At 37.0% G+C, this 72,089-nt stretch overlaps 1 long non-coding RNA gene across 1 annotated transcript; it reads left to right on the top strand.

Moving 5' to 3' along the window:
- The first annotated feature begins 5,440 nt into the window (after positions 1–5,440).
- Positions 5,441–28,708, top strand: LOC115597910. Its single transcript, XR_003987247.1, has 3 exons — positions 5,441–5,582; positions 25,284–25,330; positions 28,052–28,708. It is a non-coding gene; the product is annotated as an uncharacterized LOC115597910 (long non-coding RNA).
- The last annotated feature ends 43,381 nt before the right edge of the window (positions 28,709–72,089 follow it).

Genomic DNA, 72,089 nt, shown 5'->3' on the forward strand with positions numbered 1-72,089 from the left:
GTGAGAATATCTAGAAGCCATTAGTTTGCAAGGCTGTCAAGCTCTGAACCTTTCACTAAGATGACATTTGACTTAGAAACAGAGTCTTTTTTTTTCCCTAACAAAGGGACTTTGACTCCAACTCATGATGCACAGAGGACTTTGTATCTCCAGTAATAGGAAGGGAGAGAAAGAAAAATCAGATTAACAAAAATATAATTTATAATTTATGAAATCTTTGTCATACCTGAGAATACAGATCTGCTTAATAAAACACAGAAATACAATGAGAGAAAGAATATGCTAGGATTGCATAAACCAAGAGACATTTGCAGAAAGCAGACTTCATGTACAGCTGACCTGCAGGTATGGAGTATCCCATTCTTAACTGCTGGCCCTATCACTTTGCCAACACATTTTTTCCTTCACTCTGTGTTTCTTTCACTTTATTTCTTCTGTCCAAGAATGCATATTCATCCACCTCCTGAATGTGGTCATCATCATTTTTTAGGACTCAGAGAACACTCTCAGCACTCAAAACACCATACATTTTGTGTAATTACAAGGTTCTATGAACCACTAGGAGACCACTAACTACCATAGCATCACTAAAACCACTTAATTTTTGGTTTTGTGTTACATGGGGGGTTTTGTTTGTTTGCTTGTTTGTTTGTTTTCAGACTGACTCTATTTTTCATTTCTCTTAAATTTTATTGTTGAAAATAATTTCTTTCAGCCTTGGTAAACAGAAGCTGTAAAAAGTTAACAAAGAAAGTTGTAGAAAATTAACAAAGATTTAATTCTGCATCTTGGTACTTCTAAATATTCAGTGATTTTATGGAACAAAGGACCTAAAACCTTTTAAATACATTCCTGACCATCCGTGTCATTATTAGAAACAGGCCTTAGGCTCTTGTGTCACTTCAGTGGGTTTTGGAAATATATATTTATTTGTCTGTCAGAACAATGTGATCTATAAACTCTATTCAGGAGAAATTTCTTCTCATTTACTCACTGCACAAAGTGTTTTCCATTCTTATATCACACTCATCTGCTCTTTTATCAAACCTCCTTCTTCCCAGGCTTTTTTAGATTTTACTTTTCCTTCCAAAGCAGAAAAAAAAAACCCCACCTATCAATACTTGCAGTTCTATCTGAATGCTTCAACTCCTGAAGCTGGATTTGTTCACTCTCAAGAAAATCAAACTCATTAATCTCTAAAAACCATCATTTTGAAGTAACAAGGGTGTTAATTACATTCAGTGGATTTTGGAGGCTATTAAGAAATTAATAAATTAAACTTGGCTGTGTTTCCTGGAAGTGCTACAGTGCTGATTAAAATAAGGATAAGGAACATACTAACAACTTACATATAATTAATCTTTTTTATTCCTCATTTCTCCCATTTTCATTGACTAAGATATGCTTTCTGGAAGCAGGACATACGCTCAGAAACAGTAACAGCACAATATCTAGAACTCTGCTATGCACTTTGCCTATAGAATTATTGTATGTATATCTATTAGATGTATTGCAGTGAGAGACCTGGGGCACACAGGATTAATGATGTTTTGTTATCAAGATGAATTTGTGGGCTGATGTAAAATATTCAGCTTAGCAATAAGAGGAGCCAAGCAGTTTTGGATACAGTCAAACCTCCACATACACAAACCACCTTCCCAGGAACTGCACTACACTTCAGCATCTAATCAGATTTTTCCTGAAGTGCAGCCAACCAAAAAACAGCATTTTTATCTCAGCTATACTCCTAATTCAGAAAGAAGACCCTGTTCCTATGAAGGCTTCATATAAACAATTAAAACTGTGATTTCTCTTTTAAATAAACCAGGACATTGGGATTCATCCAACTATGATTTAGGGAAAGGACTGCTTCCAGCAATGAAGTTATGGCTTGGCTTCCAGTCTCAACACATTCTTACTCAACTTGGAAAAAAACAGCATCAGAACACTTAGTGGGAAGCTTTGCTACCAGCTAATAGCAGGCTGGTTATGGCCTAGTGATTCACACTGATATATTGAGAGGTCTTAGATCCCCTGTCAAGCTTCATTTACAGTAAAAATGAGCCAATGACTCTTGTCTATTTTCCTTCCCAGGCTATCAGACCAGCCATCTCCTGACCATGTTTCCTATCCCTAGGGAAGGGCCCAATTATGCTGATAATCACTTTCTTGATTCAGTCTGACATGCAATTTCTCTGCTCCTCCAAATCCAACAAGCCCTTTTTTAAATACAGTTCTTCCAAAACATGCTTAAAAATAAGATCTCCAGCACAAAGACAGGCATTATCTAATTCATTCTGGACTTCACGAACACTCCATAAAACCAATTAAAAACAAAACAAAAAACCAGCAACTTGATCCTTTGTACCATGACTTTATTATGTTATATGCTGTCCCCTCCTATTTCCATCTCCTGGTCTGTGTTTGGGAATTTCCTGTTTGAAACAGAAGCTCCTCATGGCAAGGGTGACTTATTTCCCTCAATTCAGTAAGCACCTAGACAGGTGGAGTGATAAAAAGAATAGCTAAGTAATAGCAACTAATGTGCACTGCTAGTGTGAGAGATTTATTATTCTGCTTGCTTTAATAAATACAAACAGTTGACTTTTTTTCCACACAAATGAAGCACAAAAAGCTGTCTCTGAAATCATTCCTTTTTCAATCAAAAGAATATTGTGTATGCATAGAAATCCATGCATAGCTCCACATGCACACACACTATATATTTTATTATTCATTTATTCATTCTGTCTTTTTTGTGGGATGGAAGGGAAAGTGAATAAAGTTTAGAAGGCTGAGTTGTCTTTGATGTTTAACTAAAGAATTTACTACAGAAAGTTTTATTACTGCATGCAGGTGAGGTATTAAATGCTGTTGATTTGCTTTGTCTACTTTAATAACTGATGTATGTGTATATACATGTATATGCATGTAAATATATGTATGTACATACTAAGATACAGTGAAGTTAAATTTAATTGTTTTTTGTCAAATACAGTCTTCAAGTGACACATGCACAGATAATATATCAACTGTTACGTCCCACATCCATTCTACAATAAAAATTTAAAACCTGTACTGGATGGAGGCAGAGAGTTTTTGTGCACATAACAGTGGGTTTATTGACCCATAGCTTGTTCTTGGGAGATGATGCTAGCCTGCACAGTCAGCTCTGAACTGCATAAACCCTCATCTTCCAAGGACAATTCAAGTTAATTCTAAATCCCCAAAGGAAGCCTTGGCTGAAACCACACAGGGAGGAAACCATGCATAACCATGCACAAGTTACACATTCACCTTTGCCTTCATTTAAAACTTGCAGCATATTCCACCACAACTGCAAAGATTCCTTCTTATCCAGGGTGAATCTGCTTTTAATTTGTTTGCTGTTTTATGAGGTATTTCTGAATTGAAACTGTAAACCTGGAAGAATTTTGCTGATAAATGGTTGGCTTAAATCTGAGAAGACTTACACGGTCCCAAATCTACTCATCTCCATTTTCTTTACATTTGCAGCTATTGGAGTACATGCAGATGAACAGTGCATGTTTCTATTTTTTTTGTCTTCCTGCTTTTCTGCACCAAACAAGCAGTTATTTCAAGGAGGGTTTCTGCCTGTATAATCTAAGTTGCTTATGAAACACATATCAGAACATATTTTCTACCTCTCTATTTTGTAAAAATCCTGTTTTAAGGAGATGCCAGTTTAGTTCAAGACTTAAAGGTAATATAGGGGATACACTGAGCTTTGAAACCCATATCCTGATGGAAGGACTTGTAAATGTCTTGTAACCAAGAGTTTTACTCACAGTTCAGACCATTTAACAGACTGGGATGAGAAAGGACCAGTGATAGTTTTCTGGGGAAGCCCAAGACTGAAATTTTGATTTATGAAATGCATCTTTTCTTTAGTTGCTCCTGCTGGACTGCAAGCTGTTATAAATGTGCTTTTCTGAATTAGGCTGCAATGATTAAAATGATGTCTCCCAGCATTTAAAACTGAAAATGAAATGACGTACCTAAAATTTTCAGTATGAAAATTCAATGATAATCACACTTTGCAGCATAAAACTACAGGCCCTGATTAAGTTTGACATCAGCAAGAACTCTAACAAGACATTACCAAGAAAAATAAAGCACTCAAATCAGATGATTCAGCTCTTAGCACATTAAAGAATTAATAAGCTTCTAATATATTTACCTCAAGACATGGCAAAAATAAGAAAGTATCTTTCCTGTCAGATGTTTTAACAGAAAATCTAAAGAGACAAAAAAGAGATAATGTAGCTTAATCAAAGTAAGAGTAGCCAGAGGCTGACCTACATTTGAAAAATAAAATAACAACAGTGCTTACTGTATCTCTAAGAATGCAATTTCAAGTATTTTCCATGGCTTCCTGTGGAATGATGATGACCTAGACTGAATCGATGTAGCAGCTGTTGCAATAACCTATAGGAGTTATCAGTAATAAGTCTTGAGGGAGGTTGAAAATGTGGACTGTGATCAGCTGAAGTCTTCTTACCTCCTTCTGGACAGCAGTTCCTTCTTACTCTGATTCACATACCAGGAGTACCAGAGAATGATGGAGTTGCTTTACTATTTTCCTACTCTGTGAGCAGCATTATTTTGTAATGAGCTTCAATCAGACTTCATGATTTTTGCAAGTGTATTAGTCAGAGGACTTGCTTCATCTTGCCCCTTTGTAATGGGATTTGCAAAGCAATTATACATCCCGGTCTCAGCTGATGTGCCTCGACTAAAACCTTACACATTAGTTTATCACAGTAACGCATACACTCTATAATACACCTCTGCTACCTGTCACAACAGTCAAAGAAATTAGAGAAAAAAAGAAAACTGGGAAGTTTCTAAGTGTTGTTGTTATAGGTATTTTCCCAGTCAGGCTAAGTTAATAGGATAGATAAAAGGCTGATAATAGCCTGTGTTTTCACCCACAGACATCCAAGGACATTTGAAAGGTTGGGATGATGTGGATTCTTCCTCTTTACAGAATAACTGAGAATAAATAATTTTCTACACAAAAAAATAAATTCTGCATTTTTATGGAGAAGCATCTGGTACAAAGTGCACAGGAATGGACCACACCAGCATTACAGTGGAGATGTGGGGACAGACCATCTGTAGGGTCAGGATTTCAGCCAGAGTAACTTCACACACTTAAAAAGAAAGATCTGTGCTGAGCAGTTCTCAGTTGAGACTGTTCTTGGAAGTTTACAATGAAAGTAAAAGGGGTGTTGACTAAACTGAGGATGGGTTGTATGAATGTACATGAGAATAGACACATGGAATGACGGAATACAGATTTCTCATTAATCCATTTGCCTTTCAGTCAGGAAAAAAAAAAAAAGTGATTAGTCAAAAATTTAAATGAATCTTGTGCTTTTATCCATGATATCTTTTATCCAAATATTTCAGAGAAATATCTGCAGAGCACATTACTGAGGTCTACAGTGATCAGAGGAGAAGAACACAGAATGGAATGTATCCGTGAAGAAGAAGCAGAGCAGGGTTGTCGAGTCCCAGCTAATAGCCTCTGAAGTAGGGAACAGCCAAACAAAGAGGTAGGACCTTGATCCTGAATTTATTTTACTCCTCAGGGACACTAAATATCTAACCAAAGTAAAATGATTTTTTTTCTTCTTTCTTTTTTCTTTTCTTTTCTTTTTTTTTTTTTTTTTTTTGGTCTTTGTTTGTTCGTTTTAAAAGGATGGTGTGGATTTAAAGGTCCAGATGTGGCAGCCTCCTAACCATTGTAATTTTTCCAGTATTTCTCAATTGATCTCTTCTATAGGCTTCAGTAAATCTGGTCTCTTTGGTTATTTTCATTGCAAATTGGCAGAACTTACTCCTCTTCCAACATGCCAAGCTAAAAAATAAATAATCCCACATTGTGTATAAAATGCATTCCCATGAGATCAACCCTCTCCTAATGAAGTCAGTTGTTTTATTTTTTTTCATACACCAGATCATTTACCCTGAGATGATATTAATTTACATTTGGAATCACAGTGACACCTGGCACTGCACAAACAATATGGGGTTTCCAATCTACATCATTAGTTACTCATGCTTTGCTGAATTTCTGCTCATTAAACTCCAAATCCTATCTCCAGTCAAGTCTCAGAAGCTTTTTGGTCTCTGGGGAGTTCCCACTGAAATAAAGAGATAGGGACATACCACAGATTACAGGAAAATTGAGGGCTGAAGCAGCTGTCCAGATGCCTGTGCCTCTAGCTTCATCTATTCTGGAAGAAAAAACTGGATGACATGCTCGATGGTATATCCATCATTTGTATTTTCCCCTTTCCTTATTTCCAGCAGATCCCTGATGCATGTTGTCAGACTCAGGCTTTAAAGATGAGCTGCAGATATCCATTACAAACATAGTCCCTTCCAGTCAGCAGAGATATGTTAACTATGATACAGGAACAGCTATCATTTCCCACAGTGATAAGGACCAAAGGAAGATCCTTCCAAAGCTATAAAAAACAAGTAATTTGGTGGCAAGCCATAGAAATAAAGTTCTAGAGTCAAACAGCTGCAGAAATCTGCTTTCCTACCTTAGTGCTTTATAAATTAGCTGTGGACACAACGTGGCTACCACTCAGATCCCAACTACGTGATAAATCTGGGGGATGTTCATAGAAGCTGGTCCTGTTTTGGTACATGCTTTGTGGCTGAGAAAAGAAACAGATGGTATTTAATTAGGAAGTAACTTTCCCTCTAGATTGGCCTAGTTAGTTTTGTGGTCTAGCATTTGTCACCAGTGATTGTTTCTAAGAGCAGACCTTGCAGGAACATTGAATTTTTTTTTTTCATCTGAAACAAGCTATTGGATTAGTCAAGAGGTAATGTTGCCTTGACTCAACTCATCCAGCAGATTTTTTGACTGTGCACAAAATGTTGCTAGATTAAGTCTTGCATGAGGTATTATAAAAGAACTACTTGTCTCAGGATCAGTTATAAGCTGAGGAGATCCTTTGCAGCTCCATCTCTCTCTGGTGTTTTGTACCAGTGGGCAGATACAACATAAGTGTTGCAATAGTAAAATTGGACACAATTAATTTAATGTACTGTAGTAATTCATGTTCACAGTAGAAAAGGTAGTTGAAAAAAAAACCAAAAAAAAAAGTAGAAAAACAACAACAATATTCAATATTGTTCACAGAAGTGAAGTGGGATTTATAATGCAGACAGGTCAAGTTTTCACAGTTTTTTCAACTGTTTTAAGAAGCAATAAAGTTACTCTAGGACTGAAGGACAACTGTGGGTGTTATGCTGATCACATTCAGCCTTTAAAAACTGATCTTTGCAGCAGGGAAGAGGTTAATTGCAGACAGTTCTTGGAATTAGAGAGAATGCAACTTGGACTGGATTCAGCTAGGAATTCCTGATTTCTAGAAAGTGATCTATTTTGTGTCTGTGTGTGCTTGTGTACTTGAGAAGTAACTTAGGGGTTATGAGGAATTTGCTTAAACCTCTAACATTCAAAAATGATATTCAATATGAGAAAAATACCTGATTTGATATATTCACACTATACTTATACAAAATGGATTAACTCTTACTGGATTTGTTTTGACTACTAGAAGACTAGTGAAAGTACTATATTATTTTGTAGTAAACAGAAAAAGCCACAACAAAGACAACAATGTATCTACAAAGCCAGTTAATCATTCTTGAGGTACTGGGCAGAACTGAGAGGTTTTATATCAGTACTCTGCAAGTTCCAGGGCAATATATTGAATACTTGTATTAGTCACATGAATGGTAAGAAAACCAAGATATGCACTTTTTATGGAAAATTTTTATGGACCTACTGAAAAAATGTGGAAGAAATTGGTAGGTTGTCTTAAAAATTGATTTCTGGAAAAAAATCACTTTTAATCACATCTTATGTTTGTTGGTTCTGGATTCTCAAGAATATTTGGAAAGAATGAAAAGACTGTCCTGTGACTGTCACCTAAGTAATACAAGTTTTGCTTTGCTTTGTCTGAAGAATTCCAGAAGTTCTTGCTCCTGACAGAAAAAGACTGATTTTCTTTACTATGTGAATGAAAATATGGCCTTGTAAAGAGGATGTCAGAAGAGTGTCTGTGGAGATGCCCAGGCCTTGTGTTTGTTCTCACACACTCAAGTTCTTCTGTTTTAACATTGCTATGAGAACAACTGAAACACCAAGGTCTTTGTTTAATGAACTTCGGATGTAGTAAGTAGGATGGGACTGCTTTACCTTGGAAGAGAATGAGAACAGCATGGAGGATGGACTGGGACTGCCTGAGAAAACATAAAAGGCAAGCTTTTATAGGTGAAGAGTTGTGAGATATTGATAACTGGACAATAAATAAGGCAGAGAATGTAAGTAATTGTACTTGCTTGGGCTGCTATGGTGTTAGTTTTCTTCACAGTACCTCATATTGTGCTGTGTTTCATATTTCTGACCCAAACACTGGGGTTGAGCTGCCTACCATGGTTAAATGACAACAGCAATCAGGTGAGATACTAAAGAAAACAACAGAGTAGAACTGGTGCTAAGGCTCAGCAGAGATGTTTTCCTTATGTGGTCTCTCTATGGTCATCTTTTGCTCCCAACAGTTTTCCATTCAGCATTTTCTATTCAACTTTCAGGAGTACTCAGAGCTGAGGCTGGTAATTGGTTCCAGCTCAGCCTTTTATAAGTAGTACAGCCATTTGAAACACTTCTCACACACAAAGTGACAAAGATTATAGTTTTAAAAATCCAGGGTGAAAACTGATGCATTCTCTCAGCTATTTCTCTTGTTGCTGTTGCTGTCAATAGAATGGGCTCCTATTGTGACATTCCTTTTCTTTTCCCATCAATCTTTGTCTTAAAAATGGGAGTTAGAGTCATTACATGTCACAGTCTGTACTGTGCAGTTAAAATAACCTCCTATGGATGCTGAGATCTTACTGCCTACTGGGACTATGTCAGGCCTCTGAAAGGAACACAAGATAGAAACTCAGATTTTGGGAGAAATAATGTGTTCAAACTCCAGTACAAATGTGCAACTCCCCTTTTTATACTTTAGACTTGATTTGAAAATGAATTTTTGCAAGGAAATTTGAAGACAAGCTATGGTGATGTCTTTATAATAATAACTAAAGTAGTGCATAAGGGCTGAATTTGACTCCTGGTTTCCTTAGAAAATGTCCATTTTGAAATCCATAACTTCAGACATTTGCATGAAATTGAAGATCTACTTCGTAATCAAAGAATTAGTGTAAATTTTCAATAGGCATTATTTTTGTACTCCAGTGAAATTCAGATATACAAATAGCAACCCCACACTCACCAGATTAGCCACATCTGAAATAATGGGGTAAATAAAAAGCCCAGCTTGAATTCTCTTAAATTCTACCTGAGTATCATAACCTGAATGACAGCATCACACCGATGCAATAGGAGTTGCTATTTTGATGTCTTGTAAGTTTTCCAAGGCATAGAGTATACCCACATGAGGTACCCAATCTTCACAATCTGGAGCAAGTAGGATTGCACCCAGGACATAGGAATTAACAAGAAATAACTTTCCCTTAAACAAAATGGAAATGGGAAAGGATTAATGCTTCAGAAGATGGGTGGTAGTGGTTTGTTTTATATTGTTAATGTGATCTCTAACCCTTAAATCTATTTCATCTTCTAGAGAAGTCAATACATCTTTGCCTACCTGTTAGTTTTCCCTTTTCTGTGTTACTAATTGGTAACTTTAGAACCTATTTTGGAACTTCATATTCCTGTCCATGGTGATAGCATCTGAGTGTAACCATTCAAAATTTCTATCACTAACAAAATCTCCAGTACGGTCAGTATGAGACTACTTAGTCAAGAGAGTTGTACTGTGTGTTCTTATCTCCTAAAGGATAATGTTTTTCTCAGGAGAGCTTTCTGCAAAGAAATGATGTTTCAGAAGCATACAGAAGCACTTCATCCAAGTGAAACTGGGCTTGGGAAGTTCAGGACACAGTAAGATTTTTGGGGAACGCAGAATAAGAGTCACAACCTATAGCTTATTAACAGCAGCTCTGTGGATAAAATATCTAGATTATAGAAACTAGGATGCTTCTAAAAAAGCCACAAACCAAGTCATCAGGTTGTGTTAATAAGATTTCTATTAACATAATCATACAAGAAAGTCGGTAGCATGCTCTACTAGAATTCCAGGTTGCATAGGTCTCAGGCTATTTTATTTCTGTTTGTCTTTTTTTTTTCCCCTTCTTCTGTAGTTTGATTTTTTCCTGTTACGTCTGAGAAAGACCCTTCCTTTCTAATATCTTGTTTGAATCATTGAAATCAATAGAAAGAAAAAAAAGTCACACCAGGTATGCAAAGAAAACATTCATGAGGAATGAGGAGTGTAGTTCTCTATTTCTTTTCTGTATCCAATTTTGAAAACTTGCAAATAACAGTTTTGCATTTGAAAAGGAGTGGCTTGCATGCTTGAATGGAAGATACTTTAGTTGAGGGCAAAACCCCCTCAGTTTAGGCATTTATTCAATCCAATATTTAGTCACCTTTTTTGTTTGTACGTTTGTTTTTAATCTCTAACAACAGAAACAAAAGCAATTGGAAGATTATAATAATTTTATGTTAAACTTATTGTAATTGCTTGGCTATGATTCAGACACTAATCCTGGTGGCTCTGGCTCTGTGGTCTACTGACTTCTAAAAGGATTGTGATTTTTGTTATCTCTTCCTTGTCCTGTGTTCAGCTGCACAGAAGTCCTTTTGAAGCTCTGCTAGGGAGCTTGGGCTCAACAACAAATGAGTGAGGCTTTGTCATCTGTGTGCCAATCTGAGATACAATAGCATGCCCCTCTCTATAGCCACTTGATCTGGAGGCTTCCTCAGCCTGTGAATTGCTGTTTTTCTTCACCACATATGCTCTATTCATACATTTCTTACCATAACCCCTATCTAGTTCTTCAGGAACTAGAAGAAACAAGTTCAGTTTCATCCCATGCCTCCTATTTAAGGACTCATCTCTTTCTGCACTAATCTCCCTCAGTATGCATTCTTGTTCAAGTGCACTTTTAGTGTAGTTTTCATATTTCATTACTTCTTTATAATGACATCTTAGAAAGCATAAGCTGGTATGAAGTAATTGGACATCCTGCACAATATTAACATGGTTTTTCAGTCAGGTGACTCTCTAGAACCTTTTCCTTTGTTATCCCTCTTTCATCTGTTGACATCACAGTATCTTACCACTGGAACATAACATAACCACTGGAACCTTCAGTGATAATAGGAAGAAGAAATAGATGTTTTTATTGTATCCAGTTACCTTTCTGATGTTCTTGTTCCTTTCATTGAACATACCTGAAGTCCCAAAATGAGTACAAAGGCTCTGTGTTTTGCCCTGTACAAATGCACAGATGGTCAACTGTTTTTCTATTTCTGTCTGTTTTGTTGGTAGTGGAGTTCAGGTGTGTGGTTTGGGGTTTTTTGGCTTTTGCGGGAGGTTTTTGTTTGGTTTTTTTTGTTTGTTTGTTTGTTTTTAAGGGTTAGGGGTATTGAAACAACTAAGTAAATAAGTAAGGAAAGAGGAGTAAGTGACACAGACTCCTTAGGCCCAAAGATCTCTTTTATCTTATTGCCAAGGTCTGTTAAGGGAGAGATGAATTAATGAAATATGGAAACAAAACAGAAGGTTTTTTTCATACCATTTCCTTACATACCATCTATAAATTATGCCTGCAGAATAGCTTCTTTACTTCAAAATCATTGAAATCAAACTTCAAAATCATATAGTACTGTTTACCTGAGGTTATACATGTGGAAGAAATCCGTGATTATCTGGCAAAATGTGTCCCCTTCTTTAAAACTGTGCTCACTTGACCGACTCTAAACCTCATATCACAGCATTCTTACAGGTCAGCAATAGACAAATTGCCTTAATCTAAATTAAATTACCAGTATTTAACTCAGTCCCTACACAGTCAATGGGACATAAGTACACACTTAAAGTGAAGGACATACTCAAAAGCTTTGCTAAATCAGGGACACAGTTAATGATGGTATTTCACTCTTACTGTTTAAAAACAATCCATTTTCATAAATCATGTGGTTAGAAAACAGCAGTATTCTATTTTAAACGACTAGAAAATCAGTGGTAATTTTTTTTTCTTCTTTTTATGCTTCTTTCACATGTAGAACACTTTTTGTAATTGAAGGGATGAATTACTATAGAGACATCGATCTTGCTTAATTTCCCTTCAGGTTCAGCATTACACTTTGTTCTTTAAACAAATATCTCCTTTATGCTAGGAAATAAAATGTTCATTGATATGATACTGTCATTGCTCTTCCAGTCACTGCGGGGTTTTTTTTCAGGTCATTGGCCTTGGGATGTCTCTGGATAATGCACTGGGCTAGTGTTTTAACATTTTAGCTATTTACCCTATGGTAAGTTATCTGCTGCAACATCATGATCTAGGAAGGGGAATTATTGTCACAATTCATTAACAGTTATATCTGTCTCATGTTAAACATGTACCCAAGCATCATTACCTCCAGGTATTTGGATACCTATTTTCTTATTACTACTGTTGTTGTTTCCTTTTCAGAAAGACAATTACTATACTTAAAATGAGTAATTTAAAAATAATAATAATAATAATCAAACCCTTCTGCCAGAACTTGACTGTCAAAAAGAACTGGGTTTTAATTGAAGAAATAATTATGAACACACTTGTTAGAGCATCCTCACAGAAACATGAGAAAACTAAAATAAGATTTCTGATGCTTGGTGACCTAGTTTTTCCCTATCTCGAAGATTAATTAGTTTTAGAAATAATATTTGTATTAAATGGAGAAAACAAACCACCAACAAAACAGATAAGTAAGGAAACATGCAATATCTAAATTCATTAAGATCTAACTGCAGTATTTTTCAGTACTCTCTGGGGAAGCAACTACTAGACAATTCTGTAGCCTTCTGTTTTTCTGCTACACCAGAGGTCTACAGGGATCTTCTTGGAAAAATCCCATGGGAAGCAATCATGGCTGAAAGAGGGTTGATTGAATTTTAAGGATCCCTTTCTCCAAGCTCAAGAATAATATCTTGAGATTTACAGGAAGGTAAGTAAAGGCAGTAGGAGTTCTTTGCAGATGAGTGAGGTACTGACAAATCTCTAACATAAAAAAAGTAACCATACAAGAGGTGGAAATAAAGCAGGTCATCCAGGAGAAATGTAAAAGGCAATGGCCAGTCATGCAGAGGTAGGTTTAGGAAAGACAAAGCTCAGGTTAAGTCTTGTGAGAGATGTAGAGGATGACAAGATTTCTACAGGTATATAGGAGCAAAAAGAAGTATAGGGAAAATATGGACCTGTTAACAGGGCAAGATACTTGATGACAAAGGACACAGAAAAGGACAAGGAACTCAGTAATTTCTCTGTCACATCCTTTACTGGTAAGATGGATGTTCAGGAGTCCCAGGCCACTGAGAACAAAAGGAAAATCTGGACTAAGGAAAAGTCACCCTTGATGGAGGAAGATCAAGTCAGGGAACGTGGAAATAAACTGGACATACTGAAGTCCATGGTATATAGCAAGACACACTACTAGTCATGAATCAGCTCATTGGTGGCATTGAGATGCCACTGTTGACCATACAGAATCACAGAATCAGGCTGGAAAGGACCTCTGAGATCTTCAAGTCCAACCCTTAATCCACTACCCCTGTGGTTACCAGACCATGGCACTGAGTACCACATTCAGACTCTAAAAACCTCCAGGAACAGAGTTAATACTGTTTAACATCTTCATTAATGACTTAGATGATGGGGTAGAATGCACTTGCAGTGAATCTGCAGACAAGACAAAGCTAGCAGGAGTAGAACACACACTGGGCAGTTGTACTGCTATCAGAGAGACATTTACAGGCTGGATAAATGGGCTGATGGGAGCTTTATAAAGTTCAACAATAGGAAATGCAGAGGTTTGCAACTGGGAATACCTGCATGGGTTTCTTCAAGCCCCCGGTAGAATTGTCAGTAGTACAGAGAGTTTTCTGGGGAGCATGAAGCTTTTTATGGGACTAGGACATCTTCAGCTTTAAGAAGGGAAACTAAGACTTCAGTTGCTAGAGTTGATGTCCCCAAACACTTGCGTCTTGTTTGTGAGACTGGCAGCTTTTTGGTAGGGTTAAGAATGAAGGAAAGAGAGAAGGATTCACTGCTTCAGGTCTTCAGGTAACAGAATTCTCCACAATGTGGATTTTTACTAAATCTTGTAGCTTTATCATTGACTTTAAATTAGCCAGCTGTTGAACACTACCAGAAAGTGGCTGATTGCTTAGAGAATACAGATTTTCTCTGAAGAGTTGGAAAGAGATGGAGATATTCACTTGCAAAGCTGGATGTATATCTGACAAGTAATTGGTAGAACTTATTAACTGTGCAATCCTATTTTCCTGTCACAGGAAGAAACAATCATCTCCTCTGTGTGTGGCTGTGATGCAACTTTCTTGCACAATTTCTTTGATACCATAAACAGGGAAAGAATAGAGAAGGCCCAGATTTCTGTTTGCTCTGTCCTAAACCAGAAAGGCAAAACAGAGAAGCACTTCATAGACACAGGGAGACACTGCTTTAAGGGCTAATTTTCTGATAGATAGATAGATATGTGTGAGAATCTATGAACTATATAACAGAAAGCTTAGTAAGAGAGTCTAGGAATGTTACAACTTTCTGTGAGACATTAATGCCATTGAAACTGGTTGCAAAGTATCTACTGGTTTCTGTTTTGCCATAATGTCATTCATAGGAGGAAAAAGTACAAATTTATTTCTCATTTGCTCACAAGGATCAATACGCAGACATGTAAAGGCATGAAAGATAAATTAACATTTTCTTTCATCTTGGCATTTCATGAACCAAGATGGATCCCTTCCTTCCCCAAACATATTGTATTGACTTGTCCTAGTCCTAATAAATGTTAAGCTAGTACAGATTAGTGTATGAGGGTGCGCTAAGCCTTGGGCTATATCCAGTAAAAGATGTCTGTGTGCTAAAAGAGGCCTAGTTAGAATTTAGGCAACTGCTTCTGAATCTGTGAATTAAGGAGTTTTTTCTTTTCATGATCTGCACTTCTCTTGTTCAGATCTTGTTTTGGTTTTCACTGTTTTCAGTGGTAAATTCCCAAACTGATTTTCTGAGCTACAGTCTGGAAGTGACAGGTGAAGTTGTTCAGGTAGTTGTTTAAGATCCCTCCTAAAGGCACTTATTTCCAAATTAAGACACTTATCAAATAATTATAATTGTTTTCTAAACTGCTTGGTTTGCTTCTTGTATTTGTAGTTGGTGGTTTGTTCTTTACTGGCTTTTGTTACAGTCTTGACCAGCTGAGAAACTTGGACTTAAAAATAGAGGTGATAAAGGCAATCTGGATGTTCAAATCCAATTCCAAACCTAATACCTGCCCATGGTGCTCAGATTGAAGTTTCACTTATTTTCCGAATACTCAAAGAAGCATTTTAAAAATAATAAAAAAAAGCAAATAGTAATTCAACGTTATAAACATTTCTCTGTCTTGTCTGTAAGAAAGCTTCTTCAATGCAATCAAAATTTCCCCATTTTTGAAGGACATATTCTTTGTCTGGCTACAACATTTTTAGATATCAAGTTTCTCCCCACCATTCCTTAACAGCAAGTTGTCTGGAAGATATTCCTAATCCTCCTTTCTGATTCTTACTAAGTACTCATGATTCTGCCTACTTCATTTCTCTTCTATATTTTTCTCCATCTAATAACATCACAAGCACCACCATGCTCTATATTAGTAATTTACATATTAATCTCTTTACCAAATAATTTCTTTTTTTCTGGAGAATTATGGACGTAGATTTCTAGTGGCTGCTGTCTTTTGGCTCTGTTTCATGACTGTATTATTCTGTGCTGATAAAGTGTCTATTCTAGCTGTTGTATTTCCTGTACCTTTTCCTGATACAGATTGTCTGAGGTGTAATAATTTTGTTATTCACCAAAAAAGTCTGGGCACTTCCACAGTGGGATCAGTATTTTACATCACTCTCCTTTATTCACCTCCCGTTTTAATGAAATTTCTTTGTCTTTATTAACTTTGAGATCTTCTGCCTCTCTCACAGAGTGCTGAAATAGAAAATTAAGTTTTAAAGTTATTTGGAGGGAAAACAAGGGAATGACAGATAATGCACAGGCTGGTCATAGAGGATTCATTTTCCTAGGAAAGGGGTTGAAAAACAATATCATAACATTTTTAAAAAAACTTGAATTAACATTTTCAATAGATCTGATTTTTTACTTGGAAACTCGACAGATATATAAATTATAATATGAATATGAAAATAGTTTAGTAGGGGGAGGCTATACAAATAACATCAAATAAACTTGTTTAAAACATAGTTTAAATAAAACATGGTTTTGTTATCAGCAAGAATCTTTAGAAAATCCAGGAAAAAAATTCCATTGTGTGGTACTTATAGTGAATTACCACATATTACAGAAGACTATAGAAGGGGCAACAGCACTGGCAAATTCAGTTATGAAAATATATTTAATAAAAATTCTTGCATCCTGAAAGTTGTGTTTTCCCAGAGAGCTTGTGGTACCTATGACTGTATTTCATTATCTGTTGATCCTTCTATTTTTGATGTTCTGTAGTCCAGTCCCACCACTCCTTCTAAGGGTGTGTAATGATGTCTCCTGCTGACTGCTGGCTTTGATGTGTAATATATTTGTTTGGCAGCTTCGATATTTGCCTCCTCTGTAATGTAATAGGCTACTTTGGTGTGGGATGTATTTAGCTTTCCACCTGTATGATATTTGTGGCTTGGCTGATAAACTGCAATCAATGACTTCATCACATGCCTTTTCATCTGGGTACCCTGACATTCAGCTGGGTTGGAGCTTGTTTAACCTCATTGTACTACTTAGGATTCACTGCTCCTTCTTTACCTCTTCTCATTTTAATTTAATAGTCATATTTATTATTATCGTTGTCTTATGTAGCTTTTGATGTACTGTAGGAGAAGATGATTTAGCACAGTAGTTAAGTGGTAGCTTGTCTAGGTTCTGAAGTTATGTGAAACTTTCCCCTAACTGAGTGTTGTTCTACATTTGCAAAAGCAAATGGCTTAGGTGGTAAAGTGTGAGAAGCCCTCTTTGTCATATGACTATTCTCTGATCAAGATTTCTGTTATTTATCTGCTCACTGGATGTTTTGCAGTACATCTGTTTGTTCTGTGGCATATATGTAATGCTTTTTTAAGTATGGTCGACAAGCTTTTGCTAAGTCCTGATTGTGCTCGTAAGTGAATCAACACACTGTATCAAAGTTGCTTTGCAAGTAAAAATGCCACTTGAAAAATGAGCAAAACAAACCTAAAAATTATCTTCCGCATCAATTTCCATGTAGAGCAGACATTGAAGGTTACAACACCATGAATTTAGGACTTTATGAGATCAGCAGTAATGCACAAAGCGACCACTTGGGATTGTGAGGAATAACGTGCTAAGTAGTGTAAATGTTGGATTCAGGTCAATAGTATCTGCAGCTGTTATTTTAGAGGGCATGGTGAACCAATGAGGATAGAGAATAAGAGGAAATTTAGAGCTGATTAAAGCAAATGTCTAACTAGCCTATTAAATTAATGGTCACAAGAGACAAAAGCAAGAGCCTGCAATTAAAATTAAGTAGACTAATTTCCAGTCAGAAAAAAGATTGACCCTGAAGTTGGGATATGTGTCCTCTGTAACGTAGATAGAAGAGACATCTTAACTATTTGGCCTGTTTCCTGTTTCTTTTTCCAGCTTTCTAAGAGTAGGCTAAAATCCTTTTGGCATGGCTTCTAAGAATTTTTTCTACATTTTCATTTAAATTCAGGTTTCCAACCAATGTATCTTTCCCCCTTTTTCTTGTATCCCCACCGTATAAGCACTAAATTTTACACAATCCTCAGTTTCAGTAAAGTCTTATTATTATGGCTAACAATGTAATTAAGTATCTACACTAAACAAAATCTAATAGCAAGCATTTGAATAAAGGTATTACCCCTCTATGGTATGATACTGTGTAAGATTGGTGGATTGCAGCATAATCCTCTGGGTGAGAACTCTTTTACAGGGCCATAAATGTCCTTCTGCTGCCTCCTTTGAATAAAAACCTTCCTCAGTGTACTGATGAGAGAGCAGGGAGAATATTTCCCAAAATACTGAGACAGGGAAGGACCTAAAGGCAGCCCTTAAAAAGGAGTGTACCAGGAATCATGACTGCTCCTAGTGTGGTGAATTCTCACAAGTTGCTTCCTGGCTGATGTTACCAGGCAGGCCAGGGTTCAATGAAAGACAGGGTCAGACCTCTAAAACCTCAGTGCTACATTTTGATATTTTTGTGGGTTTGCATCAACACAATCAAGTCTACAAATTTTTTCACTAGTGAAATAGATACCCACATACATTTCCACTAGTGAAAAAAATGCATATGATGCAAGGGTCTTTTATTGTAGAGTCTGACATGTCAGCCCAAAGGAAGAAAAAAATTATCTTCTTTCTACCCATCATGGGTTTGTTGATATGGGTTGAAATATTTATTATTTATGATTTAGTCAGGAAATAATTGATACCAATATACCGTAAGCTTTAAATTTCTGTTTTTCTATTGAAATATGTTGTTTTTTCAGCCCAAAGCTTCTTCTTTTCCTTTTTTTTCTTCTTCTTTTTTTTTTTTTTAATTAAACAAATACCTCTGTATTTGTATTATTTTCAAACAAAGAACTCTAGAAGAATGTGGGTTTTTATTTTTAAGTAGCTGAGAATATTTGAGTGAAAAGATCGGTAAGGTATTTAAATATACATTATGGTTTTTGTTCTATTTCTTGTGTTTGTATCTCTAAGACAGGTCAGGAAATCTGGAGAATTCTCCTCCCTTCTTCCTTCCTTTCTCCCCTCCATTCTCCCTTCTCCCATCCTCTCCATCAATCTTTCCTCACAGCCCCACAACCTTCCTGAATTGTTTTGCACAAAGTAGGACCCACAAACAGAGACTCATGGTGCAAATGTTATCTAACAGATAGATCAGTGATTATCAAAGCCCCATAAAAAGCATTAGCACTAAGTTCAGTTACTTCCATATGGGTGTCTAGAACCAGGCTGACCAATTTTACTTGGTCATCAAGACATAAGATGATGTCAAATAGATACTTCTACCACTACCCTAAGAACAACTCTTTGCATAATGTAAATTAGAATAGTGGCACTAAAACAATTCACTCAGTGAAACAGTTTTGATTTATAGTAGTTGAAGAGCTTGCTAGAAACATTTTGGCATTAGTAATCTTTAAAGTGTCTTGGGAAATGTATGGAGGCCACTTCACCTAAATCTCAAATGTAAGAAATTTGGAAGCAGTGTCCAAAATGATAAGAATGTTACATTTATTACAGAAGTGTCCCTCAAACCATCCAAAGACAGGCTGAGTATCAGAAATTGTGTTATGATCTCCAGTTCCTGGGTTTAATAATATGGCTGATTCTAATTTCCGGGGTTGTAAGCCTGAAATACATGTGTCAGTCCATATGAGGTTTCCTTTAATTTAAAAAATGGTTTTACTTGGTCTTTCAAGAATACAGAGCACTTTCTTTGTTTGCTCAAATAGGTTGTAAGACTTTCTTCTTGTCATATCCTAGATCAATAATAGTTTTCTACTGTCAAGTAAACTATAGTGTGAGTCCTTAAACCCTTTCAAGTGTTTGCACCCTCTTCCAGTTTGTGACCCTGCAAAAAAAGACAAGGGCATTGGTGTGTTTGACAGGGTTTTAGAGGGTTAGTAACTACTGCAGTTTTGGGCATCATTACTGCAACATCTGAGTAGTCCAGCCTTTAACATCTTCAGATTCAGAACCCTTGGTGCTTGGAGATCTTTGGGGATGTACAGAAAGTTCTCCAGTGAGCTCCTAATCATGTAGCAGTGGTTTGGAGATGTTTTTTATATATGGGTACGACCCAATTTGGGTACCCAAGGTTACATTTCTATAATTGTAGAATCAAAGAGTAAAGTGTGGCTGTTCGAACAAAGCAATGTAGATTGACATATATCTATACATGTCTTGGATATCTTTACCAAGAAGCCTAATTAATTCACTCCGCTTGAACTATCATATACACAATGGAGGTGACAAGCAGAGCAGATTCACCTAGTGAAATGGGTTAAACTTCTTCCTTTTGACACAAGGTTCTTTCTGATGTGCAGACTGATGTCACCCTGCTAGAGCTGGCAGAAGCTATGTGGTTTTAGATAAGATAAAATAAATATCTGCCCCCAGACATTGGAATTTACTGACATTTATTATTTATGACTCTTTGTATTTTTTATTTATGCCTGTAGTAAAGTATTTCCTGTGCATTTTCCCAGAGAAGGCCACAGTGCATGATCCCTGCCCCAAGAAGCTTACAAACTGATCTCTAATTACCAAAAAATTGCTAAATCTCAACATTACTAATTTAGTCCAAGAGACATTGCATAGTCCCCAAAGAACTTCACAAAGGGAGGCAATAGACATTGGAAAATGACTAATCCTGAACCATTAAGTATTTAACTCCCTAATTAAAGTTGTGTGTGTATTGCAAAAAGATAAAATTATTTATCTATCTATACCTTTGGCCATTAACTCTTTTATAGATTTTTTTGGCAATTTCTATTTATTTTATATTTATTTATACAGAATCTGTGATCAAGCCTCAATCTTCATTAAATCACTCATTTCTGATAGAAGTAGACATATATAAGGTTAAAAGTATTTGGTTTATTCAACAGGGAGAAAATTCACATTCCAAATCTATGGACTGACCCTTCAAGCAAATAAAGGGATATACTAAAGTATAAGAATAAAACCATACCAATACAGCCAAATATCAGTGATCTGGAATTACTAAATTATGACAACTCATAATTCTAAAATTTATATAGATTTGGCCTCACTGTATTGAGAAAGTATAAATATTAAAGACTAATCAGTGCTGCATATAATGTCATTAGAGAAGTGTTTAAAACACTAATTTATTTGGGTCTGAATGAGAACAAGGAATAATTCTGTGTAAGTAAACTCTGTTTTGTTTGTGTCACACACCACATTGTCTTTTTGTCTTTTTTTCTACTCCTGTTCCTTCTCATTCCTCACATATAAATAGAAAACCATGTAAATTCAGCCAATTTCTTGATTATCATGTGTGGAATATTGTAAATGAAGTTGTGGGACAGTGTAAAACAAAGGCATGAACGATACTGTGACACAGAAAGCAGACATCATGGAGAATTTTTCAAGGAAAATCTTAAAAGATAACAGAAATTATTTTCACTTGGATTCTTCTATGACAAGGACATTTGAATGCAGTCAATTAGGTGTTAGTAATATTGCAATTTGGGAGGTGAAAACGCAGCATGGGACTGAACACAGGCAAGGTGGGAAATGATGATTAGAGAAGCATCAAGCAAATTACAGGAATTTCCCTTGTTTTGTAACTGGAAGCTTGGCCAAGAGGTCTTGAGCAATTTGCTCATCCCCTGTGCAATACATATTGACTTGTTATGGTTTTTTTTTTGTTTAATCTGACAATAAATTAATGTTTATCAACTGGAGCAGCCTAGGATCTCACTTATTACTATTGCTTGTTTGTATAAAATTGCTGGCTTAACAAAAGGAAGAAGTTTTATCTCCATTCTACAAATAAGGAACTCGGGCAAAGAAGCTGAAATATGAGCTTATACTGCTGCCAAAGTCCAGTAGAAGTATAAGTAGTTACATTTAACCTGATTTTGGTTTAGCAGAATGCAATCTACTTTTGTTATGTTTACATTTCTTTTGACTGCACCATATAAACCAATCTATTATGATTTATGGAAGAAGTTGTCCCTAAAGCTTCGACCACGTAAAAATCAAACATCTATTGCAAGTTTATTGTCAATGAAGATGGAAACTAGTATCTCAAATACTACTAGTCAGTTCATCCTGATTTATCATAAGCTTGTACTTCGGAGATGGGGTCACTTAATATTTGTATGCCCTAAATTAGTTGCCTCCCTTCTCCTAGGAAATTATCTTTTCCAAGTACTTCCCTGTGCAAACTGCCTTTGTTTTTGGTTGCAAGACTTCCAGCTCACCATCCTTCTTCATATTACTTTTGTATGTTTCAGGACTGGAATAAATTCATTGTCTTCCCTGTTGTATTAATACAGCACATTTCAGGTGGCCCAAGTAAAAGGGTTTTTATGTCTTTGGTTCCTGTACTTTCCACATTAAAACATCCTCTGTACTTACGGGAAAGATGAAGGGAAAACTGTTTCGTTTGATGTAAAGTGTGAGTTAAATAATGCAGTATTAAAATAAAACAAAAATGCTTGTCTTTTGACTTGTCTTCAGTGCCTTGACAATGTTGCATGAATTTGAAATCACAGTCTGAATTAATTCAATCACAGTCTTCTCATGTGTTAAACTGAAGTAAACACTCTAATTTTATAACTCTAATCATAATAAATATATCTAATATATATTAACATAATTTCATGGCAATCTAATAATATCATTTAGCTAGATTTGAAACTGTATTTGTGAAATAACACAACCTTTATAATTGCTTTCTTCTGCTGTTCACTTCCTGATGCATTCATTCCTGGCCACTACCAAATTGTGTCAGGCAAAGAACTCTCTGTTGATTTTTATGGGAATCTAGACAAACAGTGGGATCAGGATGCTTGCTTGTACATGTTTAAAGCCAGGTGAAATTAATTGCATTTCAGAGATTGATCCAGTTACCAAAAGAGACATGTTCAGTGCCCTGGAGTGCTTGGAATACCTGTGACAGGGCTGGCAAATGTCACTTGGGGTTTTCCTGGGGTGCCTGAAATGTGAGTGTAGGCACAACTGATACAAGATCTTCTGGAGTGGCAGCTGCAGGTCAGAAGGGATATTTTTGAACATCCACGTCTGTATCTGGGCAATACTAGTCCTTGAACTCAGCAAGTCATGGGTGTAATTCTTCTGACCAAATATTAGTATTTACTTTAAGATAGGATGAGTTATGCCAGAAACAGCATTGTCTTTACTGACCAACCTCTCCTTTGAGTAAAAAGGAATTCAAGAAAGACTTGCAGACTACTACAGTGTAGATGCACACATTGAGTCAAATGTACCCTGTCTAAGCACTTTGTACACCCGATTTCCAAATAGGAGAAAGAATATTCTGGTGAAAAGACAGGAGCCCAAAACACACATAAAAAATGAAGAATATGTCAGTGAGTGTGATGTTCTAAGGGCATAGATCATTATTTATTTTTAATTCTCAGTCCTGTTCCTTCAAATGTCACTTGAATTTCACTGACACTGAAATGTGTCTAGGGATCCACTTTCCTACACAGACACATAATTCCCTTTAAGTACTGTGAGTAAAGAAAACAGACTGTGCAGTATGAGGTTTGGGGCCTGAACGTTGCTCAATCTACCAGCCTGGGATGACCTCTTCTTCAGAGAGGCTGTCCCTTTCCCTGAAATAATTCATTCCCCTTTTTATTTGCAGTTTCTTAACAAAAAACAAAACACACGGGTCAAACACAGGATTAGTGGAGTCCTTTCAGTGTACTTCAACAGCAACTTGATAAGGTGTGGGTAAAGGATAGATATAGGACACTTCCTGAACAGAGTTTGAGTGGAGGCTCCTCTGTGATTAATTGCTTGATTAAAGATTGATCTCTTTTACAGGATAAAAAGAAAAGCACTTGTAGCACACTGCACTTGTATTTACAGTGCCCTAAAGAAGGTAGAGAGGTGTCATTAAATGTCCTGTTTCTGCAAGAATTCATGTACAGGTGGATAGGAGTCTTATTGTGCACAAGGAGCAAATATCCAGCTTCCCTACTGTGAATCAGAGCAGTCAGGCAGATGTTAACACAGAGAAGCCACAGTCTCTGGTCTCTGAGGGTGACAGTGGAGTGCTGCAGCTGTAACAGGCCAAAAGCAGGGAGTCACCATGTACAAGAAACCACACATAACTTGTATATTTAAAAGTGTGAGTGCTTTTTCTGTGACAAATAAATTTAATTCATTCATTAGTGAGCTTGTGATGTAGTTACGAGGAGACAGAGGCATTCCATGAACATGAACTATGTGCATATATATATGTACACATATACAAAATTTGTCCCCATATATGTAGGTACACTGTGCTCATTCTTATGGTTTTTTTAAGCTACTAATTAGAAAACCTTACTAGAATTCCTCTTCCATTTATTTTCTAGAGGCTGTCCCTAACCAGGATTACATTTAAAATAATAAACAGTAGCTTTCCACTCTACCAGCTAAAGCACATTAATTTTTACATGACCTATGTAAGCAAGTGGGAATATGTAATTCAACAGTTTAAGATTTTCTCAAAGAAACATTATGCAAAGATTGCTTTGTGACATGTCATCTGTATTTATGGTATAAATTAGTGCAAGTGTTAAGTTAGGCACTGTAATTACATACCTTCAAAAGAGAATATTAAAAAAACTGAAACTTGGCACATTATAAGAAATGGTATAAATGCCTGATTCAGTTGCATATGTTAGAAATCCAAATTTTTACACTTTTTTAACAAAGAAATTTTTGGAATGGAGAGGAGGGATTCGGGGGGTGTAGGAGCTGGTAAAAATGATGTCTGCTGTTAAAAGTAGTTAGACTACTTATTCAGTAACTGCAAAGACCTCATAAATTTTCTATCATGTGACAAATGGTACTGCTGCTGAAAGAGGAATTTTGACTAAGTTTATTAACTTTCCCAAAACACTATGGGCCATATGCCATAACACTAAATTGTAATTTACTCTGAGAATAAATTTGTTGATTTTATTATCACTGCACAAAAGTGAAGCAATATGCTGTGAGTTGCACTCCACTGTTAGTTGATTATTTAGCTGTTACTGTAATCTAGGAGTAATCTAAAAGTAATCTACTTTTGCTCCAGGCTGGGTATATAGCAGCTTAAAACATAAATGACTATTTAACATTTGAAGGAGTTTCATGCACTTCCAGGGTATGATCCAAAAGAGAAAGAAGGAAAAAGAAAAGAAGGCTGACAGTACAGAAGTGATCTCATTTATCATCATGAGAGTTTTAGCATTCTATTTTTTAAGGAAAGTTCAAAATTTTTTCTGCTTTACTTTTGGCAAGAACAACCAGACAATAAATTATTTTTTGGGAATCATCATGCTTTTGTTCTCATTGCTTACCAGGTCTGCACCAGAACCAACTTGGAAGTCACAATCAATTCTGGAAACCAGTGAGTAAATTTGTCATTTTACCAATATCCAGGTGTTTGGCTTATCCCCAGCAGCTCTTACAGGCTGATGAAAAGATGAGTGAGGTAGGTTTTGCACCAAGATTGTGTTGCTGATGATGAGCTATCCCAGGTTCATTGAAGTCTTCAAGAAAAATGCAGATGAAACACAAATAGATCTCCCAAGTATTTCTGTTCTTTTTACACACTTCAACTGGTAGTTCATTAAAAACCATCTTCTCTCCACTCTTTCCCTCCCAAATCTGAAATTATAAAGATACTGTGTCCTATTGTATTTTCTGTTAGAAAAAAATAACCACCTATTTTTACTGCCATGTATATTATTTCCTTTGTTTTTACCATTCAATAATAATTAGATTTCTAGTTTAAAAAGTTTGCACTGTCCTCTACACATATCTCCTTTAAATCTATCAGACTGTACCTGTGTCATCTTTACTATGCCTGTTTGTGGAAAGATGTAGATAATATCTTTCTAAGATAATATTTTGTAAGACTAGCAGTAAAGGTGTTAAATGTTATAATAAAAAGTAAAAGGAACACATCAAAGCATCAGTGTGAATAAGCAGCATAGCACATTCTGATGATTTTCTAAAGAAATGTTAGTAAACAGTTTCCATTCTATATCAAGATTTAACAACAGGTATATTGCATATTAACATGAGTTACTGCAGCTGGAATTAGCATAAAATGTATTCCATTGAATGTATATACATGCATTTCAAATTATGAGATCTTCTATAAATCTGAGTAAGATTGGGTCACATCCACAAAGTATACACCACAAAACTGTTAAGCTTGACTACAAGGCATCCTGTTTTCAGAATCTTGGATCATTGTAAATGATCAGATCAACAATATCCTTTTCCTTAAACATACTTTACTGAGGACTCAGCACCTTTGTCACAGATCATCCTAATGGACCTGAAGAAAAGAGAAAGCAGAGCACACCACTTCAGAAGTACAAACAGCTGACAAAACCTTAATCTAAAGCTCAAACTTTAAATACTCATTCTACTGAAGCTAATGGCAAAATTCCTATTGACATTAGAAAAGTTGGAATTTTGACCTTAGTGTTAGTTCTACTTCACATGAAGAGACATTTGGGTACCTATTTCTTAGACTGCTATATATCTGAAGTATAATTATTCAGAGGTCTAAAAGATTTAGCTTGATTATTTGTTCTTTGTTTGCAGTGACTGGTGTCAAAACATGGGTTATGCTGAAGACACAAGAAATTCTGATGGGCTCAAGGATATATTCTTTAGATACACACACAATGTCTTCCTGAAGGAGTTGATTTTAAACTAATTTTATAGTGAACCAGTTGTGCTGAGGGAGAGGGGAAACTCAAGAGTAACCTAAAATTCAGAGCATGTTCAAGCATACATTTCCTTAAGCAATCCCTATACCACTATGCTTGACTGGTCTTGTATGTCCCATTTGCTGTTGCACTGATGTTACAGACAACAAAAAGGGGGCAAACAATCAAACTCAGGCACCATGGTATGATCCTCTTCCATGATACCAAACAAGCACTGATGAACTGTGATTTAATGTAAACCAGCAAATAATTTATACCTTCATGTGATAAGCAGACTAAAATATTTTATCATATGGAAGATGCTAGCTCCTAACACAATTTAATAATGTCATCTTAAATACAAGATTTCATTAAAAAAAATAAATTAAAGGATGTTGTTTCTGTTGTGCTGAATATAACCAACACAGCAACATCTGTGGAAGATGTGACAAACGAGAATTGTAGGTCATAGAGATGTGAAGTACCCTAATAACTCTTAATATGTTAACATCTCTATTATAGGCCACCCAAGAGGCTCTACTCACAGTAATTTTTCGAGGGATTAAGCAAATTGGGCTACCATTGCTAAAGAAACATTTTTCTGAGATTGTCCTGCGACAAGATCAAAGGTAAATTGTTTCTTCTCTCAGATATTTCCCAGCTGAGTTAGACATGGCACAGAATAATTTACAGAGAGGAAAGGCTTGGAGATACGTTGCATATACATGGATACTGTCATGGAAAAAGTCCATGGCTGAAGCTGGTACACAACCCACTTTTTGTCTTTACTTAATGTACTTCATTTTTCATTAGTGAACTTATAATGAAAGTATTCCCTTTGGATTATTTTGCAAAGTAACTTTAGAAATTCCTAATCAAATCCAAGGACACTAGATATTCTTACTAAAGGAAAAAGAGACCCTTTTGGAAAACATCTCAAAAGTGTTATTTTAGTTGGATATCATATAAAAAATATAAATTTACAAAAGGCTTACAATGCTCCCAAGAAATTCTCTTAGTAATCAGAGTTAATATTTGCCATTACTTGGCATATGCCTTTTTGTAACAGATGAACAATAATATTTTCAAAGCATATACTAAGAGAGGTCAATAGCTGATCTCTCTTGATCAGGTGTTACTTATTAAGTCACAATCATGGACTGAAAAGTTTAACCTATGTATTTCTCCTGTTCTTGAATAATCACTGCTTCTAATAAATGATTGTGATGAACTGTGCTGTCACTGAATAGAACTCTCTGGTTTTTTTGATAGCTGAAAAAACAAAGATGTTGGAAAGTGAGGGAGGCAAACAATTAAACACAGTGACACAGACTGGAGAAAATGGAGATGAGCAAGCTGGTAAGGAAGATCAGATCTGAGGATGAGGTGAAAAGATTGGGAAGATGCCAGAAAACACTGAAGAAATCAAGAAGTTTTTCTTGCAAGTCACAGGATGTCCTGCACTGCCTATATAAGATAGCATGGACATAGGGATACTAAGATGTCTGAGGCACTGCTTCCTGCCCTTATCATCACATTTCCCTAAAAAAGCCATAACAACTTTAAAAAAACAACTGATCAACCAATGAAAGGTGAAAAATAAAATTAGAAATAAACTGTTATCTGGTAATATCAGGAATGAGAGAAGAAGAAAGAAAAATGTCCTCTGTCTTGAGAAATTATTTCAATTCAGTAACTCCCTAATTCACCTTGAATTAGGAAGCAGCTTCTGCCCACCAATGACTGTTGCCAAAATGTTGTCTGAGTTTGACCAACAAGATACAAAGTTGCACATCTGGTAGACATCTAAATAAGTATGGAAGATATAACTGTCCTCAGCTACTCTGACTTTCTGAGATCAGGATGTTTTCAAACTATTGCAATCTTTTTGGTGTAGGTACTTCTGGGACCTGTCATATTGAGACTGTATGTGGGAATTACATTCACATAGTTGGCCAAAGCTCCAGTGCCATGAACTATTGACAAATTCAGCCTGAACTCTGATTTTCTTATCTTTAAACCTGAGTAAAATCCTTATAAATGTCTTCAAAGAAAGTATGTCATTTGCCTGGCTTTTTTCTTTAATGTCATGAATAAATGAGGCTTTATTCTCCCCTTCATCTCCTGGTTGTATTTCAGAATGTTTTGTAACTTACAATATGGAGTAAAGGAACAGGAAGTCATACATAAAGATTATAAAGATCAGATACCTGACTGAGAATAAGAAAACCAAGCACTTGATAGTTATTCAGGACATTATGATCAAATATAAAAAAATATTAAGTATGTCACAAACAATTTACAAAGATAAAAATATAAACATTTATTTAAAAACAATGGGTTTTATTTAAATTTGACTGAAGACTGAGATTTCAATAAAAATAATTTTGAAATAGAAGTCCATATATTGTTGAAAATCTTTCACTTTTATGAAAGAAAAATGTTATGTTTTATTTAGAAGGTAGATTGTGCAAAGAGGTTTATTTAGGAAATCAACATTTCAAACTCCATAACATCTGAGTCATGTAGAAATTAAATGAAAAGAGTAAAAGAGAAGCATATTTCTGGAAGACAGATACAGATAGGTGGCTGTCTGCCATATTAGTATGTTTCATAGATATATGCCACATCTTCAAGACAACTATTCCCTGAGAAATAATAGATATAATATATACCCTCGAGAATTCAAGGTTATAGGAAGAATATTCTATTGGCAGGAGTCAGAAGCAGTGATAGCACAAAAATCCCACCTGAAAAAATACTTTGGTTCTCAATTAGAGAGTATTTATTATTGAGGACAAGAGTAGTCTTGTGCTTACAGTCCAGATCTAGGCAGCAGAAGATACAGGCATAAGTTTTAGGTCTGCAAAATGTCAGAAGTATTTTGTGTTGCTTTCTTTTGTGCTTCTAAGGCACCCATCATTCTGGCACACCAGCTGTCACTTGCTGCTAGTCTGATGCTTTTTGTGCATTATTAGGAGTTCAATGCTAAATTCCATGATTCCACATTTGTTATTGTATCTGTCTCACAGACCTAAACCCCACAAACAATATAGTCCTCAAATGTGAGCTTTTAGAAACCAAGGTCATTTAAGAAAACTACATTTTCAGAAGATTTTTTTTGTTGGCTTATTCACAGTGAGAGGCTGTTGAAATGAAGCATATTAGCTTGCAGAGAAATCCCACAAAAGCAAAATTACAGTACCTCTCACTTTTAAATTTCACAGTGAAGTAGCACTTAGGGCTTAATGTAGAGCATTAGATTTAAAACCAATTAAGTACAATGCTAAATCAGAGTAAACCACATTTCTGAATTTATCTACAGCATAATGAATAACATCTGTATCTGCAAAGAAAAGATTTATACTGTGAAGCAAAACAAAATGTGTTGACAATTTGAGCAATTTTCATTCCCTTATGTCATATGTCTTCATTTTTTGGTAAAGCTTTACTATAATCCTTCATTGTTAGAGCAGTAAAAGGGGGAAAACACCCAAACCTCAACACGTTTAGGTAGACTCTTCCTCAGTTCATTTCCTTTTCTCAGCAAAGGTATTTCTTATTTACCTCAGGAGCTTTTCCAATAGTAAATCTATTCAGAATTTGACAAGGATCACTGTTTTTTTCACACGTTGGAGCATCAAGGATTATCTTCTGACCCCCAATGGACATTTCTAGTACTGTCCTCTCCAGAAAACTGCTTTTCAGTAAAGGCAACCTGCTCCACTTTTCAAGGAATCATCGAAAGTTAGGGGTTGGAAGGGACCTTAAAGGATTATCGAGTCCAACCCTCCCTGACAAAGCAGGGTCACCTATATCAGGTCACACAGGAATGTATCTAGGTTGGGTTTGAATGTCTCCAGAGAAGGAGACTACACAACCTTCCTGGGCAGCCTGTTCCAAAGCCCTGTAACTCTCAAAGTAAAAACAATTATTCCTAATATTTATATGGAACCTCCTATGCTCCAGTTTATAACCATTTCCCTTTGTTCTATTATTAGTCACCCCTGAGAAAAGTTTTACTCCCTCCTCCTGGCACTCACCCCTTACATATTTATAAACATTGATGAGGTTACCCCTCATTCTCCTCCTGTCCAAGCTGAAGAGGCCCAGCTCCCTCAGCGTTTCCACATAAGGGAGATGTTCCACTCCCTTCATCATCTTAGTCACTCTGTGCTGGACTCTCTCAAGCAGTTCCTGGTCCTTTTTGAATGGAGGGGCCCAAAACTGGACACAATATTCCAGATGTGGCCTCACTAGGGAAGAGTAGAGGGGGAGGAGAACCTCTTACATCCTACTAATTACCCCCTTCTAATGCACCCCAGGATGCCACTGGCCTTCTTGGCCACCAGGACACATTGTTGGCTCATGCTCATCCTTCCATCCACCAGCATCCTCAGGTCCCTTTCACCTAGGATGCTCTCCAGCAGCTCAGTTCCCAACCTATACTGGTACCTGGGGTTGTTATTTCCCAGATGTAAGACTTTAAATTGACCTTGTTGTAATACATCAAATTTCTCTCTGCCCAATTCTACAGTTTGTCTAGGTCCTTCTGAATGGCAGCACAGACTTCTGGGGTGTCAGCCACTCCCCCCCGTTTTGTGTCATCAACAAACTTGCTGATAGTTTACTCTATTCCCTTGTCCAGGTCATCAATAAATATATTGAATAGTACTGGTCCCAGTGCTGACCCTTGAGGGACTCCACTAGAAACAGACTTCCAATTAGGCTCCACCTCATTGACTACAACTCTCCTTCAACCAGCTCTCACCACTTGATCATCCAGACCACACTTCTTCAGTTCAGCTCCATTGATGCTGTGGGAGATGGTGTGAAATACCTTACTGAAATCAAGATAAACTACATCCACTGCTCTGCCATCATCCGTCCACCTAGTTACACCCTCATAGAAGGCCATCAGGTTGGTCAGACATGACTTCCCCATAGTAAAGCCATGTTGACTGCTCCTGATAAGCCTCTTGTCCTTGATGTGTGTGGTGACAGCATCAAGAATGAGTTGTTCCATCACTTTTCCAGGGATGGAGGTGAGGCTGACTGGTCTGTAGTTACCCGGCTCCTATTTGTTGCTTTTCTTAAAGACTGGAGTGACATTTGCTTTCCTCCAGTCCTCAGGCACCTCTCCTGTTCCCAATGACTTCCCAAATATGATGGAGACTGTTCTAGAAAATATAACAAGTGGAAACAAAATGCCCTCATGTTCTTTAAGGGACCAAATACCCATGTTCAGCAGAACTGAGCTTCCTTACTAAGTATGCCTGAAGTTTCATGTGTGACCTTTAACAAATTACATATATACTATTTCAGGCATGGTTTGCACATGTTTTGCAGGGTTGACTCTTAAAACTTGCCTTCTTATCATGCCCAGCTCTTAAAAGAAAGTGGGAATAATATTATTTATCTATTTATTTATTTTATTATCTTGGCTTGAAAAGCTATTACCTCCATAGGACTCCTTATTTTATGGACATGTAAAACAGTTGTATCAATGGAAAGGGATGTTGGTCTAGGTGTCTGAGCCCTGTGATGCAAAAGTAATTAATTCATATTTATAAATGTTTCATGAATGTTCTACTGACAATTCTACAGTCTGTCCTATTTATTGATAATGTACATATTATAAGACAGCAAAACAGCAAAAATTTCTGCTCCTTCTGCCTTTCAGCTCTCTGGCAGCAATGTCAATTTTTGTGCAAAAGAACAACATTATTCCCATTCCTTTTTCAATGTCTTTTATAATCAAGAGAATGGAAGGAGAGTTGTTCTTAATGCTGATAGTTCCTATGAGACAGAACTACCGTCCACAGAGAGGTTACTGGTAAGAAAATGATCATAAGGATACTTCCTTTTTTTAAGGATTAGCCTTTAGTGTTCATACAGCAGAGACATGAGTTTCAGTCTCAAAGAGACTTCTGGTTAATATTGTCTGTACATATTTTCCAGGTTGGGTCCTGCTCCTTTGGTTATGGACCTGTAATCCTATCATGCTTCTAGAAAATACCATGCTCACTGACAATAACTGAACTGCATGAAGATTAACCAAAATTTATATGAAATATTATTGTAAAGTTGAAGTCCTTCATCCCTTGTTCTCTTACATCTAGAGTTTCTATTCTTCAGGACTGGGATGTAGCTCAAACTACACAGCAGGAGTTTGTGTTGCCTTGGCATGAAGCAGAAGATGTTAATGTCAGCAGCAGGTTCATTAGCACTCTGTTCCTCCTGTGTGGTATTCTGAGAGTGCATGTCGGAAGAAAATAGAGATTATAGCACATTTAAAACTCAGGGGGTTTCTAAATTTGCAGGTAAGGAGTCAGTGGAGGAAAGATAAACAAAATTACAAATCCAAACAATGGAAATGGCAGAAGTGCATCAGAAAAAAAATCTACCAAATAGCAACGATTCCAGTGCTGCAAAGGAATGCTCTGCCCTACTTCTGAGTGATGGCACATGGGACTTTCAGAATAAATCTACAACATACAGCACAGCACAGGGCAGAGACACCCATGTTTTCTACAAAAATCTGTTCTGACAATGTAGGATGCTGCACAGAGTAAAAATTCCAGAGCTGAAGATGGAATTTTTGCCTTACATTGCATTGTGCTATGCTCTTTTGTAGACCTAGAGTTGTTCAGTTATCCTGCCTGGAATTGAATGGGGTAGTACAACCTTCCTATAACAAACCATTATGGACCAGTCTTGACGAGGAAAGACAAATCTATACCAGTTCACTTCTGGTCCTCATGTAACCCAGGAGCTCACTAATATTAAAGAATTTATCCTGCTGAATATGGGGGGAGTCTAACCCCATTTCACTGGTGAGTAAAATGAGGCAAGTAAGATTTCAAAGTAAATGTTAACAGACTTATCTATCTGGGAAGTAATACACCTCCAGAAAGCCAGCTGAATATTTTCCTCTGCTGGATAATATTTATGCCAGAGTATCCAAACCAACCGACTCAAATCATAACTGTGAGAACAGATCTCCAAGATACCTGTGTCCTTCTGGTGGTGCAGCCAGAGGTCAGGAAGGTTGTTTCGTGGTGTCTGAAGTGACTCTGAATGTCCACATTTTGGTAAGGGGATTTTGTCTGTGGTGTATTGATTGTTCACCTTGACTGAGAAATCCACCAGAGGAAACAAATAAAAAGAAGCAAAGGAAACTCAGCAAGTTATCAGTACAATAGGCACTTCAGGACATGCTCTAGTGGGTGATAAAGATATTGATATATCTATTTTACTAGGGGGGTGGATGCTGCCAGTTGGATGTGGTGATCTCTGAGGTCTTTTCCAACTGTGACAATTCTGTGATTCTGTGAAAAATTATCAATGAAAGGGGTGGATTTCTTCACAGGACACTGCCATGGAAAGAAAAGCAGTGTCCCTTTCAAAGAGACTGTTTTAAGTGCTAACACTGCCATGCTGTTTTGTGCTTTTTTCGCTGTGAAATCTTGTTTGCAAAGCACCCGGAGGATCTAAAGGCATTCATGAAAAGACGTACATTTTGTGCTTATTCTTTGCAAATGTGCAGTCAGGCTATTGGCCAAAAAAAGCTTTTTTCTTCTGCACCTGAAAGGGTCTCCTGTGGCCTGTAAACAGGTCTGGCTCTCCCCGCTAATCCGTTCTATGCCTTACCAGGGACATTGATTCTTTCTTAGGTTTAAATGGGGAGCAGAAATTTATTTTTGCTAGTGACTTTTTTCTTGAATTGCACTGTTTTAAAGCACCGGGGCTTTAGAATAGCTTCATTTACCAATATCAGGTAATTGCTACTGCAGCAATTCACTACCAAAGAACTGAGCAGCTGGAAAGTATTGATGTTTTGATAAAAGGTTGCTATTTGTGCTAATTTCCCCTCTCTCATTTTCATTTCTGGGCAGCTAAACATGGTATCATGTGCCCATTGTTAACAGGTAGGTTACCTGAAGCTCTTACAAAAGTCCATGCCAAGTTCATCCCAATTAATTGACAAGTAATGTAGTTTTAATCTTAACTCCAATTATACCCAGGAAGATTAATTGTTAGGGGCAAATCCTTGTGTAGGGCCAAAAGGGAGTTATAAATCATTTGGTAGATGATCAGATAATTTTCAGGCTCCTGTGAGCTTTAGAAAACAGACAAGAATAGCTTAAACACATCTCTTTCTCAAAGAACCAGTAGCTTGTGATAAATTAGAATCTGTCTTTTTCCCCTCTCCAGTGATCAGCTTGGATGTGGGTTGTGAGAGCCTGATCTCACTGATTTGAAATTGTCTCAAAAGAATGTGACTGAATATCCCTGGCTAGGGTGGAGGACCTGGCCTGGCCAGAGCTGAGCATGGGGTGACACCAGAAAAAGAGATAAGAACTAAGAACTAATTGCTGGGTGGAGACTACTCCCCTTTTCTGAGGGCCAACATGCAATGCTAGGACGTTCCTCAAGGCACAATTACCCTGGCCAGGGTGGAGGAAGCCACCTTGATTGTACTTATGCTGATTTACCTGGCTAAGGTGGCTGGAACAGAGCAGGGAGTGGCACCTGGAAAGAGATAAGACCTGTGTGTGGAAGCCCCCTTGGCCCCCTCCGAGTGAGCCTGTTTTCAATGGCTCTAATGCCAATGACCCTGGCTTCGGAAAAAAAAGAATTCAGGGATATATATGGCTGTCCATGCTGTGGCTGTTTTGTCACCTCTTGACCCACGGCCATTCTGCATCGGACCCTGTCCAGGATCAGCACCATCCTGAACAAACTCGCTGGACAGCTGGACCCCTGATGCTGACTCTCTCTCTTCCTCTTTCTCTCTCTCTCATCCTTTCTTCCCACTTCGTCTCTTTCTCTCTCTTATATCTTCTTTTTCTCCTTTCTTTTTTGCCTGGCTCCATGTTTTGCTTGTGCCAATTGCCAAGTAAAAATCTGCTTGCACCCAGTTCTTCTATGGTTGGACTTTTTTTCACAGATCCAAAACAAAAATAAATTTTAATGTTACACGGGACTGTAATATGGGTGAAATGTCCACTAGTTCTAATTTAATTGCAAGTGGAACCCTCTACTGCCTGCAAGTAATTCACATTTTTCAAGAGCAGATAATGGCAATAGAGGAATTGTCTCCCTGCTATCAGATCATTTTATTTTTAAATCAATAACAATGGAACTATTATGTACCATCTGATGAGAGTTTAATTTTTTTAAGTATAGAGGAGGATTTATTAGCAGTAATATGTTAGTACTAGTATGATGTTCTACTCATAGCTCTTACATATGCATTACCAATTTCCCCTAATCTAAGCAAATCTAAACTTATCTAGGTAGATGCACAAGTATGGACTTTGTTTTATTTTCACCCTCCTCCTGGTTTCCCCATCCTGGAATGGGCTGTGTCCGTCATGGGGAACTGGTTGCATATACTTGCAGAGCTGAAGAGTTGTTGCCTCTTCTTATTAATAATGCAAAAAGTATTTTGAAGAGGGATTTATTTTTCCTCTCTTGTCTGAATTTTTGGGACTGGGACTTGAGGTTTCTGTAACCTTCCATGAGGTTATTTTCTTGATTAAAATGATGCTGGATGAACGGTAAAATGGTGATCCAGAAGCACAGAAAGCTCTTGAATATGTTCCCACTCTGCATCACCAGAACTATAAATCTGAAATGGAGTACTGAAACAAGTAAACAGTTTGAAGAAGTCATGGATGCACTAGAAAAACTATCATCTTCTTCAGAGGAGAATGGATCAATGCATTTTGACACTATATACTTCTGGATCTTTTTCAGTTCCACTTGTTTGAACTATGATGGGCTTTTCTAGATGGAAGTAAGATTTGACATGATACTGTGAATCTCCTTGTCTATTTTGGTTTCAATCCTATGTTAAGGAAGCCTGAGAAGTTACCATAGCCGTGTAAAATATATATATGCATGCACATTTACATTTATATATTCATATTTTACCCATCTTATTCAACTGTACACAGACATATGCTTTTGGTTGCGAATATTTTATCATATGCTCTTCACCTCAGAATGAAAGCTTGTTTCAAGTATAAAACCCAACTTCTGTTGGAACTGTTTTTCTTGAAAATAAGCTCAAGAGAGGCTATTGAGAAACCATGGCTGGTTTGTATGTCAGTGACAGATGACTAATGTGAAATTCAGGGACACATTCTGATATAATATACTCTCCATTGAAGCTGCTGGATTTACACCTGTTACTCCAGCAAAAATAAGATCAGAATCTATATCCAAATCCTCTTGGCAATGACTATTTCAGCCTTTTAAAAGATGCTTTTGAAGTTACATTTTTGTTTCTATTAAGTAAATAAAAGTTCTTTATTCCGTGTTGTCATTCCTGTCTTTCACAAGGCAGTCATTTATATAAGAGAAATGAAGACAAGTAGCACCATCTTGCCAGGCTGCATTCTTGATACTTTCTTTTTTTGGTTATACAATAGATTTTAAAGAGTGACATATTTATTCTGCTATAAAAAGGAGCAAAGTAATTGAGTGATCTTTTTAGGTATTCAGACAAATTCTGGAACATTAATGATACATAAAAATCAGACAGTGATTTCTACATAAGTTGGTGTTTTGAAAAGTAAATTGTCTGGTGCAGTGTAGTTATGTTTCAATTTTCAGTTTTATTTTAAAAGTTCAAGTGAGAAAGCAATACAGTTTGATGCAAAATGGCTCTAATGATTTCTTTTCAGAGGATAATTTGTTTGCCAATTAAAAACAGATAATCCAAAGTAAATAGAGCCCCCTGCTCCATATTATCTTGATACATTTAAATATCTTCTCAGTTGCATGATTACCAGCATGGGAACTCCAACAAGTTACTTATAGATTAAAGTACAATATTCTGTACTCATTTGATAGCCACTTTTTCTTTTTGCCATTGTGAATTATTTCCTTGTTCACTCACCTAATCTTTGAAGTATCCAATTTCAAGTAGAGAGTAAATTTTGCACCTTCTAGAGATAAAGTAAGCACCAAAATCTCTATTCAGGCAGTCAAACAGACATTCAGAAGCTGGGCTTCTTACTCACATCTAAGGCCCTCTCCTGAGTGGGTGTCCTATTCCCTTAAATGCTATTACTTTTTTCAGTCCTTAAGTACAAAGCATTTTGGGAATACATATGTGGACATGCACCAAAGAATAATAATGATACCTAAGTGATAGTGAGTGTTGATACCTCTTGGGACAACCTGAATCCATGACCCCTGAATCTAAGTACAATTTCCTCTTCTACTATTATGTCAATACGTGAAACCAGATAATTATTTCTCAAGCAGAATGTAACCATTTAAAGATATATTTTGTGTGCAGTATTAATTCACAGGAATGCTATACAAACCATTTTTTTCAGTCATCAAAAAAGAAAGAAGTCTGAAATGCTATTCATTTTTTCTTTCCATGTATATAAATATGTTCACTTTCTGATGTGTTCATAATTATATATGGACCACCTTCTACTTTCAGCTCACCAGAAGTAACACAATGGTAAAAATGAAGTGGGTGGTAACTCTTGAGTTCTCCTTGTACAAGTATTGTTCTGAATTACTGCAATGAAATCTGCTGCAGAAAGCTTCACATTTGTTTTCGAATAGCTAATGTATTCTAGAGAGCACTGAGACAAGTAAAAATCTACTAGGTTATGGGTTTATTTAGATCCTTTGAAAGTTTCATCTTACATGTGTGTCACAGCTGACACAAAGGCTTAGCCCTATATTTTATGTATGTTGCAGTGTGTCATTTGGGTAGTTATTAACTTAGTCTTAACTCCACCACTCTTTGGTATTTGGTTGGTTGGTTGGTTAGCTGGTTGGGGTTTTTAATGTGTCTTTTTTGGGTTTTTTGTTTGTTTGTTTGTTTTGTTTTTTTTTGTTTTGTTTTGTTTTTCCAGGCTGTTTCAGGATCAATCTTGGATCAAGGCTCGCTATTTTTCCAAGAATGAATCAAATAAGCTCAACTGGGAGAAATCATATTACTTGCTCCAAGTGAACTGCAGTCCAGGAATCCTAGTATGATGAAGTGCATAGAGGTAGAATAAAAAAAAAATCAGAGCTCCCTGTTTGGGGTAGAATTCTTTGGATTGATTTATGTATTCATAATCCTCTTTGGAGCTGGATGAAGCGTGGCATATGTCTAATAGAGGAAGGCAGAATGTGAAAGCTTTTTAAGGGGATTAAAATGATACACTAAAATGCTAGGAACTGCCACAAACCTTACTCATATTTGCAAGCATTATAATTTCACACACACACACACACACTTACTTCTATGTAATTGAAGGCAGCCAGTCCTGCTCCCATGTAGGAAGTTCTCATACATGTGTAGAACATCTTCCTACTGCTTCTGGACAGGCCAGAGATAGTTCATAAACAATATTATGTGAACCACTTGGAAAGTCCAGATTTTCAAAATCAGAGGGCCACTGAATGGACATTCTTGGCCAGTAAAAATAACATGTTGCTTTGAGTCTTTCTGCTTCATTATTTTTAGTATGTGTTTACTCAAAATTGTAATAGCATTCGGAATCGTTTGATTCTGTTAAGATGTACATCAAAATGAGAGAAAAATATGGGAAGGCTACTTCATTTTCTTTTCAGAATACATTGCTTGGATCTCTCTTCCGGGTAGCTTTTGATAATGATGTTTACATCATGTTCCTTGGAAAACAAACAAATGAACAGAACTGCCTTCTTTGATCTCTTTTTCTCCCACTCTTCATCCTGAATCAAATTATTCTGATTTCTCATTAGTAAGACAATACTTTTAAGCTATCCTCTTACCAATGATTCTTAATTTATCCTCTTTCTGAACATTTAATCCTACATTAAAAACAAACAAAAAACCCCTAAACTCATGAAATTAATGGACGTCATGGGAAACCTGTGCTTTTTGAAAATCTATCCCTTTAGCACGATAGATTATGTCATAGGTCTCCTGATTTTAAGCAAGCAGATTCAAATTATTATGGCCCAGTTTTTTATTTAATTTTTCTTTTTAGTTCCATTCCACAAATCTCCATATATGGTATGGAATTAACTACTTGGGTTTTTTCGTAAAATTCCTCCAGTTTTCCCAGGGTTTGTTTGTTTGTTTTGCTTTTTTTGTGGGATTTTTTTTTATAAGGGTAAAGTCCAAAAAGATAGACAAGAAAGTGCTAAGTTTTCCCTTTACTATCATTTAGATCTTCAGATAGCTCATATTTGCCTTCAATAGGCTACAGTAAAGTGTGCTAGCTAAACTGAGAAGCTTAAACAGATGAAAAAAATATCTAGAGAGCCTAAACTTAGACAGCAAGTTTGGATTTGATTTGATACACTGCAATGAGTGGGAGAAGCTCATTATCACATATGCCAACAGCAGAATACGGGCATGTTGTCTTGTGCGCAATTTCTCTACAGAAGGTCTGTAGCTTCTGTTCACGGAAAGGGTGATCAGACATTGGAACGGGCTGCCTGGGGAGGTGGTGGACTCTTCGTCCCTGGAGACATTTAAAAAGCGACTCGATATGGCACTCAGTGCCATAGTCTAGTGACTGTGGCGGTAGTTGATCAAGGGTTGGACTCAATGATCTCTGAGGTCCCTTCCAACCCAGCCTATTCTATGATTCTATGATTCTATGATTCTATGATTCTATGATTCTATGATTCTATGACTGCTTGTCTCACCATGGACTAAATTTGTACTCTTTCTGATCTGTGCTGATCTAATCTTGCCATTCACCTAAAATTAGTGGTGGAATTCAAAGTCCAGCCTATTCCTGATGATTAATTGCAAAAGGCTAAAATTTCAGCCTTGAGGTATAAGGATTCATCCATGTCTTCAAATTAAGAAACTGCCAAGGTGCAACTTAAAAATTAGCTGTACAATATCAGTCTGTAAGCTGTGGTTAGTTTTCCACACTGTTTCCCACAGCATTCTTCTGAGGAAACTTGCTTAGTGGCTTACACCAGTGTACCCTTCATTGGTTAAAAAACTGGTTGGATGAAGATGCCAGGTGGAAAAGAACTTTCGGGGTATTGACTGACAGCCCATTGAATATGAGCCAGCAGTTTGCCCAGGTGGCCAAGAAAATCCTGTCCTGGATCAGCAATAGTGTGGCCATCAGGACTAGTGAAGTGATCATGCCCCATTACTTGGCACTGGTGAGGCCACACCTTGAATCCAGTGTTCATTCCTAGGAAACAATAAAGACATTGAGGTGCTTGAAAGTGTCCACAAAAGGGCAATGAAGCTGGTGAAGTGTCTAGTGCAAAAGTCTTATGAGGAATGGATGAGGAAAATAGGGATTTATAGTGTGGAGAAAAGGAGGCTGAGGGGAGAACTTACTCTCTATGACTACCTGAAAGGAGGGTGTAACAAGGTGGAGGTCATTCTCTTCTCACTAGTAACAACTGATAGGAGGAAAGAAAGAGCCTCAAGTTGTGTAGTGGAGGTTAAGACTAGATAGTAGAAGAAACTTCTTCATTGAAAAGTTTTTCATACACTGCAACAGACTGCCCTTGGAGGTTGTTGAATCACCATCTCTGGAAGTGTTTAAAAGACATCTTGATTTGGTGCCTAGGGACATGGAATAGTTGTTAATGGTTGGACTCAAGGATATTAGAGGTATTTTCCAGCCAGAACAGTTCAGTGATTTCTTTTGTTCATGTCAGTCATGGTGACCTTGACTAAATATTTGGCTTGTTTGTAGTTTTGCATTTACTCTGCAGAGCTGTAGCTGTACACTCATGTGCCTAGGAACCATACCATGCCTTGCAATAATCTGTAATAAAGACTAAGGAGTTATATAAATTTTATTTTTACAGAATTAGTATTTGGATCATATCTACTCACCTCACATCGTTCCAGAGAAATCCTTTAAATTTTAAAATACTTGCCCTCCCTTCATAATGTTGGTGAAACAGAGCTCCAAATATAATCCTGTCATATTCACAAGTGTGGAAAAGTTTTCATTTTTCCTTTGCTGTCCTAGAGGTGCAGAAAAAGTTGTACAGCATCCATCTTATCTTTTTTAATAATTGTATTTTAAATTTTGGTTATTTGTCAAATACTGTTAAGCCTGTAGCTGCAGATCTATAAGTACCATGACCTGTCTTCACTGGAAAGGGCTGATGTAATTAGAAAAAGGCCTATATCAATCACTGAGATAATGGGTGTTCTCTGTCTCATCATCAATTACCCTGACTATTTTAGACAAAATATCAGACAAACCTACCTTCTTTTAGCTACAGTTCTGCCATTCCTATTAATGGAATTTTAAATCTTCTGTTAGACAAAAGGTTCCTGCAGAGATTAGTTTGCAATAGCAAAAGGAAATCTAATTTATGTGCTCTCACAGAATTAGCCATGGATTTAAGAAATGTGGCAAAAGTTGACACACAAGCTATGGAATGATTTTTCTGGAATAAGCTATCTATTTCTCTTAGGAGTATTTCCTTTTTAGTCTCGCTGTGTCTTGTATGAAACATCGTGCATCAAAATACAAATGTAAGGTTAAAATAGTCATTATTATTATTATTAATACTAAAACTATTAATTCTTAAAATGCTTTAAAAAATGTTGAAAACACTAGGCCTACAAAGGTGCCTATAAAAGTCCTCTTATCAACAGGTGATATTCCACTATCACTAGTTACCAGAAATTACTCTTTAATTAACAGCACTTCCAAATTGATCTTTATAAAGTGATTCCACAAAACACAGCAATATAATAAAAATACCTATTAGAACTTAATCTTTTTCAGACTAATGAAATATTTAAGTATAAATTTAAGCAGGTTCTTAAACATACTCATACATCTTTGTCTGCAATTGTGGACCCATGTACAAACTGGTCTGACTTTTCAAATGGAAGCTGTTGTAGCCCTGCTAGCATTAGGGAGAGAAAACAGGACAATACTGAGAAGTTTTGCTAATGCACATCTGATTTCTTTGAGAACTGGGCCTTGCTTCAGAATAAAAAGGAAAAACCTATTGCAGAAAATTATCAGCTCTCCTGAGTATCAAAGGCCAAAGAATTTCACTCTGATATTCCCATATCAAGCTTAAACACTTAATGCTTCTTCCCATTTTTAAAGGAATAAATAACAAATGCCACACAATTTGTGTAACAACTACAGCACAGTACAAAACAAAAAATGCTTTCTCTGAAGTAACCATGACTACAGTACAGTAAAATAAAAAATCTTGTCAGGTTTTACTTTAGAATTTGAGCAGAGTTGAATATATGAGTGCCAGAGATCTCACCAGAGTAGGCTTAAGCATTAGTGTACTGTGTGGTAGGAGTCCTTGTAGACAGCCAAAGAAGGAGAGGTAGCTTACCTGAAGGTAGCCCAAAAAAATGAAGAAATAATTGCCCCCAGTGGTCCTTCAGTCAGAAAAGGTGTCTCTTAGGTAGATGAGAAGAGGCTCCAATTTATTCATTTCCCTTGGTCAGGAATCTGCAGACCAAGAAAAGAAAAATTATTTCTCACTCTCCTCATCCATACTTATCTATTTCACAGGAATGGCCTTAGGATTGTTATTGATTCTGAGATGATTTTCATAAAATGACATTAATATATAAGCAAAGGCAAAAGGAAATGTTTGTTTCAGAGATTCTCCTTTTGCTGAGATAAGGTGAATAATTAGAAGTTTCTCTACATTTCTCTGTCTTGAGTTGCCAGCTTTTCAGAAGCAGCCAAATGAAACCTTTGGCCTATTGGCCTCTGTTAACCCCCGTGTGAGCCAAAACAACGATTTGACAACGATAGAAGTTGATTATTCACATTCTCAGGAGTACAAGTGTCCTACAGCTGCATCCTTTTTCAAGAGAGATTTACTTACTGGGGAAGCAGTGCCTGACTTTGCTGTTGTTCTTCTCTTTTGAAAATGTTATGCATTGCTCGTAGTCTTTCCAGGTATGCAGAGAAATGCAAAAGACAAAATAATCCTTGAGGCAGAAAGCTTCTGAAACTCAACATTTCAACCTTTGCAAGGCAAATGCTGCTTATCTTTTCATAATAATGAGCACAGATGTTATTAAACTGCACAAAGGCCACCTTATAAAACATACTGAAGATGTGTCAGAAATTTGCAATTTGTGCTTTGGTGCATTGACCTCAACCATAATTTGAACATTTTGTTCAAGTTTAGTGCTGCTTTGGGTGCATGCATTAATACAACAATTTCTTATTTTGCTACTATTAAATCTTAAATTCGTTATTATGACATATAATTACTTTCAAAGAGAATTCAAAGCTGATAAAAATTGAGAGTCTTTTGTCTCTTTTAAAAATCAGTGCATGTATGTGTCTGTACATCTGCATGTGTTTCTGCAGAATCTGCTGATATTTAGTAGATTATAAAAACTCCAACTCCTTGTAATGAGCATAAATAAGCTAAAAGAAGTGTTTGGTTATCTCAGTCAAGCTCATACTAATATTTTTCATTGAAAAAAATATTAATTGCAGCATTACAAGATCACAACACATCTGGATTCATTAAGATATTAATCTAAATTTCCCAGCAAGTCTTCATCTTAGAAACTAATGCAGTGGAAAACTTCTATTTGGAGACTGTCAGGAACAGAGCTGGCTGTAACCTTAGGTCTCAAAAGTAGAAGACATCTACTTCGTGAAGTCATTCACTGCTTACTGAAAAACATTTCTGATAAATTCCAACTTGGCTTTTTGATCACTCTCAGTACAAAAAGTGTTCTTACCTACATTTCTGTAATGGTTTGTTAATGCACTCTGACTCTGGATGTTCAAGTGTTTTAATGTTGCTTCATCTGAGTACTGTTTTTGACTCTTTTGATTATAATAGCATCCCACTTGATTAGGTCTAATGTTCTCTGGGCTTAGCTAGCTCTACATTTGAGTTCATCTCAATCCTATTTGTCCAACACATTGAGTATATTTTATATTTTTTCTCCATTAGCAGAGTTCTCTTGTCTTACTCTCCTCAGAAGTTATTTATGGGAAGTTCTGAACTATTTGTGTTCAGTTCTGAACATTTTGTTTCTGCACAGGAGCTGCTACCAAAAGAAAAGGTGAAAGCTCACTTTGAGTTTACTGACTTTAAAAACCAGCAGCTTGAGGGAGACGATTTTCCCCCTCTACTCTGCTCTCATGAGACATCCTCTAAGGTATCGTCTCCAGTTCTGAAGCCCCAAACTCAAGAAGGACATGGACCTTTTGAAGGGCCACAAAGATGATGAGAGGTCCGGAGCATCTCTCCAGTGAAGACAGGCTGAGAAACTTAGGATTCAGCCTGGTGAAGAAGGTTTGGAGGAGACCTTACAGCACTTTCCAGTACCTGAAGAAAGTTTGAGAGGGATTTTTTTACAAAGGCATAGAGTGACAGGATAAAGGAGAATAGTTTTAAACAGAAAAAGGGTAGATTTAGGTTAGATATTCGGAAGAAATAATTTCCTGTGAGGGTGAAGAGACAGTGGAAGAGACTGCCCAGAGAAGCTATTGATGCCCTCTCCCTGGAAGTGTTCAAAGCCAGGTTGGAAGGGATTTGGAGCAACCTGGAGGTGTCCCTACCCATGCAGTGGGTTTGGAACTAGATGATCTTTAAGGCCCATTCCAACCCAAACTCTTCTGTGATTATATCTCTATGGCTTTACTTGCACAGTTAAATGATACATCAGCAGGATTAATATAACTATTAATATTAACTACCTGACTATATCTTTTTTAAATGAAATAGTGTAAAGAACTACAGCACACTAACAGTATAAATTTTTTCCAATCCTTTCTAAGGGAAAACCTACCCTTAAAAAAACACCCTAACCCCCAGGAAGTAAAAAAGAATTGAAAAAAAGGAATCCTGACAAGAACGAGGATTATTTTGCTTGAAACAGCAGGAAACAAAGGTTTCATAAAGCAAGAAGAGCAGTATATAACACCTGACAGACAGGTGACAAAAACACAGTGACTAAGGTTTCCCTAATGGGTGGATCACAGTTTTGTCTTCCTGTCAGGAGCAAGAGACAGTGCTTAAGCTTGGCCTCAGACCAAGAAGACTAAGGAAGAAAAAACTGGATGCTTTCCCCTACCAGACAAATAGATGTCTTACTGCAGTCCAGAACCCTGTAGGATGTGTTACATCCCTCTACCCTTACCATCTATATCATATGATTTTCTCCTAAAGAAATATGGGCAAAGCAAGAAAAAAGAAAGTAGTGGTCTCAAAAGGGGGGAGAGAGCAATGTATAATTTCGGGGGGTAAAAATTTAAAAATAATAAAAAAAAAGTAAGGAAAAGGTTTTATTAGCATGACTGAAATTCATCAGTGTATATTCATTCCATGCAGTGGAAAGTTAAGCTTGTGGCCTTTATACATATGAAACATTAAAAGCTATCCCATGAAACACTTTTGGGTTTAGAGGACTTGATGAATAGAAAGAGGGCAGGAAAACTGAAAGGCAAGCTATGAGACAGCCAGGGTGAACCTTACCTTATGAACTGTTCTGCATCAGGAAGACAAGATCAGATGCTAACAAGTTGCAATTTCAAATGGGATTAAATCAATGTGATTTGATTGGTCCTATGACCTTTCTGAAGTCATCTTGCCTTCCCTTAAAATATTACCCACATTACAGGAATGATGGATCCATTTGTCTTGATGAATTAGAGATTGTGTGTCAGCATGCTTAAGAGTAGGCTAGGACAAACATTTTGTTCAGTTGAACAGAAAAGGGAAGCACCACACTGCAAGTCCAAGCAGCTCTATGTACATTTGTGAGGACAGATAACAGTGGAAAGTGGGAGAAGATAAGAACTAGTTAAAACATGGGAGAGTTGTTTGAACTTGGAAGCCCATATGAGTTTGTTCACATGCAGTGTACAACAGATGAGTTGTTGGGCTAAGGATCTGAAGGGCTTTGTGTGTTTCTAAGGCCTCCAATCTCTGGAAACCAGCCTGTGTTTGTTTCCTCAGGATGCTTCATCAGTGCACTGACACATAAAACTTTCCACTAATTCTGTCCTTAGACACTTCTGATCTCCACTGTCCTCTGGAGTTTTTTGGTAGCCCAGAAAGCAACATTCATTGTCTAAGCTTCTTCCTGCTGAGTGAGAAAGGGTTTTGGCCAGACATTTGTTGAATAGAAGTACTAAGTGTCTTTTATGCTGGGTGAAATTGCCAAGTGCCTGAATTAATTCCAGCCTATAGGGATATACTCCTCCCCTTTCCCCTTCCTTTTTCCTCTTTCTCTCTCTTTCTCTTTCCTTTCTCTTCCCCTTCCTTCCCTGAAAATAAGAATAGCTTTGCTCACTATGGTCTTCATAGGCTATAGAGGAATTTGTTCCTCTGATTGGAGCACCTTCTCATTCTCTTTCTTCAGACCTTGGTGTCTGCAGGATTGTTTGTCTCATGTATTCTCACTCCTCTCTTCTGTCTGATGCTGCTATTACACAGCTTTTTGGGAGTATTTTCCCTTCTTAAATATGTTATCACAGGGGTGCTACCACTGTTACTGATGGGCTCAGCCTTGGCCAGTGATAGGTTTGTCTTGGAGCTGGATGGCATTGGCTCCATTGGATGTGGGAGAAGGTTCTACCATCTTCTCACAAAAGACAGCTCTGTAGGCCCCCTGCTGCACAAAACCTTGCTGCACAAACCCAGTACACTTGTAAGGGAATAAATATGAAGAACACAAATTGGTTAATATAATTAAACAACTTAAAACTGCAAGGAGAGCAGCAGATGAGCATTGTCCTTATTGTGGCAGAACTTGCAAAGGCTTGTAGCTTACTTCTTTTTAAAAAATGTAATACTATATTAATAATATAAAAAAAAAATCTGAATTTTTTTACTAGCTTTTAAAATATTACCTGGAAAGCAAGTAATTCAGAAATTATACAATACAGAGACACCCTGCAGACCTTGAAAACCTGGTGTTGAGAGATTGCTTTTCTTATTAACCAAATTTCTCAGTAATGTGTCATCAGCTTTGAGGATGAGATTCTCTCTCCTTCTTGTGTAATAACTATGGAGCTTGGAGACCATCTTCAGTATTTTGCTGTAGTTCCAATGTGGGCAGGGCAGAGAACACATATTGTGGTGCAAACACAGTAGATATGTCTCACAAGTATAGATTACACGGGCAATATCTCTTGCTTAAATTATACCTAAAAGCCTCAAGCAAAAACAGATTAAAGCATGATATAACACCAAGGAACTGAAAATCAGAAGAGGCAGAACATCATCCTCATTTTGCAGTCTGAAGACAGAGAAATTAAACTGATTGTGGTGAAATGAGGGCACAGAGAACACCTTTGGCAGCAGTAGAAATACAATCACAGATCACTTTCTTAACCATTAGATTAGCCTTTTCTCCTGGCTTTTGGTTAAACCCATTTGACAGCAACTGACTCAATTATTCTTTGTGAATAATTTCCTGGATATGTAGCCTTTTTTTTTTGTCATTTATTTTCTTGTTTCTCTACTGATTTCGAACCAATCTTTGTCTAAAAAAGTACTACTTGTTAGTATTGCATGAACAGTTTTGTTGAATAATGTTGAGGGAGTAGATGGTAATTTAGTATGACCTAATTAACAAAAGATATGAGCTATTGACCCATCAAAAATCTCACTGATCAAGCTAGCAGAGAATAGTACCTTCCAAGCTGACCAGGAAGACACAGCATCAACATATCACAGAATGGTTTGGGATGGAAAGAACCTTAAAGATCATCTGGTTCCAGCCTCTCCCACTAAACCAGGGTGCTCCAAGCCCCATCCAACCTGATCTCGAACACTTCCAGGGATGAGGCATCCACAGCTTCCATGGGCAACTTGCACCAGTGCCTCATCACCCTCTTAGTGCATAATTTCTTCCAAGTGTCTAACTTAAATTTCTCCTTGTCCAGTTTAAAGCCCTTACCCCTTGTCCTATCACTAAGAACCCTTATAAAAAGAAGCATATATCAAAACACATAAACAGGTTAAGTTCTTTAGATGTGAGGATAACCTTAAAGTAGAACCATTGAATAGACTGTGATGCAAAGAAATACCACAAAAGGTAAGTTAAATCAGGAGAACTTTTGAAGAGCATTTCTAAAAGCAAGAAGTTTCTAAAAATGTTACAAGGGTTTAATTTTAAGAAAAATAAAATATTATTTTTTTCTAAATTAAATTTTATGTGGGTATAAACCAGATAACTCAATTAAAAAGAAAAAAAATAATTTGGGGAGTGTAAGATGACTGCCAGTTATCTTGATGTTTTTACTATTTTTGGCTGTAGAAGAGTAATTCAAGTTCTATATATGATTGCCAATTGGTTTGATTTTAATCCCCCAAAACATGAGGTGGGTTTCAGCACCAGCAGTTTCACTATAGAAGCAAATTAAGGAAAAGTCTTTATGCAATTTTTTTTCAATTTATTAAATTTCTCTAGTACATTTTCAGGGAAAAAAATATTCATTACCTATCCTAAGCTAATGGTGAAGCTACTTAGGACAAAGATAGCCATTTCATTCCTGATAGTAGGCAAAATACATAAATGATGCTGCATTTAATTTAAAAAGTTATTATTTATCTGTACAGACCTCTTTGTGCTTATGCACAGGATAATATTTAGGGAAATTTATTACTGTATCCCCATTTGATTCCTTTCCCAGAACAGCTCCAGAAAAAAATATTCATTTGCTAAATAAATATGAATTTTAGGGATGTTTACATTAATAACCAAAAAGCAATTCAGACTTTTCCAATTCAGGAAACTGTAGCTGTCTTTAAAGAATAGCAGTCTCCTGTAGGGTAGGTAGTAATAAAGGTAGTAATAAAGTTATATCATTAGCACAAAGATTAATATGATTTCAAGAAGATATTCTTGGCCATCAGCTTAATATAAAGACATAGAAAGTAATAATCTGACTCCAGAAATAACTACTGGCTTTTTCAAAAGCTGTACTATATCAGCCATGGAAAAGAATGAGAAAGTTGTAGAAAAAGCTAAATGCAGAAACAAAAAATTATGTGTTTTGTAGTGACTGGGGATTGCTCTCCTTGGCCAGAAGTGATACACATGACAACAGTCTTTTGTAGAAAAAGCCATTTGCAGGTATTTGTAAAACACATTTCCTACAGTCTACCTGATAAGTTTTGTAAATGCTTGCAGTTTATTTCCAAGGAGTTCTCAACATTTCCACAGTAATATTTGGTCAAACATTGGGGCAGTGACTTCCCACACACCAGCAAATGCACTGGCAGAAGAGTCTACACTGATAGTCAAAAAGGATAAAACTTTGCTGTTTGTACATAGTCCATAAATTATTTTTGCAAAGATTGGAGAGTATATATCCTAAATTTTCTTTTACTGTACAGGTCAAACACTATTTCTTAAAAATTACCAGAAAATAACATAGGAATAGGGTAGGAGAAAGCAGAAATTTAAATCTTCGACATATTTTAGAGAAGTCAGAGGGGAAGTGATTAAGAGACAAAACGATTTCCTGTTTTTCAGTAAAAGCTCAACATGGGTGCTGCTTTCACCTTTGAAAGTTAAAATGAAAGTCTGTGGCTTCCAAAAGCAAAAGGTCTTTCCCAGGAAAATGCTGCCCAGCTGGTAGTAGTAAGGCTTGAAAGTAAAAATGGAATTTGTTCTTCCTGAGAAAGTAGCAGTTATGAAAACAGGCTCATGGAAAGTGTTTAATATTAAACATGTCATTCCTGGGGTTTCAGTGGTTATGTCAGAGGAATGTTCTAATGGTTATATTTAAGGAACAGGTGGGAAAATTGCATGCTACATGAGGAAACTGAGTTCTTGCTTTACATCACACACAGCTGCCAATGTGTAGCAGGGTGCTCTGCCTCAGTTTCCCTTTATGATTCAATTGTTCTTTGTTCCTCAGGTTCACACTGTGTCCCAGATTCACTGCCCTTCACCTGGAGTTGGAGACTTTCCACAGAAAGAAAAGGGCATAGAAGACTCTGAACTGCTAACAGTATTGGAAGTATTAGCAGAAGTCCACATTGTGATCTGTGGTGCCAGATGCTCTCCTGTGTTCAAAAACACAGAGCTCAGCTTGGCTCCAGCTAGCTAAAAGAGACCAAACAGGTACAGATAAATGTAAGAATTTGTATGAGAGGAAAGGCTTCCTTAGCTTTTCCTGTTTCCCTTTTGTTCTCCAATAGATGTTGGAGGTATAGCTACATATTTAAATGACAGCATCCAATCACATTATTCTACAAAAGGTCAGTCCCTTCTTCTGATCAATGAAAATGCTGTACACTTGCCCTAAAAGGTGTGTTTCTCACCTTCTCTCTCCAGTGGGGATGTCTGCTCCAATGATTGTTCCCAACATGAGGAAAAGGGATACCCATACCCACTAAAGGGTAGGAAATATTAAATCCCTATATGTGAATTCTTAACTGTAAGTCTTTAGGATCCTTACAAAATTGCAGTCATTGCATTCAATGTATTCAATTCAATCATATTGCCTATAGATATTATTTTAATAATTGTTCTAGAACTAGTATAAATCCTACTGCTAAGTAATTATCTAGCACTCAAACAATTAGTCTTGTGTAAGTTATCCAGATATTTGCTTGTGTATTTTGTTGTTAGATACCTTCTTGTCTGTTATCCTAACACCTTGTTCTGCTACCCTAATATCCTAACACTCATATAATCCAATTTATAGCTTTTTAGTCTAGCTTTTAAGGTCCTTTGTTATTTGCAATAAATTCTGTTTTATGCGTATGCATCTTGTCTGCTTTCTTGCTTCATTTGGGACACAATATTGAACTCGTAGACAATTATCTCTACAAGCCCATATAATTAGGAGAATGTATTTGTTTTCTGATATCTCTGAACATCCCTGAAGCATTTTAAAGCTTGTTTGGGTTTTTCTTTCCTAAATTTTATTTCGTATAAATAGAAATATGGAAGAGACTGCTCTTCATTCCAAGTAAGTAAAATACCCCACTTCATTTTTTTTTTATCTCACTGCTTCTCTGCATATTGCAAAATTGTGACACTATGTTGAGTGGCTTACCTTTATGTATGATATCAAGGGTGTGCTGTTAATTCATTCAGCAGAGAAGGTGGTAAATAAGGTACTTAGCAGTCTGCTGTCTTTATGGGTTTATCAGCCTTATTTAAGGCAGCTGAGCTGCAAAGTCGGGGGTTGTTTCTATGGACACCTGCTCTACTCAAAAATGAGACATGCAAGCTAAAATTCTCAGAGCAGCCAACTTGTGGGTTTTAAATAAAAGACCCTCATGAACTTTATGGGAAGATGCACAGCTACACAATAAATATTATTTGAAAAGTGAAAGAAGAAACACAGGCAGACGATAAGTAAGAAGAACCCTCAGATTAGATTTTTGTATGGGCATTTAAAGTTAAGTGCACTCTGATCTTTACCTCTAAGTCAGATTTATATTCACCTCTCACTCATTTTTTGCCTGATGTTTTTCAAATATCTTTATTTATCCTGTCCAAGAGGTGCGCGTGTGTATGAGTGACACAAAGTTTCTTACATCTTGAAAAAAAAAATAAACCAACTTCATTTGGTCTGGGTGATTTTTTGTTGGTTTCCTTGAACACATTAACACTGGCTTTCTTGGAATGGATCTCTGTATTCCCTTTAACTGTGTTGTTACAAAGCAAGATGTTGGGAGCTTTAGAAGAGTCCCACTAGGAGTAAGAGTAGAACACAAAATAATTTAATACAAAACAAAACAAAAACAACAAAAAAACAAACCGTTCCCACCCTCCAAACCACAAAACCAAACCCAAATACTTAATTTTAGTATTTTCCCCTCCAGAAGGCTGTCATAGATTTCATCTAATCATCTAACAAAATGTCTTCATTGCTGTTTTGTGTAACAGGATTGACCTGATGGTGCTGTGGGAGACTTAGAATCATAGAATCACAGAATTGGCTGGGTTGGAAGGGACCTCAGAGATCAGCAAGTCCAACCCTTGAACCACTACTGCTGCAGTTACTAGACAGTGGCACTGAGTGCCACATCCAGTCTCTTTTGAAATATCTCCAGGGATGGAGATCCACTACTTCCCGAGGCAGCGCATTCCAATATCTGATCACCCTCACTGTAAAGGAATTCTTTCTAATATCCAACCTAAACCTCCCCTGGCACAACTTAAGACCATGCCCTCTTGTCTTGCTGAGAGTTGCCTGGAAACGAGACCAACTCCCACCTGGCTACAACCTCCTTTCAGAGAGTTGTAGGGAGTGATGAGGCTCCACTTCAAACACTGTGTCTAGTTCTGGTCTCCCCACTATAACAAGAACATGGATCTGTTGGAGTGAGTCCAGTGGAGGGCCACAAAAATGATTCAGGGTCTGTAGAATGTTTGCTATGAGGAGAGACTGAAGGAGTTGGGATTCTTCAGCCTGAAGAAGAGAAGACTCTGGGGAGACCTTATAGATGTCTTCCAGTACCTGAAGGGAACTTACACGAAGGCTGGAAAGGCTTTTCATAAGAGTGTCCAGCGACAGGACAAGGAGAAATAGTTTTAAAATGAAAGAGAATAGGTTTAGACTGGATATTAGGAAGAATTTCTTCAGTATGAGGGTGGTGAGACTCTGGAACAGACTGCCCAGAGAAATTGTGAATGCTCCCTACCTGGCGTGTTCAAGACCAGGTTAAATGAGGCCTTGAGCAGCCTTGTCTGGATGAGAGGTGTCCCTGCCCATGGCAGGAAAGGTGGAGTAGATGATCTCTAAGGTCTCTTCCAGCCTAAGCTATTGTATGAATTTTATTTTCTATATTAGGACCAAAAGATACCTCTATAGTTACATAGATCTGAAAAGAAGAGAGAATGCAATATCATTATAAGTAATATTGTCAAGATTTAGCAGAAGTTATTCTAAGGAAGTTAAATTTGTTGGAGCAGGGACCATCTGTTTGATTGTTTGTGGAGCACAAACTATGATGAATTGTCTGCTGCTTAATATCTGGCATTCTTGTGATTTTAATAGCAGTTAATTGTAATAATTTGTACCTTATGTGAAAAGTGAGATGCCTGGGGAATTTAGTTTGGGGAAAAAAATAAAGCAAATTAGAATATAGCATCAACAAACTAACACAAGAGGAAAAAATGAGAAGCTATGTTCATCAGAAACACTACCCTGAGCAGCAAAGTTGTCTGTTTGGATTTTTTAATGAAAAGACAGATGCAAACCCACAATAAAGATGGGGTGGGTGTATAAAATAACTGATATTTGGATGAAACTATCTTTCCAGTTGTACTACAGCAAAGAAATCTGATGACCTTAGTTGACAAGAACCTTTCATATTATATTTTTGCAAATGACACATTTTGCCAGCACAAATTTCCAGAATTTACTTCCATAAAAACATGTGTATTACCAATACAGATAAATAGATAGAAAGAGTGCTAATTGGTTAAGTAAAGAATACATTGTGTCTGGAAAAATGCATTTCACCATTTAAACTCGTTTATCTTTACTGTGGTCACATTTCCACAGCCTTCAGTAATGTTTGAAAATAAAAAAATCTCATCCACTGTTCCCTGAAGTCAATGAAAACCATCTTCAGTTACAGTAAAATTAACTTCAGAACAAGAAAAATAGGAAGGGGGAAATAAAGATGACCTTGGTTGGATTGTAGAATTTCCTTCAAGACCCTAATGTAAATAGAATAAATAAATAAATAAATAAAAAGTGAAAAGAAAACCACAGATTTGTTTAAATTTCCAGTGAAACATAAGCCATGCTGTTTTACCATTTCTAGTGTCATTAATTTGAATGTTTATCTGTGCATCATTATTTATTTTGAATTAAATGGATGGAAAGTGTGAAACATCCAACTGAGACTACAAATACTGGACCAAAATCTGTTTAGTCACACAAAAGGTTTAGCTGAGAACAAGTGTCAGAATTAATTGCGCCACCAGCGGTAATTGCGTCTAGGGTGAGGCTCTCTGTGGAGTCTCGAATCCGGGGCCTTCAGCATTGCAGTACTGGGTCTTAACCAGCTGCGCCACGAGAGCCTCACCTTAGAGGTACTGAGCGCTGGTGGTGCAATGAAGGTCATATAGTGCTCTGAGAGCTACCAGTCTCTCTCGTCTAACCCAAGAGTGAGCTAGTCTGTGGGTGTGAGTTTCACCTTTTATTGGCCCCCTGGTCTTGCACATGCTCAATAGGGGGCCTGCCCTGATTGGGCACAGGTGGATTTGATACCGGCTCACACCCACTTCTCGGTAATCAGAGGCGTCTGATTGCTTTGTTCCACTACAGTCATGATTCAGTCCAGCAAACTAAACCTTTTTAAAATGCATCCAATATCCATGATAATATAAAATATTCACAAGTACTTATAGGCATTCTGAGCAATATTGTTGAATTTAAACTGGTTTGGGCAGCTGGAATCAAAAAGTTGCCAAACTTCTTTAGTTAATTAATTCTTTAAAAAGACTCCTGCCTGCCCATGGAAAAGAGATCAATTTAGAAATGGAATCAAGTAAAGAAAAGAGTGAAATCATAATTGGCTTAATGAACATTTCAGAGATACTTTATTAAAATGGATCCAGTTCTCATGATTTTCTCTCTAGGTGCTGTTATTCATGAATAAGCAACCTTTAATTTCCTTCCGTGGCTTTTAAAGTAGGATGCCCTCTCCCCTCCTTTATTGAAAGGACTGTGATACCATTATAGCCTAATGCATTTAGTGATTACAGTCATATAAAAATCCTACATCAAACACTTTCTGTACACTTGGTAACTTGAATGATGGTCATTAAAATCCAGAACATATCTTTTTTTAGTGCTTTGAATACCTGAGACACAGTCCAAGTACAATAGGCACACAGAGTACCTAAACTTAACGTAATTTTTTATACTGTCATTACTTTTAATGACTTATTTCAACAGATGACTACTTTTTTGCAGCAGCTCCCAGACAACCAGACATTTCTGAGAGATACCAGAAGCTCAGATATAGAGTTTGTAACTGTGGTTGCAGATTTTGAGGAGAGTGATTTGGAACAGATTTTTCAACCCCGTCCTTCAAAAATACTTAATGCTTAATTGCCTTCCAAGCAGCTGGCTGAGGGGCTGGCTCCAGGCACTGCTCTTGTGAAGACTCCTAGAGCAGTGCTGGGGCAAGCCCTTGGGATCTGTTCCTAGTCTCCAGTTACCAGCTCTGTTCTAGTTCATTCCTGTTTCAGGGACAGGAACTTACTACTTATTCCTTATCTTAACTTTATTAAGTGCTCAAACATTGTGCTAGCAAGGACCAATAAAGACTTCAGTTTTATCACTGTGTGAGACTAGCAGGTAAACCATTACAGAGGAGGATGGCAACTTTTTCATGTCTATATATGCCTAGAAGAGTGAAAGAAATGCTTTTCACAAACATCTCTCATGCTATGTAATCCTCATTATCAAGTGAAACATGTCCCTGAAGATGCCACAATGAAGAACGTATCAAACATGACATCATGTAAAAGCCCATCCTCCTTTCTATGTCTGTCCTATTTCAATGAGATAAGCTCTTTTATAAAGAGCTCTTCTGTGTGGGAAAAAAGCCATTTTCTTGGCCTATGACTTATGACATAAGCTTTTTTTTTTTTTCTCTTTTTTTTTTTTTCTTAAAAGTTATCCTTGTAAAGTTATCAAAATGTAGAGAGCTCCTAGAATTTGCAATGTTCTGGTTTTCTGGAATCACTTTCTTCTTGGAATCTCCCCTCAAGGTATGAGTGATGAAGGCAACCAACCCAGTTCAGTCCTGAGATCATCTTGGAGAGGAGGGAGAACAAGACTCACAAATGGACGTGTTTGCTGTGTGGCCTTAACTGCAGTTTTCTAAAGCTACAATTCATTCTGTGTGGCACCGAAGCCTTTAATCACACACTTTCTATGCACTAAAATTTCCTTTCTCCAAAAATACCCCTACTGGAGCTCACATTAAAGAACATGAGAAGGTCTAGAGAGTGGGTATGTTGCCCAGCAAATTGCTTCTGGCAGTCTATGCATTTACCCTTGCTTCTGACTGCATAGAGAGCTCAGTTATTTCTGCTGGAAAGTTCATTGGGTCTACATGCTGATGAAGGAGCTGTTTCACAGAGGTGGTTTTTAATTGTTTCTGATGTGTAGCATGTTCTACCTTTTATAAACAGAAATGCCAGCTTCTCTAGAGAGAACACAAGTCTGATGGGCCACTTTTCTCTGCAGCCTCTTGAAGGTTACAAGTCTTTCAGACAAAATTCCACAAATCAGATTTTGAAAACCACTGTGCTAGGTCCAGCTACTAAAAAGAAGGAACCAGCCCCCTGGGTGTGTGTGTTTAGAGCACAGTGATTGAACCACTTATTTTGAAAGTAGGAGAATTGAGTTATTAACCACTCTTAGCCTGGGTCCCACTCTGGACACCAGGCTAAGAAATGGCACAGTCTTGAATCAACCTTCTCTCAGTGCAGGAAACAGTTTCACACTGATACAAAGAAAAAGAAAAAAGAAGCCTCAACCTAAAGCACACAAAGAAAGATTTTTATGGTTTGGACATTAGTAGAAGACTAGATTGCTGTTTTGATGAGTAAATTATTATTCAAAAGAATCATATACAAAAAAATAGGATCTTCCTGAAGCAGAAGAACAAGTAAGATGCCTTGCAAAAACAAAAGCTACATAAACAATTGTCCTTTAAGAGAGGAAAAATGAGTACAGAAGAAATATGCAACAATAAAACTGTTCTCTTTCCACTGCTGCGACAGAGGCTAAGTCATAAAATCATAGAATGGCTTGGGTTGGGAGGGACCTTGAAGACCTTGTTCCAGCTCCCTGACATGGGCCAGATTACATCCCACTAGACCAGGTTCCTAAAAATCCCCATCCAACCTGGCCTTGAACACTTTCAGGAAGGAGAATTCCACATCTTCCCTGGACAACCTGTGACAGTGTCTCAAAACCCTCATGCTAAAGAAACCTTTCCTAATATCTAAACTAATTCTTCCCTCTACCAACTTAAAGCCATTTCCCCTTTACCTCATAAAAATTCCCAGCTTTCCTGTAGGTCCCATTGAGGGACTGGTAGGCCACTATTGGGTAACCTCTGAGCCTTCTCTTCTCCAGGTTAAACAGCCTCAACTTTCTCAGCCTGTCCTTGTAGAAAAGGTGCTGCAGCCCTCTGACCATCTTCATGGACCTCCTCTGGACTCACTTCAAGAGCTCCACGTCTTTCCTGTGTTGGGTATTCCAGAACTGGACACAGTACTTGATGTGGAGTCTCACAAGAATGGAGTAGAGGAGAATAATTTCCTTTGACCTGCTGGCCATGCTTCTTTTGATGCAGTCCAGGATGTGGTTGGCTTTCTGGGCTGCAAGTGAACATTGCCAGCTCATGTTGAGCTTCCCATTAGCCAACACCTCTAAGTACTTCTCCTCAAGGAGGATGATAATAATAGGATTTTTTAGTTTCTGAATCTATGATTATTTTTTTTCTGTCTTTGCCTTGTAACTTTTTCTCTCCCAGTCTCACATAACTCCCTCTCATATTGACCCTAACACAGTACAGATTTATTGGCTGTAATCCTTCTCTCAAGCATTGCTCTACGTATTGAATTAGTACGGTGGGAACAGCTTTTCCCTCTTGTGTCAGTAGAAGACTGGAGAGACACAAGACAACTGTACTATGAGATGAGAATTCAGGGAGAAGTACAGCAAAACTCAGAGAATCTTTTATTTTAGTTTGACTACTTATTAGCAAAGCAATCTGCAAAAGCAGAACTGTGATAGATGTCACACTCTGGCTCTCTTTGCCTCCTCTTACTGATGAGGTGCTTGATTTATTGTGCTTTTTTTCTCTCCCTTTCTCTCACCTCCTGCAGTGTGATCACCAGCTCATCAGAGCCAGTGGCCATTAAGATGTTTTCTTGTTGAGAGTGAAGATGAGATGCAAAAATCCAGAATTTAACCACCTGCATACACTACTCTTCCTGGGCTTTTTGTGTTTATGAGGCTCATGATGTCAGAAGACCATTTAACAGTAAAGTGTAAAGGGTTTTTAATTCAACAGGAGTTGGTTTGTTGGTCTTCATGGGAACTGTCAAGGCTTCTTTTTGATTGCCCAGAGGGTGAAGGGAAAGGAATTCTTTCTTCTGCAGTCTGAATGAATGTGAAAGGCATCTTGCCTACTTGGAACCTTAGATGTAGAAATCAACCTACATGAACTGGTTTGCAGCTCAGATGCTCCTGGGGTCTTTTGAGAGCTCTTTCATGTCTATAGAAAGCTTACTGGTTTTCTGTGTTCATGGACAGATTAATAAATGATGAACTCATTGAGACAGGCAGTATTATTGCAGTCAATAGGTACACAAGGACAACCAGCCTCTATAATTAAAACACCTCTTGGGCCTGCTTGATCATTTGAAACATCCTCCAATTGAAAACTGACTTTTCAAAGATGAAATAATAATTTTGTTGGTATTTCTACGCCCTGCTTCCCTCATCCCCATTAAGAAACCATTCAATATACGAGGATCTGTTTGATAATTTTCTTTCTAGATTTACATTGTGTTCCTTGTCCAGGAAAAGGAAAAAAAACCCAAAGCCAAAACCAAAACAATCAGTAATGGGAAATATCAGTTGGAGAAAATCCTTTAAGATGCCATAGAGTAACACTGTGACTACTAAAAATAAGCAAAACTATGCTTTGAATTTGATTTCCATGCTGTTGAGGAGAAATCCAGGTTTCAGTGATGTTTATTGGGTCTTCTGTTTATTGGGAGTGTCCACTCCTTGACCATATTAGTTCAGGACCTTATTTTCTACTTCTTTTTAGTTCCTAATTTTGCTAGTCTGTACAACTGTCTCAGCTTGCCTAGCATTACCAGTAAATTAGGTTCAAGGCAAATGATACATATTTGCAAAACCAGCCTTTTCTTAGGTCCTTTTTTGCTAAATTATTTGGCTAGGTGAGCACTGAGAAACTCAACACTTGCCTCTGATTTTGTAAAACACATTTGTCAATTAGGGTGAGGTGTGGGAGGGTTGTGTGTCTTTTGATTTACAGATCCCTCAATCAAAGCAAATTATGATGTATCCTTATCTCACTGTTGTCTTAAAAGGGCTGTACAGGTAAACACCACAGCATGTTGTTCCTTGCACCATGATAGCCCATAGTAGGGCTTATCCCAGGATCATGGCACAGCAAAGCATTCTTGATACCAGCCTGCTTTTGTTTTTAACTTTTAACTTGTAAGGCTTTCTCAGATGTGTATGCAACCTCCACTTAAAAAGCAAACAGTGTGATGAGTAGAAATTAATTCCTCAGCTAGTTCCTCAGGTTAATACACTTGCTAGTTTCTCAGTCACATCCTATCCATGATACTAAGTATTTATTCTTTTTGTGATCAGGTATTTATCAACAACTATATTTTGGATATTATTTGTAAAATGGTTAAGCTTCTTGGACCAGTCCCTAAGACAGAGCTTCTCAAATGACGTTCACCAAATTTGCAGTTCCTAATGTCAGCAGATAAAATTAAACCGCAAGTGGCATTTTATATGGTTATTCAAAATAGCAAACTATAAAGAACAAAGAAAATTTAACCCAGGCAATGCTAGAATTTGTAACAGTCAAACTATCAAATATATTCATACAAACATGCTAATTTCCATACATATGCACAGAAAGTCTCATATGCAAATAAGAGGCCTAAACATCTGTCTATCTTTCTGTTTCCAAGAAACTGATTTCATATGAGCCAAAATTGTATTCAACATTGAAGACTTTGAGACAAAGACCACAAAAAAAGGCAATACAAAGTCAGATGTCAAGATTACCACTTGCCAAATGTCCTAGTTTCAGAAAGACCAATATGAGTTACCAGAGACAATGACAGCAGATAATTAATGAGTTAAAATCATAGAAACATAGAATCCTTTTGGTTGGAAAAGACCTTTAAGATGATATTTTTCTCAGTAGTTCAAGTATTGGCCCAGAACTGTTGCAAAGTTAATTTTTACTACTGCAAAGCCATGTATCCAAAGAACCACGGTGGAGCAGAATCTTGATGTCCTTTTCAACCAGTGTCATCTTGTCTGTCAGAAATGCCGTTTTCTATGTGAATCAATCAGGATGGGGAAAAAAGAAAATTTTGCAAGGGCTGAACAGACATCGCAGGCAAAAGTTTAAATAAATCTTCTTTCAAAGATACTTTAATTACTGCAATAGTGCAGATGTCACTGCTCCTGCTCTGTACAACTGGATAAACTCATTTTTGTAAGGTTGGCATCATACCAGGCATTATGGTAACTGTGGTGAGGGACTTTAGCTTCTCAGGGTGGGCTTGTTACCTCAGCAAGATCAGTCAAAGGTGCCACTCACTTGGATGCTGAGCATTTCATAATGTTGCCAACAGAACATCAGTTGCTCAGTGGCACTTTGGAAGTGGCCTAGAGATCACCACACATACAGATTGTCCTCTCATGTTTAACAGCCACAGCATGTGGGTTACTATGGATTTTCTTAGGTAGCACTGCCATGATCAGCTTAGGGTCTTGGAGCCTGAGAAACCACCATGGAAGTGAACAACTAATTGGAAACCATGTTTGGTTGATGGGCTGCAGATGTCCTGTCAAGATTAAACAGCTTTCCACAATAGAGCAAAAACACCTGGATTCCAAGATTTTTGGCAGATGTAAAACCCTGTGTTCTTTTGGGTTTGCATTGAGGTATCTATTGGCTGTCAGGGTATGAAAAGGCTGTTTTCTGAGACAAGCAAGAATCTCCCCCATTCCACTCAGTGCACAAGCACTCAGAATGGTTGAACAAGGCATAAAAACCCTCCATTAAAACAGGACTTTTCATGATATGGACAATATAGAATAAATCCATTCTTTCTGCCCTTTGACCTTGCTAAAAGCCTTCCAAAGTACTACAGATTTCACTGTTTGCTGTAGCACTAAGTACTTGCTGAGTAGTAAGTACTGTTAGCAGACTGTGACTGCTTAACCATGGCAGTGGGAGGACAGCACCAGGTGACCTATTTCTGAAACAGTGCAGCCAACTACTTTGCTTCCTGCTGCTCTGAAGCTTCAGATCTCATTAGATTGGTTCCTCAGTGCATGCAGACAAAAGGTTTTACTCAGTTAATCAAAACTGCTTAAAATTTAGACTTCTGTGTAAGGAAATTCCACAGGCTCCCTCTAGAGTTAATGAAGATACAGAAATAATTTGAAAATAATAATTGCCTCCTTCAGCAGGTGTCTCATGTAGGTAAGATGCCTTTAGATCTACCTGTTTCCATTTCTTAAGTACAAAGTCAACAGAACAAGTTTAGAACAACTTCTAGGTGAGATAAATCCCACCTTTTGAGACAAAGCAGCTTAACTTTAAGCATCACAAAGCCTGTGCTAACTCGTTTTTTCCATGCCTCCTGGATGTGTGCTGCTGACCAGTGACTCCACAGATCTTACTCTTTTTCTTGTAGTCTCATTTTATCATCCAACTGTGTGGCATAATGCTTCAGTGATATAATCCCTTCACACATAGGGAAATTTTACTTTTACTGAGCAAAATCATTCACAATCCTGGTGATAAAAAAAAACAAAAAAAAGGTCAAAAAGCAGCTCAAAACAAAGAAAATGAACCTCCCTTGGAACAGTGTTTTGAAATCCAGTCTTTTCTTTCTTCTCTGCTTTTTTAACTTCAGATAAACATTTTTTTTCCTATAGTCTTTGAATTAATCACTCCTTGAACTGTTGCTTACATTATGCATTTTAACAGTTTGTTTCTGCTAAAAATAAGTGTTATAATTGTGAATATAATTAGATTTGTTCCACACAATTGCATATAAGTGTAATTCTGAGGTGTTTTTAGAACTCCTCCATTCCTTATTGATGGTTTAGTACCAGAGTCTGTTTAGAAATGGTGCTTTTCTCTGAGGTAATGCTATTTATGAATCCCAGGCTTACTCCCCCCTTGGTTTTGCTACAGTTTCTGCCCAGCATTTTGCTAAAACTGAGAGAATTGGCAAGTGGCTGCCTTGGCAACTGATAGCAAATTAACTTGTGGTTAGGCTACAAGGCGTATTTATTCTGGGCCTTTCAACTTTAAATGAAAGCATGGATCATCTGAAATATGTGTCTTGGAAATGGCAGAATGAACAGCTGTTTCATGCTCCTTCTAAACCCCTCAGAGTTGGAGCTCTGGTTGTAGGCAGCTTTAAATAACATTTAAGGATGGAGCAAATAGCAGCTGGCGAGTCTACTGTGATGTGCTTGCAGAACTGATCTAAGATGTTGGAGGTTTAAATGAGCTGACAGCCTTTTAACACAGTGGAGTGAATTTTGAAATTATTTTTTTTCTTCATATAAATGATGTATGAATGCTTATCCTTGATTCTTTTTTTTTCTTTTTGGATTTTTTTTTTCCTCCCTTCCATTTCATAGTATCACATGTGGGTCATTATAAAATGGATTTTCTTTTTTCATTTGCAAAGGATGACAGCTACTGAGGCTTTTATAACAAACAAGGTCCTAACTTCTAGGAATGAAAGATATAGCTCTAGAAAAGCAACCCCTCTGTGGATGAAGAGTGAGTCATGTAATAAAAGACTGATTGCATGATGAATGTTAACCTAAGGAGACTGAAAAATTAAATACTCTTGCAGCTTTGGATTTATATCCAATCCCTATAGAGCAATACTGTACATTTCCACAGTCTTATCTATTTGCCCTTCCACAGAAGGATATCCAAGAGAAAGCACAGGAAAACAGTCCAGAATTCATAATTAAAAAAAGGATTTCAGATCACTTGGGCTTGTTATGGATTCTCTTTGTGGGACCCATACTGAGGATTGTCTCATGGGTTGTAGTAACTACCAAGACATCTGCATCTCCAGGTTCATGGATCTCCTTCACTGATTTTCAGAGTGGTATTTTAAGACAGACTGAAACCAGTCTTTAAGAGTGAATAAATCTGCTCTCTCGTTCTTGTCCACACAATGTTGAATACATTGATAAAGTAATTATAATTCTTAAACATGAATAGCTATCTAGCATAAATAGGGTGTTATCTGAACACCAAAATCTTGGAGAAGATTTTGCCATCCTCCTCATCATACACATCCTTAACATTTTTTTTATTTCTAGCTGTTCAGTAGTCCAAATCTGGTAAACCAGGAAAGTATTTTCTTCATTAAATAAAGTTTTGTTCATTTTGTTCATTAAGTGTGGAAATCAGTGTGACACTGCCCTGGAATCTAAATTTCTTGCCCTCTGGAAAAGAAAAAGGTCTAGTTGCTTATTTAGCTGCATTCACATATACAAGTGATGCATGCTGCAAAGAAGCTGGACTTGTCAAGACTCCTTAGAATCACAGAATCATAGAATTGGCTGGGTTGGAAGGGACCTCAGAGATCATCAAGTCCAACCCTTGAACCACCGCTGCGGTTGCTAGACCATGGCACTGAGTGCCACATCCAGGCTCTTTTTAAATATCTCCAGGGATGGAGAATCCACTACTTCCCTGGGCAGCCCATTCCAATGCTTGATCACTCTCTCCGTAAAGAAATTCTTTCTAATATCTAACCTAAACTTCCCCTGGCACAACTTAAGACCATGCCCTCTTGTCTTGTTGAAAGTCATCTGGCAAAAGAGACCAACCCCCACCTGGCTACAACCTCCTTTCAGGTAGTTGTAGAGAGTGATGAGGTGTCCCCTGAGCCACCTCTTCTTTAGGCTGAACAGCCCCAGCTCTCTCAGCCTCTCCTTGTAGGGTCTGTACTCGAGTCCCTTCACCAGCCTGGTTGCCCTCCTTTGGACCTGCTCCAGGACCTCGATATCCTTCCTGAACTGGGGGGCCCAGAACTGCACACAGTACTCGAGGTGTGGCCTCACCAGGGCCTTGTTTCAGTGCTGCCTGTTTTGGAGATTCTGAAATCTATAGAAAAGGTGTCTTTGTGTTAACTCAGCAGATGTGGACAGCAAAGAGTTTTATTGGATCCTATGTGAAGTCTCAGGTAACTGTTAGGATGATTTTATTTTTTTTTTTATTTTTTTTTTTTTTCTTTTTGATTTTTTTTCCCAGAGAAGAATTCACGCCAAATAGTGTTATAGTATTTTTGGACTCAGCATTTGTTTGCTCTAGCCATTAGTTCTTTGAAAGACTGGAAACACAAACAGATTTCAGTGCTACATGCAGGAGTGTTTTTGAAAAAAGAATTTGAGGGCAAACACAAAGAATAACTGATCTGTGTCTTCTTCATGAGTCAGAAAATTCTAGGGCATGCAGTGCTGTATAAAAATGTGGAATAAATGTCTGTGTGCAGCTTCATAAGGGACTACAATCATCCTCTGTTTGACATTCACACCACATCCATTCATGCAGTCTGTGAGTACTGCACAAGAACATAAAATAGCTTGTCTTCTGTTTCCTCTTCCTTATCTTAACTGCATTTTTCAGAGAATGGGACATAATTACCTGACCACTGTGAAGCAATACAGTGTAGGTCACCAGTAATTAAAATTTCTGCATAATTGTTACTGAATATGAGTGGACATTTTCTTTTCAAAAGATTTGTTTTTCTGAAAAGTTCATATTTAATAATAATAATAAAAAATCTTCGGGAACTGAGCATGTCTTATAGCTACCTTAAGATCAGAGTTTTTAAGTTGTCACAAAACTGTCCTTCTGGAATGTCATGTACCAACATCTTTATCCAAGATTTACCATCATCTGATGTATGTTATTTTTGAGGGAATCCTTTCATCTGAGGCTTTTTTCTGCTGAGATCCAATAGTACATGAATTTCTTGCCAAAAGAATGTTATTCTGATTATAAAATAGTATTATATTTTTATTTGTGTGATTCATTTGAAAAGGGAAAAGGGAAATGGGAAGAAAGAGGAAAAAGAAAAATGAGAAGAAAGGAAGAGCATGGAAAGGAATAGAAGAGAAGGGTAAGTGGAAGGGAAAAGGGAAGGCAAGACAAGGCCAGGTCCTAAAAGAAACAGCTGAATCAAAACATTACTTTTTTCATGGGTGTGTAGCTAGTAGACAAGGGACAATGGCTTAAAACTTGAAGAGGGGAGATTTAGGTTAGATATTAGAAGGAAATTCTTTACTATGAGGGTGGTGAGACACTGACAGTGTCCAGAAAAGTTCTGGATCCTCCCTCCAGAAGTGTTCAAGGCCAGGTCTAGTGGGAGGTTTCCCTGCCCATTCAGGGGAGTTAGATCTAGATGATCTTTAAGGTCCCTTCCAACCCAAACCATATTATGGTTCTATGATTGTCTTGATGTTCTTGCTGTTTCTAATCGTAGAGCTCCTTGTAATATGGATTCACAGGGAACTGAAAAATGCCTGTTTGCTTTTGTATGATTTCAGGAAATCTGTTGATTTCTTTTCTTGATCTGTACCTCCTCTTTTATCATGAAATAGAATCACAGAACACTGCCAGGGTTCAGAATAGAATCATAGAACACATCCATTGTCATAAACATGTAGTAACTAATGCACACTTTCTAATTTCAGTAACTGTTACATCTTGTTTTCTTTCTCCTGACAGCTCTAAGAATGATGTACAAACACAAAACCTACATAGTGCTCCTTCAGTGTTTTATGAGGAAGGTGTTTTATTTTACAGAGTCCAAATAAGCAAATAACTAGACTGTAAGTATATTATAATTTCAGATTGCAGACTAATTAGGGAGTTATTTATGCCTGAAGATTACGTACTAATTATACATGAAGTTATTATAGAAAAACTGGCAAGTGTTATAGAAGCAATTACTATAAAATTATAAGTAGATGCCATTTGATTTTATGATTATTTGCACCATATGAAATAAAAAGTTGCCAAAAATCAGACCAAGCTGGTTTGTTGCATCTGATAACTTTGACTTTTTAATAATATTCAGTCTCCAAGCACACCAAGAAATATTTTCAACTTCTCTGCAAAGGCACAGACATCTGAGCACCTTCCTGTCACACATTAAGTGCCACAACAAACATCTGCTACAAGGAGTTCATTCCACTTGAAACTTATCCCAAGGGAAAAACTGTTTCTGTAGTGTTTCTTTCAGTCAGGATTCTTTTTCTTTTTTTCTTTTCTTTTTTTTCTTCTTCCCCCCCCCCCCCCTTTTCCTATATTTTTCCCCTCTAATTATTTTTTTAAGGTGCCCTCCGGTCCATGGGCTTGTCAGAGACAGCAAATTGTGCTCTTTCAGCTTGGAATGGAAGTAGTGATGCTTGTGACAGGCCTAGGATCCTGCTGGAGTTCATTTCATAGCCTGAGGACCAGCCAAGCAAATGACTGTTTCCTGTACTAATGACTGAGAGCATCCTTTTGCCTGAGGAGAGGCAGAGCCAGCTACAGTTTTTAATCTCAATTTTAAGTGTCTCTCAAAGGAGCCAGACGTTCATCTGTTGAGAACATCTGGAATAATCAAAGGTCAAAAAAGGCCTAATAAACTAAACTGCACTAAGTAAAACTTTTTGGTTTAATTAACTATGTCTCCTTAATTTGAAAAGGCTAATTTCAGTGGGATAATGAATACATTGCTCTATCATTTCAGTACTTCACCAAAACCAAATAAACAAAAAAGTTCATGCTATCCAAAACTAATGTGCCTGTGTGCATGCATGAATGTGTGTTCTCTTGCCAAATCTGTAATACTTAAATGAGGAAAAAGATTTTGTACTGCTGAAAGTGCAGTAGTTCAGAGATGCACATTTGTACTAAAAATCAGAAGAAGAAAATTTGACTCTGTAATGTACTAGTGGTGGCCCATGATGTTCTTAACTCACTTTTTAAAGAAAGTGAGAAATCCAGGTCTCCACTCATTTGTTCTGGGATGGAAGTCAACTTCATGATCTCAAGTGACAAAGAAGCTCTTGCATAAGTTTCTGACTCAATTAGAATTTAAATTTTTTATAACAAATGGGACAGAAGACGTTGAGGAACACTCAGACACTTTAAAAGGTTTTCTGAGGATACAGGAGAGCTCATTTCAAACACTTCTGTAGGTTCAAGAAAAGAAACGCAAAACAACTTGGATAGTGATGTCCACAGAAGACCCCGATCCCCATAAACTGGATATGTTTAAGGAAGGTGCCTCTCAGTCTTTCCTGTCAGAGCTGTTCTGCTTTTTAATCTCCATTTTACTGTTGTATGTTGGTTGTTAAAACACCACCCTGAGAGACAAACTGTCTAGATCCCAGCCCATTTTCCAGTTAGTATTTCATGCAAAAGAACACAGCTTACACAGAAAAGCACAGGAAACATAAGCAAAAGCAGAGTGGTTGGAGCACTCTCCTTTGGGGTAATGGGAGAAGAGCTCAAAACCATTTAGAGAGAACCAGGGCTGGTCCTTCACAGGCTGGTCAGCAGTCATTACGTCACTGGAAAATAAAGAAATTAATCTCTGTTCCATTTCTTTTGTGAATCCAGCTGGGACCTGTGTTTTTGTACTCGTCTTACCCCTGGTTGAAATTATTCAGTGAACTGGGGTCAAATTCTCAAAACAGTTTTAAGATGTCTAGAACACCAGTGCTGGTGGAAAATTTGTGCTCTGAAGAAACCACTGTTCATAGCTATCTTTAAGAGACCTTAGTTTACAACTGTTCTAAAAGTTTCCTCTTTCTTTCCCCTAACTCAAAAGAGACGGAGGAAATGGTGCTACCTCGCTCTAAAGGGCAGCTTTGCCTTGCTTATTCTGTTACATTTAAGACATTTAAAACAGAATATGCTATTCATTCTATGGGTGAACTGATCATTATTTTGTGTATTACAGAATAATAATTTCTGGAGGTTGTCACTGAATCAAATGAGCCAAATTTTCATGAAGTATTCACTAATTCTCATTGTTCAGGTGTTTGGTAAGAAGCTGTTTAAAAAGCTTTACTGTTTGGATCAGCAACCAAACACAGCTCCTGATAAATTCAGTGAGAAGAGTGGTGAAGTAACCCATGCAATTGAGTGGCCTTAAAAAAAATCAACCATATGAATGAGACAATTATCCATTTTAAATAATCTCTTTTAATTTAGGCTACTTGTGGGTCTAACGCACAAAGCATTTTCACCTAAGTGAAGTCCTTGAGCAACTCCTTTTACCCTTTTGAATAAGTTACTTCTCCCTATATCTGCTAGGCTATTATGTTAAAAAAAAAAAAAAAAAAAAAAAAAAAAAAAAAGAGAGAGAGAGAGAGAGAGAAAGGATAGCACATTAAGAGAAGCACAGCTATTTTATGAAATCACAATGTTTTTTCTTGACGATGCTATTACAAGAAAATTGCTTCTCACATAAGGCCATGTTTATTGAGGTAGAGGTGCTTAATATCATTTCCAGAAGGAATTCATAATGTTCAAAGAGACCCTCATAGGGACTGGTTATTTTTATTGTATTTGGTGCAGGTAGTACCATTTCCTTTTCTAGTGTTTTAGCCTTTTCACTATGACTCAGAAGTGATGTTAAGCATTATTAAAAAAAAAACAAAAAACCAATAAAACAAAAAACCCCAGAGATTATATTTATCTCGTCTGGGCTTTGTATGCAACTCCCTCTGCATGTTAGTTAGGAAAACATGTGGACTGGAGTTCTCAGTTCTGATACTTTGACAGAGAGGAATTATGATGCCCATTTTCTCCATCTCTAGTGGTTGTTAATGTTTTATGAAGGGAAAAGGAACATTTTGACATTTGGTAAGGACAGTTGCTAATTAAGGTTTTGATTCAACAAGGCACTTAAGTTCTAATGGGACTGAGACACATGCCTGACTGGAAACCTGCCCTGTCCTGCCCCAGATTTTCCAGCTAACTGCTAAACATCAAAATCAGGTTCTTTTTTATACATTCTTCTGGTGATCCCACAACTTTTTCTCACAGCAGCCTATCTCACTAGGCAGAATCAGGGGTTATTGCTAGTCAGTATATGTTGCCAGGCTACATTATACACAAACTGCACTACAGGCACCCAGCACAGTTAGTAATAGGATAGAAAATAAGAGGTATTGTGCTAAGCAATGAGATCAGATTGGTCTTCTACTTATTTGAAAAATAGAGCAGCATCTAGGTTGCAGGCTCAGCCTTGCAGATGGTATAAATACACATATTGGCCTTTTGCTGACAATGCTTAAATCAGGGAATTTGTTTTGAGAATATATTGAGCTACAAATTCAAATTGAACATTTAAATGATAGCAATGATTAGATTATTCCAACAGGGAATAAATAAATAAGATGTGGGAACTTATTTAAAAAAAAAAACACAAAAAACAAAAATCGTTGTCTGTAAACAGATGTCCTGCGTAGCTGTGTAGCTTCCCTGGTAAGAATAATGCAGAAAATACATTTCTAGTGCTCAGCTTGGAAAAAGAAAAATGGTTTTAGATGTCTTTAGGTAACCTAAATTGCACATGTGAAATATGATGCATTGCAATTTTATAGTTTGAGAATCAAATTTTGTTGTCTTTGGATGCTGGGAGATTGCACTGTCCTGTTTACTCTATAGGTTGCTTTATGTTAGCATTTTTCCATGGGCTATTCAGCGAGTAAAATAAGTAAATAAATAAATAAATAAATAAATTGGTGTCCTATTCATATCATAAGGCTTACTTGCTTAGACCTAGGAAAACAGGGAAGAGAGAGCTTGGGAGGAAAAATGGGATAGAGTACCACATAAAGCTGACTGATGGTACTGCTGTTTGCTGATTTGTTTTAAGGAGAAGAGTGAAACTTTCTCAGTCCTTTGGAAGAGTCTTTGCTGATCTATACACAGGAAGTCTGTGCTGCATATATCAGAGTAGGTGTTCCAGCTTGTCTGTGATTTTCAGACCCAGTCATTTGGCTGTGCTTCCCCTTGGCTGGTTTGTTGCATCTCCTCTCTCATAACAAAGAAATTTCTAAATAGACACTTAGAGGTTTTTTGGTTTTCCCAACACAGATGCTAGAAGTTCTTCACAGTGCTTTGAATTACTGTCTAAGAGCCTTCTGCCTAAAACCTAGGTACTGTGGTGTTCAATTTTCTTTTATTTTATTTTTGGTATTTTTGAGCTGTTACATACTTGCTAATGAAATAATTTTTCCTTAATTCTTAGTTCAAGTGCCAGTTATATTTAATGGCACTTTATTATTTTTGTAATTACAAAAACATTAATGTGACATAGATCAGTCCATGGTTTGGCCATTTGCATTGAAAAATGAAATCTCCGTTTCTTATAATAGTTTTTAATACAGAACAATAAAATGTCCTCTTTTGTAAAGCTTTGATTTGTGCTCGTGAAAAAAACAATATGGAAAGGACATTTCAGAAAGACTATTTTGCAACTCTGAAACATTATAGTAACCTTAGATTTTCTTCTTTTCAGGATATGTGAATGGCAAAAATGATTTACAATTTAATGCTCATCAGCGACAAAATCGTCTTATTTGTTCTGTGAAAAGAGACATATAAACTGTAAACATCTTATGTTTACAGGATAAATAGAATGTAAGGCAGGTTATTGGTTCATTTTATGTAATAGAAGCTCACAGAAGAAAGAAAAAAAACATCATCTAAAATTCATCACCAATAAACACCAAACCTAATGCACATTAACTACTGTAAGACATTGCACTGTCCCAAATTACTCTAAGCATGCATTAGTATAAATATTTCCTGAAATGTGAGTATCTAGACTTTAAAGACATCTAGTAATTTGGACAAGGGGAAGGAATAAATAAAATAAGTACAGAATATGACATAAATTCAGGAATTACTAAACTTAAGTTTCCGAAAACTCACTTTAAAGAATGATCTAATGGATTTTTTAACATTTGCCTTCTTTTGTTTCAGATGAATCATGGCCTTTAAGCCCCTTTCATTTAGTTAAGAACTAAATTCTCATTAAAGAGTGAGATGTAATATTTGAAATATTTCCTAGACTGGGTTGGGTTGGAAGGGACCTTAAAGATCACTCAGTTCCAAACAGCCTACATGGACAGGGATACCTCCTGCTAGACCAGGTTGCTTAAATCCTATCCAGGCTGGCCTTGGACATTTTCAGTGAGAAATTTGTGTTGCTATATTTTATTTTTGTTTTATAATTCTGACTAGTTCATCTCAAACACTGCACAATAATTGCCCTTTGGCTTGTTTCAAATTCTAGATGTCAGTCATAGTTTTAACTTTTCATGTTATAACAGCATATTGCCTTTACGCTTTTAACTTGCAGCAATATTTTTCAATAAATTACTAAAGTTTAAAATATTATCTTAATAGAAGAACTCAAATCTCCTGGAAGAAAACAGTGCCAATTTTTTCACCAATTCTGAAAAGTAAGTTATTTTTTTTATTATTTTATTGTAAATATCATCAACTTCAGATGATTCTGTGCCTTACAGCAAAAGCCACCCAATGACTACTGCTGGCAAAATCATCACTTTCCTACCATGTGAACTGATAGAGCTCTAAAAATTAGGATTCATCTGCCTGCTACCCAAGTTATACTTTAATCACAATTACTTCACA

This window comes from Calypte anna, chromosome 2 (assembly GCF_003957555.1).
Source record: "Calypte anna isolate BGI_N300 chromosome 2, bCalAnn1_v1.p, whole genome shotgun sequence".
Lineage (NCBI taxonomy): Eukaryota > Metazoa > Chordata > Aves > Apodiformes > Trochilidae > Calypte > Calypte anna.